Below are 72,089 nucleotides of genomic sequence, written 5' to 3'. Positions count from 1 at the left end.
TTCCTGATGTGAATGTAACTGTAACCCCTTTATATATTATCTTGAAAATAAAATGCAATAAAATTAAATAGCTAATTGTAAAAAAATCAATTAGGAGTTTTTTCATTTTATTTTTTATTATTGAGGTAATGTATTGAGGGCTACAGTTACATTTGCTAGATAGTGGGTGCATTACTTCTCACACAGTGATACCCTTTCTTATATTTTTGTCCCCATTTCCCTCCCCCACCCCTGCCCAATCATCTTGTTTTCCCTCTTCCCTTTCTTATTTCAAATAAACATATATACAATATACCAGGTAACAAAATCAGATACGAGATTAACCAAAGGGCAACAAAGGAGAGGAGAAATAACATAGTACATTAAGAAAAACAATCATGCAAGATAAAGCTCTGTTTCCATACCCTAGAGACCCTTTCATTTAGTCTCATCCTATATGACCTTATGGACCTAGGATTTGTGCTATTGTAATCCTCTGCTAGGAAAGTCCTAGATGTGTACTAATTATTACAAATGAGGGAAACCATTGAGCCTATGTTTTTTGGGGGTCTGGCTTACTTCACTTAATATGATTTTTTTCCAAGTCTTTCCATTTCCTTACAAATGGGGCAATGTCATTCTTTCTGATGGCAGCATTCCATTGTGTATAAGTACCACATCTTCCTGATCCAGTCAGAAACTAGGAGTTTTAATCAAATACATAAAGCAGAAAGTATATGGTGGTTTCTAATGATGTAGGAATGGGAAGAGTTTAGAGAATAGTAAACTTAAAAGCATAAAGATAGAAATTGTAGAAAAAAATAAGCTTTAAGGATCTACTATAAAACAAGAGAACTGTGGGAACAGCAATGTGTTCTATTCTGTAAATTTGTCAATAAAAAAGTGGATTTTAGGTATTCTTACCACCATCACATACACAAGAGTAGCGATATGATATACTAAGCATAGTTATTTACTTGGCTGTGGTTATCATTTCACTATGTAAGTATATCAAGCATCATTTGTTATATATCTAATATCCCTTATATGTATACAATAAATATAAAGACTGACAAAGGCCACCACATGGTTAATATAAAATCTAATGTTATTGTATTGGTTTATATGTATTTTCTTGTGTGATTTAAAAGACAAATGCTTAAAATGATCATTATATTTCTTAGTTGGCACCATGATTAAACAAAGAAAGAGTGCTTAAATGAAACTGCTGTAATAGATTGGAAAGGGAGAAGCCAGAGAGGTGAAGCAGGTTCTTATTTATTGCTTAAATGGTCATGCCATTTTGTAAGATAATGAATGTTGAGGATTTTTCAGAGCCATGGTTTCATAAAAGAACAGCTGTGTTCAGTGCAACATTGTTGACCATAGATTAGGTATAGAGTCCAGCTGCCCCTCAAAGGATAAATGGATCAAGGAAATGTGATATATACACAATGGATCTGAACTCATTAGGAAGAATGATATTGCATCATTTTTTAAAGCTACAGGGGCATTTGGAAAAATATGTTAATTGAAACCACTCAGGCCCAGAGAGACAAAGGATACATATTTTCTTTTATATGTGGAAGCTATAACTAGTTCCTACCTATGTGAATAAGCACTTTGGGTGGTATCCAAGTCTACACAAGCATATTAATTGAAATATGGTAGATTCAGGCGAGGACTCAAACAGTGTACTTCCATGGAAAGGAGACCTTTTAGTTCAACCAACTAAGCACCAGAAAACAGATACTTGAAAAGGGGTTGGATGGGGTCAAGGGCAGTGGGGGTAGATGAATGAAAAGAAGAAGAGAGGGGATAATGCAGTCTCAAATTCAAAGCATTTCGAACAAAATTAAGAAAAGGGGTAGGGGTGAGTTGGGAAGGATGGCTGAGAATGTTGAAAGGGATGACATTGATCAAGAGACATAGTATTCATAAACTGCTTTACTGAATGGCAACCCCTTATACAGCTACTCAGCTACTCATAATATATATGCATTCACACATATACACACACACACACACATAAATTTACTAAACCAAGATCAGAGGAGAAACATGACTGTCAGCTAGACAAAGCTCAGTGCTACTCTTGTTACTGCTGAATCCATATGGAGTTGGAGGCATTCTCGTATGGGATTAGCAGAAATTTTTCCCTGTTTTTCTATCTTTCCTCTGTGGGCCCTATTGACTAATTGCCTCTTTTTTTTTTTTTTTGACTGTGGTTTGAATTTCATGCTCACAGAAACATCTTGAGAGCTTGTTTTTCATATCTGCATTCCATCTGGCCCATTGTTGTGGATTTAATCTAATTCTATACTCCATCTGGCTCAGTTTCCTTTGCTAGGCTCACCATCACATTCCGTTGGGCCCTAAGTATTTCTTTCTCCAGTGTTCTATAAATATGGTCTCCTTCACAATTCCATCGTAGAAGTAAAACTTTTGGGTACAAAATGAACACGACCATGAAGCTTATAAGCAATCCTTTGGGGAAGTGTCTAAGGTGAGGAAAGTACTTTTGTGTACACAGGTATGGTATTCAGAAAAGAGGAGAGCAGTATAATTTCTACTGTCATTGGAAGTTAGATAGCAACTAAAGCTTGATATCTTCCCAGAACAGACAGAAGCATGAAAGAGAATAAAACTCTGAGCAAGATCTTTCATCTTGAAAGAGCAGGCAAGAAGGAAATGTTAAAAGGAACAGTAGTGACCCCCAAAGTGGGAGAAAGAGAATTTTCTGCAGGAGAAAGATGGAGACAGTAATAATGATTCCATAAAGATAGTCAGGAAAAGAAAGATGGAACGGGATTTAGCAGAAATCAGATAGCTAGAAAAGGATGGCCCATGAGATTTTAAAAGACAAACAAGATCAAGACTGCGGAGGGCCGAGTGATGAATATGTGGGGAGAGTAGTCCTGGAAGTTTATCTCTGGTGTCATGGAAAGGTGGGGAATAGTAGGTGGAAGAAAGTTTGGTTGGCTTTGTCTTGTCTTTCGTTAAGAGTGAAAAATGTGATTTCAGTGGTAGCTGGAGGCAGAGGAAGGGAAGGAGGATGTGGAAAGAGCAGGTCTTCATAAAACTCTTCAAAAACAGAAGAGGAGAAAAATGCTCTGTTTATTCTATAAAATTAGAATTACCTTAATAACAAAACTGGACCAAGACAAAAACACAATAGAGCAATACTCAGTATGATCATAGCTACAGAAATCTTCAATAAGATGCCAGGAAACTAAATCTAGTGATATATTTTTAAAAATCATACAGCACGATCAAATGGAATTAATTCCAGGGGTATAGGTTTGATTAATAAAGACAACCCAGTGTAGTATAACATATTAGAATAAAGAATAGACACTGATTCTCTGATACTTTACTAGATGAAGGAAAATAATTTTGAAAAGTCCTGTTGCTCATAACAATAACACACATCCAAGTAGAATGGAAGGGAACTGCCTAAACCTGGAAAGGGGCATTTGCAAAAAAAATAAATAAATAATCCAAACCCAGAATTAATAACACATTACATTAAAAAGTTTAAAGTTCTGCCCCAAGTTCTGGAACACTATATAAAAGTTCACTATAATCATTTGCATTCAGATTTGCACCAGAATTTCCAGCCAAGGCAAGTAAAAGAAATAATAGAAAGCACCAAATTGGAAAGAAAAGCATTAAATTTGTTAATGCCATTACATTCAGGGGATACAAAAACACAAATGTATTAGAACAAATAATGCAGCAAAATCACAATACTTAACGCCATATGTAAAAATCAGCTGTATTTTCTTATTTCAGTAATGAATAAAAAATGAAATTCAGAAAACAACTTCATTTACAAAGAGCTAATGAGTTCCGTAGCAATATGTAAGACCAATTACAATAATCACTTGTTATTTTCATATTTTATCAATGAATAATGCACAAATAAAATTAAGAAACCAACTTTATAATAGCATCTAAAAAATTGCCAAGGCATAGTAGTGGATGTGTGCCTATTGCTGGAAAAAAGTAGGTGGAGGCCTTTGAAGTTAGCTTGGGCTATATGACAAGTTACAGCAACCGTAGGTTGTGTTTGTGAATTAGGAATAGAAGATGAACCTGCAAACAAAAAATAAACCTAAATATATAGCTAAATAGATTGGGTTTTATTAGGAAAAACATGAACCTGCTGGATTAATGAAAAGCTTAATATTATCACGTGCTACTACGTGTACACTTGGAATTGAGTCAAATTTGGAGCTGACGCCTCTTAATTCCCTTGAGAGACGTAGCTGCCAAGAATACAGATGAGTATAGCATCACTCAGGGTCATAAACTAGGAATTAGAGATATATTGACACTCTCTGGGACAGAGAAAGCCATTTCAATTAAAACAGGTATCAAAGAGAGTAACTGACAGGAGATTTGCCCACTTAGAATTAATTAAATTGAGCCTTTATTTATAAAAGTGCTGTCTGTAGCAAAATGAACTGATCTTTCTCCAGACAGTCAGGCTTGTCATGCTATCTTATGATTGTGCCCTGTATTTGACTGCTAGGGCACAGAAAGAATGATTGCTCTTAAGTGATATGGACAGGAATGAGACATACCGATCCGGATCTTCTTGCGATTGGTTTTGTACCCAACTGTCATTTCTCCAAGTAGTGAATAATTTTGACAGGACGCATTCCATTTTGTGCATTTTTCTGTATCTAGAAATTTTGTAATTGAAGTATGCTTGTCTTTTAAGAGGAAGCCCTGCTGTGTGCCACAGCCATTGAAATCTTTGCCTTGATTGGGGAAAGTCAGTGACTCTGCTATCCAGGGCACTTTTAACATGAAGATCTCAACTCCTCTTTGCTTTGCACTCCTGACACTTTTATATGGGATGGTGCTTTTAGAATTAGTGCATGGACAGCCATATTTTACCCAAGGCACGTGCACAAAAACTGAAAATCCTACAGATGGGAAAATGATCCTTATCTTACATGTATTACTGTGTTTTTTCTGCCATTTGTGAAGACTTTATGGTATTAATATATCAGTAGCCAAACATCACTCAAGTAGTTGTTTTGAATTAAATGTGGTGTAGGATATTCTCTCAAGTAAATTGTACCAAATGAACTTGATCCAACATTAAATTATTCTCTAGTATATCTTTTTCCTTAATCATCAGTAAATTCGTTTGCACAGTTCTATCAAGAATGTATAAATAGTAAAACGGCCAGTCACAGAATGCTTGCATAGTCCAGAAGTACATGTTGTTGTAAAGAAAACGGGTATTTTTAAATTAGGTGAGAATATTAGTAAATTTCTTGTGCAATGAGAGCATCTTAGAGACTAATAAAGATAAAAATGTATTTGCATAGAGTTTAGGGTTATAATGCATGGAGAAAATTCCATGCTATTTTCAGGAGGGCAATGTTAGCACTCAGTTTACTCACTAAATTTATCTAGTGACTACCAAATTCATAGTATTTACATTACGCAAAATAATCTACAAAATATATCCTATAAAATTGGTGAAATTACATTGTTGCTTATGACAACATTCTAATCATTTAAAATTATCAATGAATTCCACAGTAAAATAGATCTTAATATGAGATGTATTTATACTGTCATTAAACAATTTAATCACTTTGACATGTGTATAAATTTATGCATTAAAATGGTGACTCAATAGCCCTTCCTGTTTGAAACTCTTTCATCTTACTTCTCTTTCAACTTTTAGAGGGGATCTTAAAAGTCTATTTTGAGTTATACTAGGTAGATAAAAAGGGATAAAGCTTCCCACTTTTGGATTAATTGAACTCAAACTTACTAGACTTTGTTTTCTTACAAAGTGGTTTTATAAGTCACTGAAAATTAGGCCATAATGTAAAGGAAAGAAATTGGCATGGGTTTTATTATTTGTGGATAGGAATCATCCCATTGAAAGGCAAATCATAAATCTAACACATAAATCTTGACACATTTTTTTCAATCACAAATTAATGCACTTGGTAGTGTTCTCCAGCTTTCTGCAATATACTTTCCCAATGCATCTAATTCTGTATAAACCTGAAAGAATATATTTGCTGAAGACTTTGTAAAATGTGTTAATAGTAATTATAGCATATGTGAACTATAAAAATAAAATTTATACAGAATTTGCTTGATAATTTGCTTGATAATTAAATCAGTCTTCTGAACTCAGCATTCCAGTGATTTGCTTCTGCCACTGGCAGCTCAATTATTTTTCTGCCACTGGAATCCTGTTTGATCTTAGCTCTATCATATGCAAAATAGGATAATTTCAGATCTAAATTTTTTATTGTCAGGGTAATGTATAGAGGGATTACAGTTACATTCGCTAGGTTGTAGATGCATTGCTTCTTACACATCGATACTTCTCATGTTTTTGTCCCCATTTCCCTCCTCCTCCCCCTTCCCAACCATCTTGTCCACCCCCCCCCCTTCCTTAAGACTAAAGAAAGCTTCTCTCTTGGGTCAGGAGGGTGGCTTAGTGGTAACGTTCTCACCTAGCATGCATGAAGGCCTGGGTTCAATTTCCTGGTACCACATACACAGAAAAAGTTGGAACTGGTAGTGTGGCTCTACTCTTGAGCAAATGGTGTTCAAGGACCATGCGCAGGCCCAGAATCCAAGCCCCAGTACTGACCAAAAAACTAAAAAAAATAAAAAGCTTGCACACTTTTTTTTTATAAAGCTATCCATTATTCTTTTACATAAGCAAATATTATAAAGTTGAAAGTGTCTAAACTTCCCCTAGTATGGAAGATAATATCCAAGACATAATTCAATCATGTTAGCTTTTCATTTTAAAAAGAACCATATAAAAACCTTATATCTGTGGATAGGCCTTAAACTTAGAAAACAGCTAAGCACAAAAATGGAAGAGAGAATATCATAGCCAAGAAGACTGGAAAATCCATATTTTGTTATATATTGGGGTTATTTCTACATTTCTTGCTATAAAATTTGTCTCTTTAGCTAGCTAAAAGCATCCTACGTAATCATTAAAATTAAAAATGAAAGCAAGAAGCAAAATTTTCTGTGATTTTCTTTTTCTTTTTTTGCCAATCCCAGGGCTTGAACTCAGGTCCTGAGCACTGTCCTTGGGCTTTCTCAAAGCTAGAGCTCTACCACTTGAGCAACAGCAACACTTCCAGCTTTTTCTATGTAAATGATACTGAGGAATCAAGATCTTTGTGCATGCTAGGCAAGCACTCTACCACAAGGCCAAACTCCCAGCTGCCTGATTTTTTTTCCTTTGGTTGACACCTTCCTCTAGCATTGTGAAGTTTAAAAAAAATTTAAAAAGTGTTTTTTAAAAAAGAGATGATTATAAAAAGATGTTTTTCTTATAAAGCCATGGAAAGAAGTTGAGATGATTATAAAAAGATGTTTTTCTTATAAAGCCATGGAAAGAAGTTCTAAGGACATCAGCTATGTAGAAATAATTATAGGAAACAAAATTGATAAAGGGAAATAATTTATTGTCCTTAAAAATATTCCACTTACATATGGAGAGAAATTGTGTATTAAACAAACTTCAGATTTCTACTTTGCAAGTTCACTTCTTGATGATGAGTCTCACAGTATATTTTTTAGTTGAAACAATAGAATTCTGTCATCTACCCTTTTTCATTTCAGTGAAAATGTATTAATATTCAAATTTTCCAATCGTATCTTTCTCTTGAATAAAACTCTTATGAGACTGTTATATATTCATATTGAATATATATTCATATTGAATCAAAAATGAAGTCTAAGATCACTTATATGACCCAAAGAAATGTGAAATCTATCCATCCTTTTCCTTTTTTCTTTCTTTCTCCTTCTTGCTCTTCATTTCATCCTTCACTCTTCTTTTATTTCTTTATTTCTTCTTCCCTCCTTCCTTTTTTCAGTCTGCATCTTCTTTTCTCTTTTTCTTTCTTCTTCCTTTTCCTTTTCGTTTTATCTGTGTCCTGTTTTTTTTTTTCTTTTTTCCTTTCTTTCTTTTGGTGTGTGTCTTTTTTCAGTCTGCATCTTTCTTTTCTCTTTTTCTTTCTTCTTCCTTCCTTTTCCTTTTTTTATCTGTGTGTCCTGTTGTCTTTTTTTCTTTTTTCCTTTCTTTCTTTTGGTGTGTGTTTGTTTTTCTTCCTTTTTCCTCTGCTTTCACTCTTCCTTTTTCTCTTCCTTTTTTCCCCCACTTTCTGTCATTTTTTCTTCTTCCTCTTTTCCTTTCCTTCTGTGTCTGTCTTTCATCTTTCTTCCTTCTTTGCTTTTTCTTTCCTTTCTTCCTCTTTTCTTCCTTTCTTTTGTTTCCTTCTTTTTCTCCCTTCTATTTCTCCTCTCTCATCTTCCTTTCATCCTTTCATTATATTTCCTCTTTCATCCTCTTTTTTCTCATCTTCCTTTCATATTTCATCGCTTTTTCTTTTTTTTCATTTCTTCCTCTTTCTGTATTTTCTTCTTCCTGTCATCTTTTATTTTTCATTTTTTTCCTCCTGTTTCTCTTTCATCCTTTCTTTTATTTCTCTTCCTTTCACCTGTTTTCCTTTTCTTCCTCTATTTCTTTTTCTCTTTTCTTTCAATTCTTTATTCCTTTTTCTTTCATCTCTTTTCCCCTTTCATCCTTTATTCCATTACCTTTCTTCCTTTTTCTCCTTCCTTTCATACTTTATACCTTTTTCTTTCTTTTATTCTTCCTTTCATCTTTTCCTTTTTCCTTTCATCTTTTCCTTTTTCCTTTTTTTTGCTTTCTTCCCCTTTTCTCTTCTTTCATCTTTTATTCCTTTTTCTTTCTTGCTTCCTCTTTTTCATTGTCTCCTTCCTTTCACCCTTTTTTCCTTTTTCCTTTTGTCTTTTTCTTTCTTCTTCCACCTCTTTTATTCTCTTCCATCTTTTCTTCCTTTTCCTTTTTTCTTTCCTCTTCCTCTTTTTTCTGTTATTCCTTTAATCATTTATTCCTCTTTCTCTCTACCTTTTTTTCTCTTCATCTTTCATTTTTCTTTGTTCCTCTTCCTTTCTTCTTTCCCTTTTTCTTTCTTCTTTTTTCCCTTTCTTCCTCTATTTTTTCTTTTTTCTTCCTTTCATCCTTATTCCTTTTTTTCTTTTTTCTTCCTTTCATCCTTATTCCTTTTTCTTCCTCTATTATTTTCTTCCTTTTTCTCTTCCTTTCTTTATTCCTCTATTTCTTCCTTTTTCTTTTTCTCTTTCCTTGTCTTTCATCCTTTTCTTATTCTCTTCCTTTTCTTTTTCTTTTTCTTTCTTCATCTATTTCTTCCTCTTGTTTTCTTTTTCTTTTTCTTCTTTTTCTTTCTTCATCTATTTCTTCCTCTTGTTTTCTTTTTCTTTTTCTTCTTCCTTTCATCCTTTTCCTTCTTTCCTCTATATCTCTTTTTTTTCTTCTTCATCTTTATTCCTTGTTCTTTCCTCTATTTCTTTTGTCCTCTTTCTTTTCTTCCTTTCATCTATTCTTTCTTTATCTTTGTTTTTCTAGGGGGGGGGGGGGCGGGAGGGCTACAGCCCAAGACTACACCTACGGCCATAAGCTTAACTACACCTACGGCCATAAGCTTAAGACCACAGCCCAGCAGAGAGTGGTAAAGCAATGATGCAGATTCATGGGTCAGTCTGACTCCACACTCAGCTCCCAGCATATGCCCCCTGTCTTTCTTTTAAAAGAAGCGAATCCGCCTGTCTTAGGTTGGGTGGATTGCTGACTCTGCCTTACCCGTCATGGGGAACTTCTTCAAATCAAGCTGAAGGCCCTGTCTTAGGTTGGTCAGAGCGGCATCACCTCGTACCCGTCCCTGGCTGCGATTCCTCTCAGGGGAAACTCATTTATCTGGAGTCTGAGTTTATGGAATTGATCTGCAAGGTTTTGTTATTATCTTTTTCGTTCTTCCTTGTTTCTCTTCTTCCTTGTTTCTCTTATTTTTTCCTTTTCCTCTCTTTCATCCTTTCATTCTTTATTCCTTTACCTTTCATTTTTTCTTTCTTCGTCTCTTTCTTCCTCTCTTTCTTCCTTCTTTTTCCATCTTTTCTTCCTCTTTCCTCTTTTTTTTCCTCCTGTTTCTCTTCTTCCTTTCATCCTTGTTTTCTTTTTCTTCCTCTATTTCTTTCTTCCTGTTTTTCTCTTCCTTTCATCTTTATTCTTTTTTCTTTCTTCCTCCTTTTTCTCATCTTTCATCCTTCTATTATTTTTTATGTCTTCTTTTTTCTTCCTCTTTTTTGTCTTCTTCCTGTTTTCTTCTTCCTTTCATCTTTCTCTTTTACCTTTTCTTCCTTTTTTGCTTTTTTCTTCTATTTTTTCTTCCTATTTCTTTCCTCTTTTTCCTTTCATCTTTTTTCTGCTCTTTTCTCTTCCTCTACCTTTTTCTTCCTCATCTTTCATCCTTTTATTTTTCTTTCTTTTTTGTCTGTATTTATTCTTTCTTCTTCTATTTCTTTGTCTTCTTTTCATTTCTTCCATTTTCTTTTTTTTGCTCTTTTTTGTGTGTTTTATTTATTTTCTTTTTTCTGTCTTCATCTATTTCTCTTCATCTTTTCTTCTATTTTCTTTTTCCTTTTTATTTTCTGTACTATTTTTTTCATCCTTCTGTTTTTTTCTTTCTTTCTTGTCTGTTTTATTTCTTCCTTTCTTTCTCTATTTTTCTCTTCATCTTTTCTTCCATTTTCTTGCTATTTTTTTCTTGTCTGTTTTATGTCTTCTTTCTTTTTCCTTTTTTCTGTCTTCTTCCTCTATTTCTTTCTCTTCTTCATCTTTTCTTCACTATTGTTCTCATCTTTCATCCTTCTATTTTTTTCTTCCTCTTTTTTCTGTCTTCTTCCGCTATTTCTTTTCTCTTCATATTTTCTTCCATTTTCTTTTTTCTCTTTTTTCTTTTTTCTCTTCCTCTTTTTTCTTCCTAATTCTTTTCTCTTTACTATTTTTCATCTTTCTCTTCTTCATATTTTCTTCCATTTTTTTCTTACTCTACTTTTTTCTTCCTAATTCTTTTCTCTTGTCTTTCATCTTTCTCATATTTCTTCCATTTTCTTTTTTCTTTTTCTTACTCTACTTTTTCTTCCTAATTCTTTTCTCTTTACTATTTTTTCTCTCGTCTTTCATCTTTCTCTTCTCTTTACTATTTTTCTCTTGTCTTTCATCTTTCTCATCTTTCTCTTCATATTTTCTTCCATTTTCTTTTTTTCTCTTCTTTGTTACTCTACTTTTTTCTTCTTAATTCTTTTCTCTTTACTATTTTCTCTCTCGTCTTTCATCTTTCTCTTCTTCATATTTTCCTCCATTTTTTTCTTCTCTTTTTTTTCTTCCTAATTCTTTTCTCTTTACTATTTTTCTCTTTGTCTTTTTCTCTTGTCTTTCATCTTTCATCTTTTCTTTTTTTCTCTTTTTTTCACTCTTTTTTCTTCCTAATTCTTTTCTCTTTACTATTTTTCTCTTGTCTTTCATCTTTCTCATCTTTCTCTTCTTCATATTTTCTTTACTTTCTTACTCTACTTTTTTCTTCCTAATTCTTTTCTCTTTACTATTTTTCTCTTTGTCTTTTTCTCTTGTCTTTCATCTTTCATCTTTTCTTTTTTTCTTTTTTTCACTCTTTTTTCTTCCTAATTCTTTTCTCTTTACTATTTTTCTCTTGTCTTTCATCTTTCTCATCTTTCTCTTCTTCATATTTTCTTTACTTTCTTACTCTACTTTTTTCTTCCTAATTCTTTTCTCTTTACTATTTTTTCTTTCATCTTTCTCTTCTTCATATTTTCTTTTTTTTCTTTTTTTCTTACTCTACTTTTTTCTTCCTAATTCTTTTCTCTTTACTATTTTTCTCTTGTCTTTCATCTTTCATATTTTCATCTTTCATATTTTCTTCCATTTTCTCTCATCTTTTATCCTTCTAATTTTTTCCTTTCTTGTCTCTTTCTTGTCTCTATGTTTTTTATGTGTTTTATTTTTTCTGTCTTCCTCCATTTCTTTCTCATCTTTTCTGCCATTTTTTCCTCCTATTTCTTTTTCTTTTCTCATCTTTCATCCTATTTTTTTTCTTGTCTCTGTGTTTTATTTCTTCTTTCTTCCTCTTTTTTCTGTCTTCCTCTATTTCTTTCTCTTCTTCATATTTTCTTCCATTTTCTTTTTTTGTTTTTTTTTTGTTTTTTTGTTTTTTTTCTTCCTCTACTTTTCTCTTGTCTTTCTATTTTTTTGTTTTTTTTTGTTTTTTTGTTTTTTTTCTTCCTCTACTTTTCTCTTGTCTTTCTATTTTTTTCTTGTCTCTATGCTTTATTTCCTCTTTCTTCCTCTTTTCTTTGCCTTCTTCCTCTATTTCTTTCTCTTCATCTTTTCTTCCATTCTTTTTTTGCTTTTTTCTTCCTATTTCTTTTTTTACTGTTTTTCTCATCTTTCATCCTTCTATTGTTTCTATTTCTTTCTCTTCATATTTTCTTCCATTTTTTTCTCTTTTTTTCTTCTACTTTTTTCTTCCTAATTCTTTACTATTTTTCTCGTCTTTTATTCTTCTATTCTTTCTTGTCTCTTTCTCGTCTTTCTCTTTTATCCTATTTTTTCTTTCTTTCTTGTCTCTATGTGTTTTATTTCTACTTTCTTTTTTCATCTTTTCTCCCATTTTCTTTTTTTGCTATTTTTTCTGCCTGTTTCCTTTTTCTGCCTATATTTTTTCTTGTCTTTCTTTTTTTACTGTTTTTCTCATCTTTCATCCTTCTATTGTTTCTATTTCTTTCTCTTCATATTTTCTTCCATTTTTTTCTCTTTTTTTCTTCTACTTTTTTTCTTCCTAATTCTTTACTATTTTTTCTCGTCTTTTATTCTTCTATTCTTTCTTGTCTCTTTCTCGTCTCTTTCTCTTTTATCCTATTTTTTCTTTCTTTCTTGTCTCTATGTGTTTTATTTCTACTTTCTTTTTTCATCTTTTCTCCCATTTTCTTTTTTTGCTATTTTTTCTGCCTGTTTCCTTTTTCTGCCTATATTTTTTCTTGTCTTTCATCCTGCTATTTTTTTCTTTCTTGTTTCTATGTGTTTTATTTTTTCTTTCTTTCTTCCTCTTTTTTTCTGTCTTCTTCCTCTACTTTCTCTTTATTTTCTTTTTTTCTTTTGTTTTCTTCCTTTTTCTTCCTATTTCTTTTTCTTTTCTTTACTATTTTTTCTTTTTCTTCCTATTTCTTTTTCTTTTCTTTACTATTTTTTCTTGTCTTTCATCCTTCTATTTTTTTTTCATTTTCTTGTCTTTCATCCTATTTTTTCCTTCTTGTCTCTATGTTTTTTATTTCTTCTTTCTTCCTCTTCATCTTTTCTTCCATTTTCTATTTTTGTTCTTTTTCTCTTTTTTCTTCCTATTTCTTTTTCTTTAATATTTTTACTCATCTTTCATCCTATTTTATTCTTTCTTGTCTCTATGTGTTTTAATTCTTTTTTCTTCCTCTTTTTTCTGCTATTTTTAGTTCCTATTTTTCTTTTCTTGTGTTTCATATTGCTATTTTTTCTTTCTTGTCTCTGTGTTTTCTTTTTTTCTTTCTTCCTCTATTTTCTGTCTTCCTCTATTTTTCATTTCATCTTTTCTTCCATTTTCTTTTTTGCTTTTTTCTTCCTATTTCTTTTTTAGTATTTTTTCTTGTCTTTCTTGTCTCTATGTGTTTTCTTTCTTCATTCCTCTTTTTTCTGACTTCATCTTTTCTTCCATTTTCTTTTTTTGCTCTTTTCTTTTTTCTTCCTATTTCTTTTTCTTTTCTTTAATATTCTTCCTCTATTTCTTTCTCTTCATCTTTTCTTCCATTTTCTTTTGTTGCTCTTTTCTTTTTTCTTCCTATTTCTTTTTCTTTTAATATTTTTTCTTATCCTTCATCCTTCTATTTTTTCTTTCTTGTCTGTTTTATTTCTTCTTTTTCTTCCTCTTTTTTTCTGTGTTCTTCCTCTCTCTTCATCTTTTCTTCACTTTTTTTGCTCTTTTTTCTTCCTATTTCTTTTTTTCTTTACTATTATTCTTTCATCCTATTTTTTTCTTTCTTTGTCTCTATGTTTTTTCTTTATTCCATTTTTCTGTCTTCTATTTCATCTTTTCTTCATTTTTCTTTTTTCTTTATTTCATCTTTTCTTCCATTTTCTTTTATTGCTTTTTTCTTCCTCTTTTTTCTTCCTATTTCTTTTTCTTTCTATACTATTTTTTATTGTCTTTCATCCTATTTTTTCTCTTTGTTTTCTTTCTTTCTGCTTCTATTTCTCTTCATATTTTCTTCCATTTTTTGCTCTTTTTTCTTCCTTTTTTCTTCCTATTTCTTTTTTCCTCTACTATTTTTCTCGTCTTTCAACCTATTTTTTTCTTGTCTGTGTGTTTTATTTCTTCTTTCTTCCTTTTTCTCTCTTCTTCCTCTCCTTTTTTCATCTTTTCTTCCTTTCTCTTTTTTGCTTTCTCTATTTTTTCTTCCTATTTTTTTCTCTTTCATTCTTCTTCCTTTTTATTTTTTCTTTCTTTTTCGCTTTATCCTTTCCTTTTTCATCTTTATTTTTTCTTTTTTTCTTCTTCTCTTCCTTCCTTCCATTTTTTCTCTTCCTTTCTCTTCTTTTCTTTTGTTCCTTCCTTCCTTCCTTCCTTCCTTCCTTCCTTCCTCTTTTTTTTCTTAACTTTTCTTAAGTTTTCTTTTTCATTGGTCTTTCACTTTGGTCCTATCACTCGAGTTTAGTACTGTCCCTTAAGTCACACCTTCTCAATTTCTCTTGTCTTACATCATCTCTTTCCATGTTGTTACACATTCCCTTTTTTACTTCGTCATTTTAAGTTGGAGCCTCACACCTGTTCTGTACAGTTTACCCATGTCTATAGCCTTCCTTGTTGTTCTTTTGTGATTATTCTATATACTAACAATAACATATACTCCTTCCCTGGCAACCAATGGAGAAGTGTCTAGAATTTTGGACCACCTACCATCCATTTATATCAATGCTTGAAAGAATATTATCCAGATATTTACTTCTCCTGGTGGTGGCTCCAAATCTTTAGTTATTATTTCATATTTACCATTTGCCTCAGTTTAAAGAAGAAAGAGGCAGAGTGCTCATTGCCTGAGCCTGAAAGCGCTTGGTCGTTCTGGACATTAGGAAGCAGTGGCACGATATGCCCTGTGGTAGGAGCCTCTAGGGGGCCAGGCATCTCAGCCTCTACCTGGGCAGGTTCAATATCATCTTCAAGTGACACTTCCTCAAACTCTTTCTTCTCCTCTGGAGAAGTCTTCTCAGGTCCAGTCTTCTCTGGACCTGAGTATTCTGAAGTAGTTTCAGCAGCAAGGCTTTTGGTTTCTACTGGCATCTTGCTCCGGCAATCTGTGCTTTCACCTGCAAGGCGCATCAGAAGCTCCTGCAGCTCCTCCTTCTTCTCCCTCTTTTCCTGGGAAAGTTGGTCGACATATTCATCTTTTTCCCGGTACAGTTCATCCAGGACTTCCATCTGTTCTTTAGAGAGAACTATGGATTCTTCAATGGTGCTGATACGCTCTATCAGCTGGTTGCTCTGATGCTGTAACTCTTCCAGTTGACTCTGGAAGTCTATCTTGTCAGGCTGGTCATGGATGAAGCAGACTTTTAGCTTTTTGTGTTCCTGTGTATCTTTCTTCCTGTTCCAAGACACACCACGGCCCCAGCTCTTGGGGAACAGGGCCTGGCACTTGATCTTTGTCTGGAACTGGGATGCCAGATTGTCCAGGCATGAGCAGCGGGCCTGCTGCTCCTGCAGCTGCTTGTTCAGTCTTAATTTTATTGATTCAGCAGCTGCTAGTGCGTTCAAATAAAAATCACCGATGGCTTGTGGGTTGTCATCATCTTCCGGGTAGGTTATATCTGGTGGAGTTGCCTCCTCACCCTTTTCTTTGTTGCTTACTCCTTCTTCACCTTCCCCAGAATAAGCTAGCAAGCTCAGTTGAGCCCGCAGCTTCTCCTTCTGTTGTCTAGTTGTTTCCAGGCACTTCAGAGTGTCCTGTAAATTTTGAGTTACCATTTGATCTTTCAACTTGCTTTGCACCTGCTCCTTCTTCAGCTGCTCCAGCAACACGGTCTGCTTTAGCACATGCTGCTGCAGCGCCTCCTTTTCTAAGGTCAGCTCCTGATTGGAGGCCACGTGCTGATCGCAGGTGGCTCTGAGCTCCTGTAGCTGGGCTAGGAACTGGTCATGCAGCTCCTGCAGATTTTGAGCCATTTGGCTCTTGGTTTCAGCTACCTCTTTCCACTCTTCTATCTTTTGTTGCTGCTCCAGCTTCTCCTGCTGCTCCAAGTACAGGACTCTGGTGAGTTCCCCCTTCTCACCGGTCAGCTGGTGGCAGGCAGCCTGTAGCTGGGCCAGCTTGTATTTCAGGTCTTTGTTGCGTGCATGTGTGCAGCTCGATGTCTCAAGGATGTTGTGATGATCCTCATCCAGCTTCCGCAGCCGTTCCTGCTGCTCCATGTTCTGGAGAGCGAGGCGCTGGTTTTCCTGTAACTGGTTGTTAAGTTGTTCCTCCAAATTCTTCAATTCTTTCTGCAACTGGCAGGCCTGGGCCTGCAGCTGCTGCACAACCTGTGATGGTTCTGCAGGGGGCTGCTGCTCTGCCAGCTGCTTCCTCAGTTCTGAGAGGTTGTTCTCTAGCTCCACTACCTGACACAACTTTTGCTCTCTCTCTTCTGTCATTTGGTTTATCTTCTCAGAGAGCTGTTGGACCTTCTCTGCCCATGTGGACTTCTCCACCCTCAGGTCCTCTGCCAACTTGTCTCTCTCCCACTTTAATGTGGTCACCAGACTTTTCAAATTGTCTAGTTGTCTTTTCATTGCTGCCCGTTCCAGCAATGCATGCTGGAATTGATTAATTCTGCGTTTCATGTTGGCTGTTTGTGTCGAGAGCACTTCCACTCTTTCCTGAAACTCGGTGTTCTCTCTTGCCAATTTGTTATAGCTTCTGATCTTTTCCAGGAAGTGAACCTTCAAGTTAGTCAGGTCTTCGGTAAGTTGTTGATTCTTTTTTTCGGTCTTGTTCTGCTTGGTGGTGACTGCAGACAATGCAGTCTCTAGCTCTAACATGCGTTGCTGTGAAGCCCGCAGATGACTGGTGTGGCCTTCACGTTCCATTTCGCTCTCGGCTACGTGTGGCATGTGAGAAAGGGTAGATTTTATATCACCTTCATTTGAAATCAGCATCTCTATTGCTATCTTATGGACTTCCAGCTCTTCTTTCAGTGCTTCTTGCACGTGAGCGTTCTTCTCATTCTCTTTGTCATGTTGATCTTGAAGGTCTTTCCTTTCTTGCCTCAGTAATTCAGCCTCGCTCCAGAGCAGTTGGTTTTTTCTCTTGGTGGCATACAAGGAAAACTGGAGGCGTTGGCAGTTACTCTCCAGATCGTCAGTAGCGCTGAGATCCATAACACTCCTGTACCTGTCAGCTCTGACTGTGCCTGAAGGCAGGGGAGGCTCAGGGACAGCATGCTCTTCTGCTGTACTCTCACCTGAATTACAATCCCCAATGGTGTTTGTCTTGGGACTTCCTCCATTTTTGGTCTTCTTCTTTCTTTTGAAGTATTTTGAAGATCTATCAGAGCAATTCTGCTGGTATTCTTGCACTAGTGTCTTTCCTGCAGCTTTTTCATTTTGTCGTGCTTGTTCAGTCTTCCCAGCTCTGGGACGGGAAAGATGGTTGGGCCACATTCCCAGGCTTTTTAAAAGTTCTAACAACTAACTCTAACTCTATTTCCTATGTCTTTTTCCTAATCACTAAAAACTAACTCAATTACCTATGTCTCTTTCCGCCCAAATCACCTCAATTCTCTCCAACTCTCTCACTCACCACGCAGCCACCTCTACCCTCTCCAATTGCTGTGGTGTAAGTCCACAGAGCAAATTCCGGTGCTATATAAGCAGCATGGGATGTGGGTGTGGCCCGACTCTTGAATCCCATTGGTCAGACAGAAACATGAAATAGTAGGGGGTGTGGCCTGACTTGTGATCCAGGCAGAATGGGTGGAGTCATGATGACAGCTGCTCCTGCAGTCCCATTCCCATCTAACCTTGTCCAGTTTGGTTGGGGGGGGGGGCAAGTGTGGGACCCACTTTAGCTGGATAGGTACCCAATTTTACACACAGCTATGGCCACCAGAGTTTCCCCCAGGCTTTCCATTGTCCTTCAGGAAGAGGCATCAAGAAACACAGCTCTCTGCCCATGTACCACTCCATACTGAAGTAGCTCTATTTTTCTAACCTTATTTGCTGACACTTGTATTCTGATGAGGGAATCACAGATTCACAATGTTTTTTTAAATTTTTGTGGGTCATAGGACTTGAACTTTGAGCCTGGGCACTGTCCCAAGCTCTTCATCTCAAGACTACCACCCCCCCCCCTTGAGCCATAGCCCCACTTCCCCTTTTCTAGTGATTAATTGGAGATGAGTCTGGTGTTCTTTAGTGCCAAGGCTGGCTTTGAAGCTTGATCCTCAAGTCTCAGCTTCCTGAGTAGGTAGGGTTACAGGTGTGAGCCACAACGCCCGGCTAGTTCCGTTCTTGATATATCCTGCTCTTCCAATTCCAGAGAGACTGGAGGGCTCAGGGACCTCCCGAGTCCAGGCTCCTCTCCACAAGTATTGGGGTTGGCTCCTGGAGGCCATGCCTAGCACAGCATCTGTTCTACACACTCTGGCTGATGATCTCAGAGGAATCAAAGGCAATCGCGGGAGAAAGGAGAATGTCCGAGAAAGTCCATGCTGCTCCCACCCAGGAGGATGTGAAATCCAAACGTGTACAAAAAGAATAGCTTGCACATGACTGAAAACTTCGGCTAGACAAGCGGTCAACAACCCAGCCACCTCCAAGTGATGTGTCTAGAATCTAGGTTCTGGGGCAGCCCTTTACTACTATAGAGCCTTTGGACATCTATTTCCGCCCAGAAGTGCTTGCATGCCCTTCAGAGCTTGGCTGAAGTGATTAGTGAGTTCATTGGGTATGGCCAGCTTTTCCTTCTCATGACCAGCTCTTTGAGGTTCTCTGCCCAAGCCACTGCTTTGGATCAAGGCATGGTCTCCAGAAGGCCACTGTGAAATACTTGTTGCAGGGATTCAGGGATAGCAGTGACTCCTTAGTCCCTCAACTAAGCTGGAAGCTGGTCTTGAGCCCTTAGAAAAAGAATGATTTGAGTGGGGCCCAGTCAGTTCCCGGCTCTTGTGTTCGCATCACAGTTGCTCGGGAGGCGGCTGCCAGCTTGAATTCCCTGAGCCTCAGGTCTGCAGGTGCGGATCTCCCTGGCCTCAGCGCCCAGGAACCCACTGTTCCTCTAGCCACTTCCATTCCGGACGCTGTGATGAGCTCCCTCATTATAACATACACGTTATCAACGAAAATGTGTAGAAACATACGTTTATATAGCTTTCAGAAATCCCAGATAAACTCAAGAAAGAGTAACTGTAAAGAAGAATCAGAAAACTGCAGACACAAACAAGGAAGGGATGGGGGAAGGAGCTTAAGATACTCCAGGAGAGTGACTCACACCCCTCCCGTTGGTGCATTCGAGCTGCTCCCCTTGGGCCAGGAGCCCATGCGATGCCAGTTCCAGCACCAGCCTCACCAATCCCCCCTCCCCCAGCGCTCTGAACCGGATGGCCGGCTAGCGCTGGTGGTAAGAGCGAGCTGGGGCCCAGCCTGGACACAGCGGCCTTACTGACTCCTCAGCCGTTTGAGCTGCTGGACCAGGGGCACTCATCTGCCTGCGCCTGGCTAGGCCTCACTGCTCCCGTGTGGCTTTCAGGTGGGTCACCTGCAGTGCCAGAAGAAGCTTCCTGTCCATTCCTGTCCAAGTCAGATCATCCTGCTAAGACATTTCGCGTTAGCTACTCAGAGCTTTGGTTTTGGATGGTGATATCTGAGATAGGGTCTTGAAAAGTTTCCTACCCTATGATCTCCACTTTGGAGCAAATTATTATTCCTGATATCTAATCCTTGCAATCCCTGATAAAACAGGCTAGACTTCTTAAGGTCCCTGGTCAAGCACAGAGACAACGCCCCTGAGTCAGCTGAGTCACAGAAGCTGAATCTCCGCCCATCAATCCCCTTTAGATGAAGGGACCAGTCATTTTTGGAAAGTGAGACAGGATAATTAGAGATATTAGAGGTAGTGGAAAGAATAGAAATTGCACTTGTGTTTCTTTTAAAATAAAGATGGGGGATATGTCGGGAGCAAGAGTGGAACCCTGATCATCTTTGACATTTTCAAAAACAGAACATTATTTGGCTTTATTTTAAATGTCACTTCTCTGCAGGTGAAGAATGTCTTCACTTTGGAGATTGTAGGATGGAAGGACTCATGCTTAAAAGAAATGACTCTGTCCTTGGGAAATAAAAGTAAGGAATTGCTGAGTCACATGAATACAACAAGTGATAGGAAAGGTCTTGATTAATCTTCAGAATCCCGGGATATGTAAAGAAGCATTCTAGTTTAAGTGTTATAATGTAGGTGTTTGAGTTCCAATTTCATTGGAATTCCAATTAACTAACTCTGAGAATTTGATCAAAACAACCATCTGTGCTTCCACATCTGTAACAGGGAAGTTAACAATAACTCTTTAGTCAATTCCAAAGTTTTTGTTTCCCCAGGAAAGTATTGAATATCTCATTTTTGGTCTCCTCTTCTACAAAGTTGGCTAAATTTCCATGCCATTTCAAGCTATGGGAATGAGTGCTGCTGCATAAATATATGAGCATACTTTGAAAACTAAAAAGTTTAGTACATATGATAAATTGATTTAGGATTGCAGATATTTTTTAAAAATCATGTACTGGAGATTAGTCCTCTATCCTCCTAAAATATTGACTTATTTAACTTTTTTTTAAGTAGGAAAGTATTACAGCTGCACATTAATTTACTTGGATCAGTTGTCTTTTTCATATTTTTTTATTCATATGGACATCTTATCTCACTGAAACAGAAATTCTGTTTTCCTCTTTGGACAAAAACATGAAAAGATTATTCCTGGAATGGTCCTTTCCTAAGTCTGTATCATAAGGCTGCAGTATGACACATGAGATAAAGGGAAAGTGGCAAGACATGATTCTATTCGACAGAGTTTGCTCTTTTACTTTTCTCCGGAGCAGTTAGTAAGAAATACAGTATGTTCCCAGGAGAAAGCAAGGTCCTTGTGTTTGTGAACTGGCTTCCTGCTCTGTTATTCCTGCTTCTTCATTGAGAATCTTCATCGTTCTACCTAGATGACATTCTTTGAAGTTATAATCTGGCACAACTTAAAAGAATTTCTTCAGTAAATAGTCTTTGGGAAGATAACTCCTCTAGTGTTTATTGAGCCATACAAAATCTTACTCTATAATCCATTCTGTTACCCTGATCAAGCTGAATGTCCACGAATCACTGCACCATCCTTTCTTCTATACTTCTGTTCAGTTTGTTCCTCCCTTTTATTTTTAATTATTTTTAATTTTTAATATTGCCAGTCCTGGGAATTGAACTCAGGACCTACGGACTGTCGTTGGGCTTTCTCAAGGCTGGAGCTCTACCATTCGAGCCACAGCACCATTTCCTGCTTTTTTCAATATATATGTGGTACTGAGGAATCGAACCAGGGTCTTTTTGCATGATAGGCAAGCACTCAACCGCTAGGCCAAACTACTCTTATCTTTGCATTGTTGTTTCTCCCAAAGACACCACAGGACATGTTCTACATTCTTCAAATTCCACTCAAACCACCAGCAATGTAGCCAGTGACTGATGACTCACACCTCTCTGCTTGGCTACTTATAAGGCTGAGATCTGAAAATCAGGGTACAAAGCAGTCTAGGCTCTTATCTCTAATAAACCAGTAAAAAGCCAAAAAGTTGAGATGAGGCTCTAAAAGGCTAGCCTTGAGTAGCTATAGTTAATGAAGAGCTCAAGGCCCTGAGTTCAAGTCCCTGTTTCAGCACACACACATACACACACACACACACACACACACACACACACACACACACAGCAAAAACAGAAGAAATGATCAATTCTCTGATGAAGATTTCTATTACAATGCTCTTGAAAGCTGGAATATCTGTATCCTTTAGGATTCCACTTGCTTTTCACCTGTCCATCAATTTTGGCTTCCTTACCTTCATCTCTTGTCTTTAATCTCTCTCTTTCTCTTTCTCTCTCTCTCTGTATACATAGATAGATACAATTATCTACATATATACATATATGCTATGACTGACTATATCTTTTTCAGATATTACAGTAAGTAGACCTATCTTTGGCATTATGGAACCCAGTGACATTGCACTGTAGAAAGCATATTTCAGAAGTGTAAAATAGCAGAGAAAACCATTACATTCCACGAGCCTCACACTCTGTCTCACTCTTACTATCATAACCAGGAAGCTGAGATCTGAGGAAAGTTAAAAAAACAAAAACAAAAACAGAAGCCAGCATTGGTGGCTCACACCTGCAATCCTAATCCTAGGTACTCAAGAGACTGAGGTCTGAGGATTGAGGTTCAAAACCAATCCAGGTAGGAAAGCCCATGAGACTCTTATCTCCAACTAACCACCAGAAACCTGGAAGTGGTGCTGTGGCTCAAGTGGTAGAGTAGTAGCTTTGAGCTAAAGAGCTCAGGAATAGCATCCAGACCCAGAGTTCAAGCCCTACAACTGACCAAACACACACTCGCGCGCGCACACACACACACACACACAGAGAGAGAGAGAGAGAGAGAGAGAGAGAGAGAGAGAGAGAGAGAGAGAGAGAGAGAGAGATTCAGCTTATTCAATCATATATCTTGAAAATACGATATTCACAGTATAATATATTGGAAATGAACTTCACAACTTGGGAGGGGGTAGAAGGGGGGTAAGTAGAAGAAAAACATGGGAAGGGATAACAATGTTCAAGAGGTAATATATTCACTACCTTACAAATGTAACTGTAACTCCTCTATATATCACCCTGATAATAAAATTTAATATATATAATGAAAATTAAGAACAGAGAAGTAAAACTAACTGCTAGAAAATGAAGATGCCCAGAAAGTACACTGTCTGTCATTCAACATATGAAAATTATAAGTAGAAATCTACCACTTATTTTTAAAGTTTAATAAGGCAATCTGGCTACAAAAGGTTATGAAATAGAAATATAGGAATTCTGGAAAAAGATGCTGAAAAATAAAATGACAAAATATGAGATGCCGTATTAGAAGAAGCACAAGAGAAAAGAAAAAATTGAGAATATAATTAAGCACATTAAATTTTTAAATGAGATTCAAATAATTAATGAAAAATGATGCATGTAAGGGCTTGAAAATGGAATCACAAAATAGATTAAAAGAAAAAAAAGTAAAAGTGACAGATATGACTGGCAAAGCAGATCAAATAAAAACGTAATGTGATCCCTGGAGAAAGACTGAAATAACAAAAAAGCAAACATTAAAAGGTAACTGAAAGAAGGTTATTTTTCTCTTTATAAAGGCTGAGATTTATATCTTGATAAAACAGATCAGAGTGTTGGGAGAAATGGAGGAGAATGATGGATAGAGTGATGTTGATAACAATGCATTGTACTCATACAATGATATGCTGAATTGAAGCCCTTTTGAGCAACTACATAAAGCAAGTTTTTGAAAATTAAAAATATAATATATAAATTCAAAGAACAGCAGATCACATACTACGAAAAATGACTCAGATCAACAGCTTTGAGCTATTCTACATAGTTTTATTTTGGCTTTTTACAAAATGATAACCAGGAAAAAATAGGGAAAACCTTTATTCATAATACCACCAAGAAGGTAGGTTGGCCCCAGATTACAACAACATTTTGCAATGAGAAAAAAAGTATCTCTTATTTGAAGAAATAAGACAGTTTTAAAAACATCAAGAGTAGGTGCCAGGATAAAGCTCATAATAGTGGAAAAGACATATACTTAACATAAAGGGTAGGAGGAAAAAAGTAATTAGACAAAAGAGGAGTTGGTGCGGTGCACAGGGCATGGAGGCTCACGCCTGTAATCCTAGCTGCTCAGGAGACTGAGATCTGAGGATCAAGGTTCAAAGCCAGCCTGGCACAAAAGGACCTGAGACTCCAATTAACCTCTAGAAAACGGGATTGGGACTTGGTTCAAGGGTAAGGCAGTAGCCTTGAGCTGAAGAGCTCAGGGACAGCGCCCAGGCTGAGTTCAAGCCACATGACCACAAAAAAAATTATGAGATGGCTTCTAGTTATTTATATCCGGAAGGTTGCCCAACCATTTTCACAAAGCAATAGTGTATATAAAGAAAATTAATAAAACTAAACTTTGTGAGAAGAAATAGATACAAAGTTTAATAGATCATTTGTAGAGAGTTGAAGACCTATAGAAGTGAACTGCTACAATATTTACATTTTCTCCTGGCAGCTATTCTTAACTTGTTATACATTTGTAATGTGATTATGATTAAAGTAATTCTATCTTTTATGTGAGTTGGATGGCAAATAAATAAAATGAGGAAGATTCTAAAATATATAAGGGCTGGGAGTTTGGCCTAGTGGTAGACGGCTTGCCTAGCATGCACGAAGACCCGAGTTCGATTCCTTGGTACCACATACTTAGGAAAAGCCAGAAGTGGTGCTGAGGCTCAAGTGATAGAGATCTAGCCTTGAGAAAAATCCAAGGACAGTGCTCAGGCCCTGAGCTTAAGCCCAGGACTGGTAAAAAAAAAAAAACCAATATATTATAAAATTATTGCAGAATAAGATTATACCCACGTGCTAACAAATGAGATTTATTCAGTTATTTATTTATAGAAAGAGAATTTACATGGAGGCAGAAAGCAGGATGTGAGAACGTGCACATAAATGAACATGATTAAAGAAGGCAATTCATACAAACTTAATGCAAAACAGGAGAGTTTATTGGCACATGCAGGATAGAACAACCTGAGTCTTGATCCACCAGCCAGATGTGACTGTACCAAGGGTAGAAAACTAATCTAAGAACAGTGGGATGAGGTAGGATGAGATATGACAGAGCTTAAACCACTATAAATGAATATCTATACCCTAAATAATGTTATAGTTATTTTCTCAAAATGGAAATGACTGATGAAATGGGTCAAAGCCCAATAAGAATAAGAAACCGAGTTTCTTTCAGTCCACAGAGATCAATGTTACAAAATATAAACAACATAGTTAAACCAGCCTCAGATTGACGTATCTTAAATTGTAAGCCTTGAAAATAAAGAATTTTATCCTCAATTTCTCTGGTTATAGCCTGAAATTAGTAAGACAAAAGAGAAAAATCTGAATAAAAATTTCAAAGTGGAAATAATATGGAACACATTTGAACGACCATATAATTCTTCCAGATAATAACAAAAGCAAATAAAAGTATTGTTTTTATTTTGCCAAAAATGCATCATTATCAAAGAGGATTCATTCAAGTAATGAAAAAAATGTCTATTTCTCACATTGTAGGCTGTTAATATATCTAAGGAGAAATGTGATTTGATGATATGCAATCCAATTTTGGACAAGTTAAAATATGTTCATAAAATACACTATATGCAAGATGAACTGGTAGATATTAACATCAGGCAAATACATGCTTTATTATAAGGGACTTATATTACAGCACAAACCATGTTTTAAAGCAACACAGGAAAGGATTTTGCACCAAACTCAGGGTAAAACAACAAACATTCCCAGAAGACTCATTTTTTTAAATGTTATATGTTATTAACTAACATAAAGAAGAAAAGGAGAGCGTTAGTCTATAAAACACGGAGTAAAGGCATAAATGATATTTGCAAATGATATAATTATACTGCTTGAAAACACAAGCAACTAACTAAAAACCTGGTATAGACAGATACAGAAGGTATCAAATTGCACATTAGAAATCAAAAGAGCCCATGTAGAAGAAAATATTGGAGGATACAATGAGGAAAATATGTTTTTAACAGCTGCCAAAGACAAAAAATATTAAGAAAACTTAAACTTAACAACATGTTGCTTTTTTATATAAGGAAAGCTAACATAATATCAAAGGTCTCAAACAGAACAATGAATGAATGAAGACATCTGAGTTGTCTAAAATATAATAAATATAAAAATTGAAGCCTGTCAGTCCCCACTAAGTATATATACATATATATCATATATCATAAGCATGTGTAAATGTGTGTATATATATATGTAATGTGATGTTTTAAAAAATAAATATCAAGCCCTTGTAATTTTCTGTCTTTTCAATAATGGCCACAGTTTCGTATTTTGTTTATGTATTTGAACCAGAATACTCTTTTTAAAGTCTGTGAATAAAACTAAATAAGAAAGCAAAGATAGCAAAAGCTCTTAAAATGGAAAAATCAAGGAAGTAAATTCTTCCTCCACCAAATATCATAACAGACTTTTCTGCCCAAAGCTTCTATATTCCAAAAGGTTTGATGATGATGTGTGAACAGACAGACAGACCAGTGGTATCAGATAAAAATCCTAAAATGATGCTACATATATACAGATGTTTATCAAATGAAGATATTTCAGATCTGTGGAGAAAGGACATGAATATAATAATAATAATAATAATAATAATAATAATAATAATAAACTTCTGGTGCCATTGCTTGCCTTTCAAAAGAAAAAGCCAGGTACATTCAAGGAAAATTCTCAATAGATTAAAGATTTAAATGCACACATTTAAAGGTAACCATAAATGAACCTAAACACAGAATTAATTTTGTTACCTTGGCATAAGAAAACTTCATGTAATCCAGAAAGCAATAAATTATGAATACACGGATATACCTATATGATCTTTATAATATCATGATGCATATTCCATGGGGGCAGGGAGAAGAGCTAAGCAGTTAAAGAGTAATGTTTCATACATGAAGAACTGTGCAGGTGATGAGCATTTGACAGAATGGAGGGACTTTGGGTGGGTAGGAATCCAAAACTTGTAAAAAGTAGAAAGAAAGCTAAATATAATGCTTTGTATTGGCAAGATGATCATTATATTGAGGGAAAAGGTTGGAGATTTGGTAATGGCTTCACTGACTGGAAAGTGTTGAGGATCATCTAGGGCCCAAAGTGTGCCAAGAATGAATAGACAAAAGACCTGTGGTCAGTCTAAGTACTGTCAGTGCTTAGCAGGTTGAAATGTAAATTGGAAGAGTTGGAAGAACAGACCTACACTTCATCAGCCTTGTGGAAATGGAAATTGTAAGAGTGTAGAAAGAGAAGAACAGGACAGGATTCTTAGAAATACTTTTTATTTATTTATTTGTTTATTTTTGTTGGTCTTAAACTTTTTTTTTTTTTGCAGGGCTTAACTCTGGGCCAGGGAATTGTCCCTAAGCTCTTCAGCTCAAGGAGGTTACGCCTTGAGCCACAGCGCCACTTCTGGTTTTCTAGTGATTAATTGGAGTTTAGTGCCTGGGCTGGCTTTGAACCACGATACTGAGATCTCAGCCCCCTGAGTAGTTAGGACTGCAGGCATGAGTCACCATGTCAGTCTTCAGAAATACCATTTTTTGCCAGTCCTGGCTTGAACTCCGGGCCTGAGCACTGTCCTTGAGCTTTCTCAAAGCTAGAGCTCTACCACTTGAGCCTTAGCACCACTTCCAGCTTTTTCCTATGTATGTGGTACGGAGGAATCAAATCCGGGTCTTGGTGCATGCTAGGCAAGCACTCTACCACTAGGTCAAACTCCTGGCCCCCAGAAATACCATTTTTAAAGGTCTACTTTAAACAAATCAAATCCATAAAGGAAATTAAGTAATCACAAATATGGAAAGAAAAAAATTAGACAGGAATTGAATTGGGAAAAACTTTCTTTGAGACAATTTCAAGAAAAGTTAGACTAGACTTCTACAAATTACAAAAAAACAAAAGTATAATAAAGACTGACATACATCCATTTTTATAAGAAATACCAGAATAACTCTTTCATGTTGTTAGAAAAATTGCCCGGAGAGATAGCAATAAAAGACACACAGCAGTGGTATGAGGGTGGAATGGGAAGGAGAAAAGTGTAAGCTGCTTGTCACAAATTTAGTTGTAGGAAAAAATCTGGGCCATTAAACAATAGCTAAAAGGATTGAAAAAATGATGGTATTAAAAATAATATAGCAGAAATATATATTTATATGCAAAATGAGACACAGCAGCAGAAGGAGCTATTGGAAGTCCTAAAAGCAACAATACTGTGAAGACTGCATAAGTTTTAGGACTTGTTTTGAAAGGTTAGGTGCAGACTCAATTTCTTAGGTCAACTTTCCGATGGAATTGGAAAGAAAGGATCTAGACAAGATTTTTGATAGACAAGGATGAGCTAAAACCAGGACGGTTACTTATGATTAATCTGTGGTGAAATAAGAGAAATTCTCTTATTATTATTATTATATTATATATATGTAAATATGTTTACAAGAGAATTCACACACACACACACACACACACACACACACACACAATATTTCTGAGAATTTTCAAAAAAGTTTTTTGTTTTACTTTGGATATTTTTTTTTCCAGTCCTGGGCTTGAGCTCAGGGCCTGAGCACTGTCCTTGGACTTTCTCAAGGCTAGAGCTCCACCACTTGAGCCTCAGCACCACTTCCGGCTTTTTTCTATGTATGTGGTACCGAGGAATCGAACCCGGGTCTTCATGCATGCTAGGCAAGCACTTTAACCACTAGGCCAAACTCCCGGCGCCTGGATATTTTTTTGTACCAGTACTTGGGTTTGACTTTAGGACCTCAAGTTTTTACTTGGCTTCTTTGCACAAGGATGGTGTTCTAGGACTTGAGCCATATCTAAATTCAAGGTTTTTGCTAGGTAATTGGAGATAAGAGATTCACAGATTTTTTTTTTTCTGTCCAAGCTGACTTCAAATTCTGACCCTCCTACCTCAACCTCTTGACTTAGATATGATTACAGGCATGAGATACCAGTGCCCAGTTCAAACTAGTTTTTATTTTGCTGTTGTTGTTGTTTTGTTTGTTTGTTTTGTTTTGGGTTTTTTTGTGTGTGGGGGACATAAGCTCTGCTCTTCAGCTCAAGGCTACAACCCTACCCTTAAGCCAAGCACCACTTCCCATTTTCTAGAGGTTAATTGGAGAAAAGAGTTTCAGTTCCTTTGTGCCCAGGCTGGCTTTGAACCTTGATCCTCAGATCTCAGCCTCCTGAGTAGCTAGGATTACAAGCGTGAACCACCTTCCCTGGCTTCAAACTAGTTTATTTGCATGATTGCTGATAGTATCCATGAAATGAAATTGAAGTATCATGCCTAAAACACAGAATTATTTTGTCACCCAAACCAATGGGGAATGAGATTCTGATACAATTTTTCAATATTTTTATATTAATGTGGGTGGTTTACTATTTTAGTTCATTTGACGACAATTGGAGGAAGAATATTAAATGTTTATTATATAAATATCACATGTTCTTGATCTATTCATCTACTGAGGGGCATCTGAGCTGCTTCTATACCTTGGATATGGTGAATAGTGCTGCAATGAACATGATTGTGGAAGTGGCTTTACTGTATCCTTTTTTTGTAATCTTTTGGTAAAGTTCCTAGGAATGGAATTGCTGGACTATAGGATAGTTCTGTGGTTTAAAATGCAGCATATAGACTCAGTGAAACTTTAGTCATCCATTAGGAATAATGATATTACTTCATTTGCAAAGGATAGGTGTACAACTACTTAAAAAAACAGTAATTTTGAGGGAGTCTGTTACATTAGTTGAGATGATCCCCACATTGGTAACTTGGCTAATGTAGACTAGCCCCGGATGCCTACTTGCAAGTTAGAGAACAAGAGTAACAGATAACTTCAACAAGCAGCCTCTGAACAAAGAGGGGCCAGTAATCAGTGCAATCTATTGCTGAAGGACTGGAAGGCACCTGGACTGTCACTGGTGTGTGTCTACACTCAAAGCTCAAAGACTCCCATTCAAATTGCCTAGAAATAATGGCACTAGAATGTGCACAAAAGAGTTTCCTTCTTATTCTGCTGTTTCATTCTCTTTGGGCACTCAGGCTATTAGAAGGTACAGCCTGGTCAGCATAGATTTTTCTGACTCAGTTCACTGACCCCCATTCCAATCTTCTCTGAAAATAATAAGACAGACTCAACTAGAGGGATCTTTTACCCACTGGCAGGGATCTCGAAATATGCTCAAATTCACAACTAAGATCGACCATCTATTTACATAAAAAGTGAAGAAAATGCGTGACTGACCAAGCTTTGAGAGACCTGAACTTCAAAGGGCATTGGAGAGTTCAAAGTCTTTTATAACCTTGGGCTTCAAAAGGCATGTTTGAATTTTCTATAGCTTAACAGTATTTTGCTAAGGTAAACATTTAAAATATATCAATCATGTTGTTATGTTTTGTCATTTCTAAAGTGCCTTTAGAAATAAGAATGGTCCTAACAGGCTTTCATTGTCTGGATCACCAATGGTCAGGCAGTGGTTAATGGCTGTCGAGAGTATAATCTACAAAGCACAGTCCAAGATCATAATCACACTTTCAGATTAATTTTTTCCACTTTGGGAGTATGATAGAAACAGAAGAAAAGGAATGGTAGCCCATAGATTTTGCCTATTTACTTAACAACATGTCTATTGAGGACAGATGAATTCACTACAAAGCTAGGTAACATAAAATTATGTAATGATCTAATAGAGGTATGATGATACATCAGTGACTAGATATTACTGTTTTCCATGCTATTTGATTAATCTATGGTTTATGTCAGCTGAAAAATGAATATTTTTATTTTGTTGTTCATTGATAAGTACTAATTGTACTTTTATGGAAGGTTTCAGTAATGGTGATTGAAATCAGGGTCTCCCCTTCTTGTTTGACTCTTTCAAGCAAGGCTGGCACTCCACCACTTGAGCCATAACTCCACTTCCAGGTTTTTGGTAGTTAACTAGAGATAAGAGTTCTACAGGATCTGTCTTTGAACCAAGAGCCTCATATCTTAGTCTCCTGAATAGCTAGGGTTACAAGAGTAGGTCATCAATTGCCTGCTATAATTCCACATATTCCTAAGGTGTTGTATGATGCTCGGATTTATGCTTACAAAATGATTGAATTATGCCATTTGATAGTCTAGAGTTCAATTGGTTAATCTCATTCCCTATGAGCATATGTACACAGCTTTTGAGCTATTGTGATCCTCTGCTAGGAGAATCCTAGATGTGTACTAATGGGGTTTACCTTTGTGATTGTTGTTCTTAATGTACTATGTGAAGTTATATCTTTTCTCTTTTTTTCCACTTCTGCTTAATTTCATGTGGTTACTGTGTCTGACTTTGTTACCTGATATGCTTTCTATACACTTATTTATTTGAAATAGGGAAGGAAAGAGGAAAACAAGATGACTGGGAAGGGGAAGCAGGAGGGAAAAGGTGACAAAAACATGAGAAGGGGTATCAAGGTTCAAGAAGTAATATACCTACTACCTGATGAATGTAACTGTAACCCCTCTATACATTATACTGACAATACAGTAATAAAAAAATTATTCCATTGAAAAGCCTATAAACTCACATATTTACAATTTTTATAAAAAGATATATTTTGTAGACAATTCAACTCAATTCATATAGAACACCCTAGGTTAAATATTATTTTTAGAAAGCCCTACTAAGAGCTACAAGGAAATAAAAGAATAAGAACAAAGCTGGGCGTGGTGGCTCATGCTTGTAATCCTGACTACTTAGGAGGCTGAGATCTGAGGATCAAGGTTCAAAGCTAGCCTAGGCACAAAGGAACTGAGACTCTTATCTCAATTAACCTCTAGAAAACAGGAAGTGAGGCTTGGCTTAAGGGTAGGGTGGTAACCTTGAGCTGAAGAGCTCAGGGACAGCGCCCTGGCCAAGTTCAAGCCCCATGACTCACACAAAAATAAATAAATGAATAAATACAATATTAATTCTGAACAACTTAAGTTAGAAATATATAACTTGTTTTTATATACTTGTCAGAAATTTTCAATTACATATTCTGGGCTGCAGTTTAAAACTCACTTAATCTCCAACAATCTTAGAATCAGTTTCATACACAAAATGGAGCATCCAAAATTTAGTATTTATGGTTACATAAAAAAAAGCCATTGCAGGCTACAAATCAGCAGTGTACTCAAACGCTTCCTGTTAAGAGAATTATTTCATAGGAAAAAATAATGAAATGCAAGAACAGTTTGCTGCTTTTTAAGCTCTAGATGGTTCAGATAATTGAGCAAATTTCCAACAGTGAAAAATACCTTTCAATTACAGACTTTTAAAAAAGGGTTATGACAAAATGTCATAGGACAAAATGTCCCAATTCTTAATAGGTGTGACAAATAGGTTGTGATTTAGGTTTATATTCCTATTTTGCAAAGAGGTTGAAAAGATTCTGACAGACAGTAGGACTTATCACTTTTCTTTCCATACTAATTTTGTGAGATTTTTATGGAGGGGGGAAAAATCTTTATCTCTATGGTGATTCAGTTTACTATTTTTGTGGTATATTTATAGTTTCTCCTTCTAACCAATGGTTTTTTTTTTAATAGAGCTGACTTTTACTGGTCATGAAAACTCCTATGACATTTATAATTAAAATTTGGAGAAAGGAGAGAGAGGATAAATGTCAGGTATTGATAACTTTGCACACACAGGCAGATGACAGCTAGCAGGAAGGTGGTCCATGCTAGGGGTGCTGGGTCAGAACTCTTGGAAGCCAGGAAGTGATCATCTGTCACTCGAGTCCCACAATCTTGAAGGAACAACTGGCTCAAACAGTGGACTTGGCCATGCAGCATCGACAGAGCCAACATTTTTGGGGCAGCTAGGTACCATATGGTACAGAGCCACAGTGCTGTTTGAGGGTACTGTGTTCACAGTTCAGTCCTTAGAAACTGAACTGGGGCAGGCACAGAAAGACCCCAGAATGCATGTCCTTCTATTGAGATGGCAGGTTTTGTTTAGTGAAGTCCCATGGGTGGTACACATTGAAAAGATGAAGCACGAACTGTTTGTTCCTCTGGTGACCTAACACTCTCATCTCTCTCACAGATGGACGGGCAAGTTCACCATAGTTCACTCCTGAAAGAGAATTTTGTCATCTTTTCCAAACCCATTGTCTTCACTCTTTGAAATTTAGGATGGAGCTGGAATGGGGGAAATAGAAATTTCTAGCCGGGCCTTTCATTCATAAAAGAGTCATTTCCAAAACACCTTAAGGAAAATTTTCACTAGTCCGAAATGAAAAAAAAATTCAAAAGCTGATCAATCCAGTTAAGAAATAGTTTAGATCCCAAAGGGTCTAGACTGTAATTGAGAGGAGGAATCCGGAGAGAGTTAGGGATAAGAGCCATTTTTTTTAAGTCTCTTAGTTAAATTTTAATGACAAAAATTGTGTAGTCTGGTTAACAAACAAAATTTTGTTTTCATCATTGCTTGTGAAAGCTGCTATGTGGCATGCTATTCCTTTCAGAAATGAAGCAGTGCAAGATGAGATTACCACACATAGAAGTCTGAGCCATTCTCCAGAAAATGGCAGATGGCAGCATCCTTTCTTCATGATATGGCCTTTCCAGATTTTCTCCTCAAGCTTGTGTTTTGTGTCTACAAAAAATGTCTTTTATGGACAGCATTGGATCTGATTGCGAGTTTAATATTAGTTAAAATTAATACAAGTTATAATTAATTGAAAAATGATCATACATAGAAATCACAAGAGGCATTGCTGCCAACTGGTTTGGGTATGGAGTATGGATGCAGAAGATGGTGGTGGTGGTGAAGTAGGGGCAAGATAGGATGAAATTCCTGATTACTATGTCCATCTAGAGTAGTAAGGAGCTGTTTGTTCCTATCTGACCAAGAGTGGGAACAGGAGACATATTTGGGAATGCTTGGAATATGTTGCCATTGATTCTTGTTCCTCAGCCAGTGGTACATGGATAATGGCTACGATAGGCAAATTCCATATGATCGTTGAAAATAAATTTAGCACTTTAAACACGAGAACTTGATTCTCAAACACACTGTGATACTTAAGTAGATAGTGTATAACATCAAAGATAAAGTTCTTTTACTCAAGTCCTCATAACAGGTCCACTGAAAGAAGTGATCTCTTGAGCTCCTCTGATTTGTGTTATTTGGTGGGGGTCGGGGACATTCCCAGCTTCCCCACTATCGTGCTTGAGACAGAAGCACAGTCACTGCATTCCTTGATTCAGAGATGGTGAATTGCCTCCTGAAGGTTCATTGTGGTACCAACGTGGTCTTTAGTGTTCTAATTTCAATTAGGCCGAGTCTAATGCAAATGGAGTTGTATATGTCCCTACAAGCACTGCCATCTGAAGGGGTTAAGGAGACCCTGAGTCAGTTCCTTGAAATGGACAGCTATAGAAGAGCAAGGCTGGCCATTCCTTACTTTTTGGCTTCCTTGTATATTCTTCCTTCTTATAGGTACTCCCTCCATGGCACAGCTGTTATATGACAATGATGGCCAATGGAGCCCTCACTGGATCAAGCTGATGCTGTTACTAAGCCCATAACTACGAGCTGAACAGGTCTCTTTTCTTCATAAAGGAGCCAGCCTTGGATATTTCTTGGTAGTAAATGAAAATGGATGAATATAATTAACTATTAGGAGTACCAGTTGATTTCCCAGAAGAATCTCAGAAGTCTATCCTCTAACTTTCCTTTTTATTGCTCTCTTCTTCCTTCATGCCTCTCTCAGTTATGAGTTTTAGAAAATTTATGGACTTGGAGATTTCTATGCATTGTTTTACAACTGAATAAATAAAAGCCAACAGTTTTAATGTTATTAGGATCATGTAAATGTTATTCATTGCAGAAGCAGTGTAATTGGATCTGTAGAGAGAAGGAAATTAATCCTAAAATATTAAGTCCAAATCAAAGAGAATTTTCTACAAGTCAAGGCCAAACAAATTCTTTTTCTTATAATCCATTCATTATTCAGTGTCACACATTATTTGAGATGAATTCATGACTACAACATGAAGATATAAACTTTAGAAAGCCATCTGGGAGACTGAGGAATCTTGTAGAAAAAGACTAAGGGTCAGGGCAGTTTGACCAGCTGTGAAGATTTAATTGTTAGAGCAAAAAGTTCTCTCATAAATGTGTGTCTATCTGCTAGAAGAAATAAATAAAACCAAAGAGACTAATTTTTATTGAAATTTTTATAGGACAGCTAGGGTCCAGGGTATTATCTCTTTGGTAATATAATATGTTGCCAACTGCATAAAATACTAAAAAGGGCAAAAGGAATGATTTTTAGACCTCTACCAAATGTGAAACATCCAGGACCTCAATAATACTCAAAGGTACTAGTGAAGGATCTAATGGAGACTGTAAATTTATGGGTATAGTAATATACAAGATTGCGCATTACACAACATAGGGGAAAGATTTACTATATTCTATGGACATTGACCTATCAATTAGCAGATGTTGGACTGGTGATATAGCCAGTGGTAGGAAGCTCATGATTGATCTCCATTAGCCCCCAAACATGTGCAAATGCAAACTTGGCAAAAGAGGTAATACTTAGAAACACCATAGCATATAATGAAAAGAATTCACTTCTAGGATCAATGGTAACATTCTTTGGAAGTGATTATGCCAGTAGATGCAAGTGTTTGCAGAAATGGAAAATGAGTTTAGAAGATGGAAAATCCAGTGGATGTTACATAAAAGATGTGTAATGATCTCCCTGAAGACAGAATTATGAGAGAAGAGAAAGAGGAAATGACTAGTCAAAATCAATTATGCTAATTTATCATCTGTCCTGTAGGTCTTTGAAAGATGTAAATATTGAAAGTTTAAGTGACAACAGTTCCTTATAGAAATATGACATCACTAAGGCCAGGCACCAGTGCCTCATGCCTAGAATCCTAGCAACTCAGGAACTGAAGTCTGGAGAATTATGATTTGAAGGTAGCCCAGGCAGAGAGGTCTTCAGCTTCCATCTCCAAAATAACTGGTACAGAGTGCAGGTATGCTTCAAGTTGTAGCACACCAGCTGAGCAAGCAAGCTGAGATGAGCCAAGCATGAGTGCCTGAGTTCAAACCCACTGTGAAATCACCAATACCTTAACAACAGTCAAAGTTAATGGCAAAGGGTCTAATGGAGATAGGATAATTCATGGGCTTAATAAAACATAAAAATGACTGGTTATGACAATCAGGGAGGAGAGAGAAAGAAACAGAGTGAGAGAAAGGAAAAGAAAGAGAAACAGAGACAAAGAGATATAGACAGAGACACAAAGAGACAGAGAAAGATAGACAATAGAGATCATATGACATCACTAGGAAAAGTAGGAAAATGTGGTCAGAGAAACTGTGTTTTATAACTCACATAAGACCCTCCAAGTGACCTGAGATTCCTGTTTCCAAACCATAACATGGAGGTGGAAAACAAGAGAAAAACTTCTTGCTCAGTGGAGCAGTGGTGATAAATGTAATTGTCAGTCCCCTCACCAGTGCAGTTTGCTTGTGTGGTCTGCTTGAGGGATAAATGAAATGTTTTGAATTCTTCCAGGAATACTCCCAGAATATTTATAATCTTGAAAAGGGATTCATTTATTGTCTAGGCTGTCCTAGGCCAATTTTTTCTCTTGAAGTGACAGTCTAATTTCTGGTGAATCTCAACATGTTGATTTTATAAAACTTTCTTTATTGCCAAGAATTTTTGAGAAAATTTAATTTTTGCCATTGTGGTCAAAATTTGGTGTTGGATTTATGTGGGACAAGAATGTCCAGTATGTGGAGAGGAAGAATACTAGAACAGAGTTGAAAGAGATAGGAAGCTTGTGCTTAGTTTGTTCTCTTCCCAGTAGAGACTTATTTATTTATTGGTCTGTCTAGCTATTTATTAATCTATTTAACTTTAGTTGACAATTGTATGGGGTCATCTTGTGACATTTTAATGTATGTGTACCTAATAGAAAAGAGCAGTCAAGCTAATGAATGTATGTATTACATCATCTACTTAGTTGTTTGTTTGTGATGAACACATTTAAATTATATTCTTTTGCTGCAGCAACTGAATGTAGAATGTAAAGAAGTAAAACTCATTAAAACTCAGTCATTAAGAGGTGGAAGGGAAAGTGCTGGTCAAAAGGTATAAGGAATTTGAATAGGACAGAAGGATAAGCTGCAGTAATATGGTGCATAGCATTTGGATTATAATTAAAATGGCATATATGAAAAAATGACTGAAAGAGTTTATTTTAAACATTCTTACTATCTGGATAATTCTGAGAAAATTTTATCTACAATTTTCTACATGCAAAATGAATTCCTTCCTGCAAAAATGGGGAAAATTTCATTTAAGTGAAGAGTCACTCTTGCGTAGTGAATCAAGATCCCCAGTCTCCATTTACTGTATTTGACAATTCAGGCACAATTCTTTCTTTTCTGAATTGCACTTATTGACATTAACAAGGGATTCTCCTAGTCTTCGTTAGAACACTTTGTAAATCTTTGTGAACACTCCAGGTAAGTAAAGAGTGAAGGACCCCCCCCCCACCCGCCCCGCCAAGGTACCTACATCATTATCCCCAGAGACTGTTAATGTGTGCTTTAGCAAAAATGTGTGTGATAACAAAAAAAACAGTTTTATGGGTGCAACTATAAGATTGGAGATTGAATTAATGTCTTATATTATCCATGGGAGCCAAATGTGATCATACATGATCTTATAATCAGATTAACTTCAAGTAGAATAAAAATGTAGTTAGAGAAAGGACAAGTAAAGAGATAGACTATTCCTGGATACTCTTGAAAAGAGCCTGGCCATTCTGGTATCTTGATACCCTGCTAATACATTTGTGTTGTTGTAAGACACCCATTTGGTGATAACTGATAAAGTATCTTGAGAAAACAAATATAGCATTCATAGATGCCGGGGCCTACCGGCAGCAAATTGGGGTTCCTGAAATAGGGGGCAGGGACTGGAAAAAATAGAAGAGAGACAAACACATCGGGTCCAGGAGGTCTGCAGCCCAGGCAAAAACTGCTGCGCCTCGTTTATTCTTAACTCAAAGTTTATATCCCTTCTTGAGACCAGGGCACTGCCAGGTGTTACATCCAGATGGTTCATCAGGGAACTGTTGGGGCTTACATTCATATGGTAAATCTCAGATCAATTGAACAGGAGAAGGCCAAAAAACAATAAGACAATCAAGCAATTATCTGATGCAAATCAAAGTACAGTTTGATTCCACTCTTGCTCCCGACATATCCCCCATCTTTATTTTAAAAGAAACACAAGTGCAATTTCTATTCTTTCCACTACCTCTAATATCTCTAATTATCCTGTCTCACTTTCCAAAAATGACTGGTCCCTTCATCTAAAGGGGATTGATGGGCGGAGATTCAGTTTCTGTGACTCAGCTGACTCAGGGGCGTTGTCTCTGTGCTTGACCAGGGACCTTAAGAAGCCTAGCCTGTTTTATCAGGGATTGCAAGGATTAGATATCAGGAATAATAATTTGCTCCAAAGTGGAGATCATAGGGTAGGAAACTTTTCAAGACCCTATCTCAGATATCACCATCCAAAACCAAAGCTCTGAGTAGCTAACGCGAAATGTCTTAGCAGGATGATCTGACTTTGGACAGGAATGGACAGGAAGCTTCTTCTGGCACTGCAGGTGACCCACCTGAAAGCCACACGGGAGCAGTGAGGCCTAGCCAGGCGCAGGCAGATGAGTGCCCCTGGTCCAGCAGCTCAAAGGGCTGAGGAGTCAGTAAGGCCGCTGTGTCGAGGCTGGGCCCCAGCTGGCTCTTACCACCAGCGCTAGCTGGCCATCCGGTTCAGAGCGCTGGGGGAGGGGGGGTTGGTGAGGCTGGTGCTTATAGGCAAGTGTTAAAGATTTGATAAATTCCTGCAGCCAACATCATCTCTAAGAAAACAGTATATAGTAATGATTGTCTAAATGATAAGGGTTTTGATATTAAGACTCAACATGAAGATTTGAGTTTTCACATAGTTATTTTTTCCCTGAGATTCAACACAATTTTAGCTAAAACTGCAAAAGCATTTCCATGAAATTTGAGAAGCAGAATTTATTATTAGGATGGAAATGGTTCTTAGATGTAAAATTACTGATGTGTTAAAATGATTTATTACACAGTAAGGAAGATTAATTGCAGATGGTAGAAGATACTTGAATATAACACTGACAAATACCTAATACATAATTCAGGCACTAGTGACTCTTGCCTATAATCCTAGCTACTCAGGAGACGGAGATCTAAGGATCACAGTTAGTTCAAAGCCAGCCGGGGTTCTTACCTCCAAATAACCATTAGAAATCCAGAAGTTGTGATGTGGTTCAAATGATAGAGCAGTAGCCTTGATCTGAAGAACTCAAGGACAATGCCCAAGCCCAGAATTCAAGCACCAGGACCCCCCCAAAAAAAGTAATATTCAAAGTATTCTAAGAACTGCCACAACTCAATATTCAAAAGAAATATGTGCTCATAGGAAAACAGAAAATGGCTGGGTGTGGTGGCTCACACCTGTAATCCTAGCTACTCAGGAGGCTGAGATCTGAGGATCAAGGTTCAAAACCAGCTTGGACACAAAAGGACCTCAGACTCTTATCTCCAATTAACCTCTCTACAAAATGAGTAGTGGGGCTTGGCTCAAGAGTAGGGTGGTAGCCTTGAGCTGAAGAGCTCAGGGACAGCACCCAGGCTGATTTCAAACCGGATGACCCACAAAAAAAAGGAAGAAAGAAAGAAAAAAAAGAAAGGATGGATGGAAGGAAGGAAGGAAGGAAGGAAGGAAGACAGACAATGGATTGAAAGATGCACTTCCAAAACTAAATATCCAAAGGGTCAATAAACTAATGTAAAGCTAAAAAACCTCCACTAGAATTCAGGCAATATCAATAAAAACTAAAATAAAATGATTACTGAGGTATCAAATGGTCAAAATTAAAAATGTTAAAAGTATGGTTATAGATTTGAAAGCATAGAAATCATTATACATTACTCTTATACAATAGTAACAATAGTAACATGGCATAAATTTGGGAAATGGCCTAGCTATATAATAAAATTAAATAATAACACTAAGTGAATTATGTATATATGTAACAAAATCAGGTATATCCATAGTTGTCATTTGTACTTCAAAAATATACTTCACACGGCTGGGAGTTTTGCCTAGTGGTTAAAGTGCTTGCCTAGCATGCATGAAGACCCGGGTTCGATTCCTAGGTACCACATACATAGAAAAAAGCCGGAAGTGGTGCTGAGGCTCAAGTGGTACAGCTCTAGCCTTGAGAAAGTCCAAGGACAGTGCTCAGGCCCTGAGCTCAAGCCCAGGACTGGCAAAAAAAAAAAAAAAAATATATATATATATATATATATACTTCACAGTAATGTTTAAGTGAGTACAAAGCCATATTGAAGAAAATTTCATTGGAACTATAAATAGCAACAATCAAAAAACTTAACTTTCCATCTGCACACATGTCAGTATGGAGAAATCTTAGATTTCACATTGTTTGCTGAAATGAAGGACATATACCTATTATTATTTTTGGATCTTTGTTGAGGAATTATTGATAAAAGCTTCATATGTAAAACACGAAACATTTTTGATGTGTGCACATTTTGAAATTATGGCTTCAATCAAGTAAAGTAACACATTTATTGTTTTGTTCAATTACCTGCCTTGATCACTTGAGATCTATCAGCAAATTTACATATATAAATCATCATATAGGAATAGCTAATACAGCTAAAATATTGACCTAAGTGTCACTGATATAGTAATATTATTTCATATACTAATATTGCTATTATAGTAATTATTATAGTAATATCACTATATTATTAGTGGTAAAACAATATTATGAGTACAACTACTACTAAGAATATTGCTCAGCTATAGCCATCTTTCTGTACATTAGAATTTCAGTACATGGTTCACTTTAAGTGCAACTTTAATGCTACCTAAACTGAATAAGAGATTTATCAAGAATCATCACATGGATTAAAAATGAGGAAAGCAAAGGAATGACTAGACTAAGCCTCCATTTTTTAAGGCAAAACTATTAGAGCTCTGTGCTTGGGAAAGAGAACAGAGAGGTGTCTAAAGTTATGTCAATTTTCTATTACTTATGCTGGTGCTTTAAATAATAATGTTTCCTTTTATTTCCTTCAATCTGAGCACAGACGCATTCATATTCTTTTGTATATGTGAAATGATTCTCAAAATGCTGAAATACAGCTTTTCCTAACAGACTTTTTAGAATGCTGGAATAACTTTAGGAATGGAATTACCCAAAAAATATAAATAAGAAAGTTCTGCTTGACCTAGGACATCCACATTGTAATTAAATCAACTCAATCATTCTCTTCATCTAAGTTTAATAGTCTGTTTGTAAATTTCATACAGAATATTTTCAAAAGCAAAAGATAGCTTGCTTTTTACTGCTTATGTTTTAACCATGCTATACTATAATTTTGTCACCAGAGGGACTACACAGAATGTACAAGTGCTTCACTGTTGATTTTAGTGATATTTCTTTACCTAATCTCTATTTCTGCACTGTATATTCTCATCCAGGCATGCTTTATAACTATTATGTGTATGTGTGCATTCCCTATCAGCAAAACTGTTGAAACCACTGCAAGCTAGTTATGTTTTTCTGAATATATTAATATGATACAGAAAGTTTTAACTTGGGTTTGTATTATGAAAATAACTTTCACTTCCATATAATGGCAAAAAAATAAATGATCAGTATATGTATTGTGTTAGCATGTGTTTTTCAAGTTCCTGATATAGATACCACAAACATTAGCAACCAACATCAAATGTGATAAGATGAATCAAAATAATTATGGATTGTTAGAATAAAGCCACACACAATCCAAGTCTCTCCCCACTTTGCCATCCTTTACTGTGGGGAAATGTAAATGCTTCTAGAAGCTATTTCTGTAACTACTATGTGTATACAGGGAAAGGATACTACCTACTGAGACACTTCATTTAACTTTTTAGGTATTATTAAGTTTTCAGGCTGTAGAAAATATAGTCATTTGAATACCATTGGACTGGGCTGCTAGCAGCTAAAACTGTATAAAATGTCTTCAAATATATTAACTGATTAACTCTATTCTTTGTGAAATGTAACCTTTGAGAGGTAATATTTACCTTATTCATCATTGTATAACCAAAAACATACAAATATGCACAGATATATTCAAATATTATGTAACAAATAAATATGCTAAATGAGTAAACAGCCCAAAAGATGAAAATAGCAGTATTATCTTAGAGTAGATTTTATTTTATCAAAAAAAGGGGGAAGGAAGGAAGGAGGAAAGGGTGGGAGAAAGGGAGGGAGGTAGAAGTTCAGAATAACAGAACTGCAGATCACAGATATCACAGTTTAAGTCTTCCATTCAGATGAAATCTGGAATGATAAAAGGAAATGAGGGAAAAAAAGGAAGAGAAAGGAGGAAGTTGTTAGTTTGCTTTTAACACCACTACATCTGCCTTTCATTTGTTTGAAAGAGCTGACTCTTGTAAAGCAGAAAAGAAAAACACTGTTTTTACAATTTTTAATCTCCCTTTTTGGAAAAAAATAGTTGTAGGGGCCAATAAACATTGTGCTTTGATCTATATAACTTATAAGCACATCATATGTTCCTTTTAAAAGTAAAATGATTATTTTTCTGGCAACATCTATTGAAATGCTCCCAACTGCTTTTTCTTCCTCTTTTCAGTCCTTCAACCACCTGAAAAGATTTGGTGTTTCAGTTCCTCTTCCTACTTGTCTATATCTACCCTTGAATTTTCTCTTCCATGTAAAGTGGCTTTTTTTTGCCTTACCCATTTCATATAGATATAATGATAAAATATTGAGAAAATGGATATATATTATGTATCAACCCCATTATGTTTGGACAGAAACCTAAAGTCTATGGAGAAAAACACATATTATCATCTCTTCTTAAGGATTCTAGTCACTAGATTGAATCCACTCAGATAATAACACAATGCTCTTCCTACCTCAAGGACCTTAAATTTAATCCTGCCTGCAAAGTCAATTTTGCTGTATAAAAGTTTGAAAGAATTATGGCATGGATATCATAAGAAGCCACTCTTCTGACTACCACAGAAAAATAACTGCTTTAATTCAGAATCATTTAAAATAAAGATTTATCTTAATTTCTCAATAGCCATTATTTTAATTTAAGCATGAATCACATGCCTATAGATTTTTTAAAATAATTCTTAGCCATCAGTTTTAAGCTAATTTTACAAATTGCATGTTCCCATCTATCAATAATATGAAAACTATGTAGTCAGCTTGTGGTCCCTCAATGGATGAATGGATCAAGAAAATGTGATACACACACACACACACACACACACACACACACACACACACACAATGGAATTCCAACACTTCCATCAGAAAGAATGATATTGTACCATTTGTAAGGAAATGGAAAGACTTGGGAAAAAATCATATTAATCAAAATAAGCCAAATGCAGAGAAGCAGAGATTGTTGAGCTACAGGTAAACACACTCTATGATTTAAAATAATACACTGGGCCATGATAAATTATACAGTACTCTCGACATTCACACAGTGAGACCACTGAAGGAATTCTAAGATATTGACACAAGAAGTTTTTGTTACTTCTCCCTTTGTTGTTGTGATTTCTGTGCCTTTTGTCTGGTATGTAAGTCTGTCTTCTTTGGGAAGGTTAAGTGGGGAGCAAAGAAATGGCAGGGCAGAGGGTAAAAAAAGTGCAGCAGTGACACTCACAAGACACCATGTTGAAAAAGAACAATACAGTGAGTGGGGATAAGGTGGATTCAAAAAAAAACTGGAAGAAAGCCAGGGAGAGGGGATATTGTTCAAAAAGAAATGTACTGTTTACCTGACTTATGTAACTGTAACCCCTCAGTGCATCGCCTTTATAATAACTTTTTTAAAGTGCCCCCCAAAAAATTTTCAGTGCAAACAAGGTTGGGAATGGGGCCTATGGTAGAGTACTCACCTAGAATGCACGAAGCCCTGGGTTCGAATCCCTAGAAAAGCATTCACAGAAAAAGCCAGATGTGGGACTGTGGCTCAAGTGGCAGAGTGCTAGCCTGGACAAAAAGTGTCCAAGGACAGTGTCCAGGCCCTAAGTTCAAGACCCATGACTGGCAAAAAAAAAAAAAATAGTGCAAACAACAGGCATGTCTTAAAGGGGCATGTTTCCCAGAAGTCTGAGGGAGCTATTGATAGAACAGAAATACGCCTTAAGTTTGGGTTTGGTTTTCCCTTGATTTTGATTTTTTTCCTTAACTAATCATATTTCTGACAAAGACACTTATTCTTGTGAGATTAAACAAAAAATGAGAAACAGGCCGGAAGTTTGGCCTAGCAGGCAAGAAGACCCGGGTTCGATTCCTCGGTACCACATTTGTAGATAAAAGCCAGAAGTCGTGCTGAGGCTCAAGTGGTTGAGTTCTAGCTTTGAGAAATCCCAAGGACAGTGCTCAGGCCCTGACTCAAGCCCAGGACTGGCAAAAAAAAAGAAAAAAAAATGAGAGCCAGTCAGATGCTGTTGGCTCTGTCATCCTAGTATTCAAGAGCATAAGCTATGAGGACTTCAGCTCAAAGTCAATTCTGTAAAGTCTAGGAGGTTCTTAGCTCCAATTAGCCACCAAAGAGTCAGAAGCGGGATAATGGCTCAAAAGTGGGATAACACTAGCTTTGACCAGAAAAACCAAGAGATAACATCCAAGCCCTGAGTTCAAGTATTCATATGAGCACAATTAAAGACAATAAATAGAGACCATATAAAAGAAGGATGAATGGGCCGGGAGTTTGGCCTAGTGGTAGAGTGCTTGCCTAGCATGAACGAAGACCCGGGTTCGATTCCTTGGTACCACATGCATAGAAAAAGCCAGAAGTGGTGCTGAGACTCAAGTGGTAGAGCTCTAGTCTTGAGAAAGTCCAAGGACAGTGCTCAGGCCCTGAGCTCAAGCCCAGGACTGGCAAAAAAAAAAAAAAAAGGATGAATTGACTAATTGGTGTACTTTTACTTGTGTATATCCTGTTTGATTTATTATCTTACATTTCACCTTTTCAAATATTTCTCTATTCGGTTCATATACTGACATTAAAAATTAAAGGAACTTTTAAAAAACAAAGTACATCTTGTCCTTGAAAAAATTCACATTAATATTTCATTCCAAAAATAAAAACTGAGTTAGTTATTTTCTGCAGAACATGTCATTATTGACTATTATATGCAAATGATAGTTAAAATGACAATTAACACAATAAATTATCTTCATAAATATGCATGAATGTGAAACAATCCCATTGGTATTTCCTCTCAAAAGCCTTCATTCCCAGTAGTTACAACAAACAAAAAGTTTTCCCTTCTCAAATGCATCAAAGCCTTCAGGAGAGGGCCGGGAGTTTGGCTTGTCTATCATGCATGAAGACCAGGTTCGATTCCTTGGTACCACATACATAGAAAAAAGCCAGAAGTGGTGCTGAGGTTCAAGAGGTAGAGCTCTAGCCTTGAGAAAGTCCAAGAACAGTGCTCAGGGCCTGAGCTCAAGCCCAGGACTGGCAAAAAAAAAAAAAGCCTTCAGGAGTAGACAGTTTTTTTTTATCATAATACAAATACTTGTTCATTTATGATATCTGCCATTCCTAGATGACAATACAGGAGTATTAAATACAGTGAAGAATGTACCATTCAAAAAGTATTATCAGGAAAAATTCAGATTAAACTACTTGTCCTTCATTTCAAGAAATATAGTAAGTGTAATAACTACTTGAGATTGTTAAAACATTGCCATTTAAGTCGGAATTAGCTAAGTACTATTATAAGCCGTTGAATCCAGGCCTACATCTTTCAGTTTATTGACAAATAAACATTATAACCCTGAAAATATTTTTTAAAAAAGTAAGCTTGAGGGGCCGGGAGTTTGGCCTAGTGGTTAAAGTGCTTGCCTAGCATGCATGGAGACCCGGGTTCGATTCCTTGGTACCACATATATAGAAAAAAAAATGCCAGAAGTGGTGCTGAGGCTCAAGTGGTAGAGTTCTAGCCTTGAGAAAGTCCAAGGACAGTGCTCAGGCCCTGAGCTCAAGCCCGGGACTGGCAAAAAAAAAAAAAAAAAATAAGCTTGAGTTAGGTGCCAGGATCCTAGCTACTCAAGAGACTGAGATCTGAAAATTTCAGTACAAATTCAGCCCAAGAGATTTTTATTTCCAATTAAGCACCAAAAAAACCAGAAGTAGAGCTGTAACTCAATGGTAAAATGTGAGCCTTGAGCAAAAAAAGCTTAGAAACAATGCCTTATCCCTAAGTTCAAGCCCCAGGACTGGCACAAAAATGAGTAAATGAACGAATACACCACTCTTGACATCAACCTCTGTTTTAACATTTCTGAATTTAACATTTCTGAATTAAACCAAAGCAAGTATGCTAAACAAATTACAAAAGACATTCTCATATAAACACTATTCTTAGATCCCAGAAACCAAGGAAATCTATGAAGCTGTAAAAAATACAATTAAAGCAATACTCAGAATCATTGTGTGTGGAATCTAAAAGCATGATGTCCTCACTTAACAGACTTAGTTGTTTCTCTTGACAACTACTGTCTTCATTATTCAAACCTAAAGGCAGTAATATCAGAGAAGAGTATGTTTAGAGAAGAATCTCTAACATTATGTTTTTTCTCTGCTCTGTCAGTATTGTTCATTGAGGGTCTCAGTCATTATGTTTCTATTCATTACTATCATATTATCACCAAGACATCTCAGAGATTTTTTTTTAACTTCTTGTCAAGATAACAAACCCCACAAAATAAGTCTTTTGATTTCTATTTGAATTTTCAAAGCACTATTTGCACTCCATTATTTCCTACTATCACACTACCTTTAGAATGAAATATGGATATATGAAATGAGGTGTGACTCTAGTGGTAGAAATCTAGCTTTGAGCTAGTGAGATAGTGCCCAGGCCATAAGTTCAAGCCTAAAAGTTTGCACACACACACACACACACACACACACACACACACACACACACACACAACATGGATGCAATATGTGCCTGACTTACTACACAAAATTTAAGACTTATTAAATAATGTTCTTACTAAACAAGCTTTAAGATGTTCATACCTTACATAGTTTCAAATTAAGTACTCAAAATCAGTTTAATGCCAATTTCTTTTTTTAATTATTGTTGGGCTAATGTGTAGAGGGGTTACAGTTACATTTGTCAGATCGTAGGTGCATTACTTCTCACAGATTGATACCACTTCTCATGTTTTAGTCCCCGTTACCCTCTCTTCATCCCCTCCCAATCATTGTTTTCCCCTTTCCCTTCCCTATTTCAAATAATCATATATGCCATGTAACAAGCAACAAAGTCAGATTTTTAAAGTTTATCTCTAAATAGTTGTACAAGGGCAAAGTCATTTCACAAAACCGTAAATAAGTAGAATCCATCTTGTTCTACGTTACTCCTTTCAAAAATTTCCTAATTTTGTGATACATACAATGTCTTCTCAGCTTCACCCTTCTCTTCTTCCCTACTTCATTGACTACATCTTTCCCTGTGGCCCTACCCCTTGCAAGCAAGTGCCCACTTCTTGGTGCTTATTTTGTTGGGCTTTGAATTTGTTTTTCTAAAAGATTTGTGATATTTGAGTTTTCTATGGTGTCCATTACAGTTAATTCATTTGGAACTGCTCACATACAACCAAGCATGTTTGCTTATAATTCCTTAGGCATATCGTGCACCACTATGAGAGAAACCATGCAAACTTTCTCTGGGTTTGACTCCAGTTCACTTAATATAATTTTTCCAAGTCTTTCCATTTCCTTACTAATGGTACAATATCATTCTTTCTAATGGATTTGTAAACTTCTATTCTGCATGGATACCACAGATTCTTAATCCATTCATCCACTGAGGGTCATTTGGGCTGTTTCATAATTTGACTATGGTGAATAGTGCTGCAATGAACATAAATGTTCAGAAAACTAGTGATGTCAGAGAAAATTTTTAGCAGATCCTAGTAGGTCGTAGGTGACCAAGGCCTTTAATCTTCGATACCAGCATCCTCTTCATAACCTGTTATAACTTGTTAGGTGCTACTGCTGAATTGTCATGACAGGGTGCTAATATTCTGATCGCACATTTCTGAGACAAATTGAAATCTGAGACATATTCTGGAGATCTTTTATTTCTGCAGATGTCGAAATGTTGTCTATATCAGAATGTTTAGTTGTACATTTTCACCTTTTGGATTTTGAGACTTCTTACTCCAAGTGAAACTAGTACCTAATCATAGATGTGTGGTTTGGTTTGAGGCCAAACCTAGGTACAGCGGCTATGTGAGAGTTTCCAAACCTCTTCTCTGATAGTACATATCTTAGTAATGATGATAACCTGATGATATATGTCTTCTCTTTTCCAAATGGATAATATTGTACATATTTTTTGAGATTTTAGTAGGCCTTTTTTCTAAGCAACTTAGATTCAAAGAGAGATATTTTGGAGGGTGTCATTGTTTCCCTTAATGCAATTAACAATTTCTTCAGGATATTATTCATGAAATTAGAAAACTGACCACTGAAGGTTGTCCTGAGGATATTATTCATGAAATTAGAAAACTGACCACTGAAGGTTGTCCTGATGGCTATGTACATAAAGTCTATTCTTTTAATAATGTGAGGCATACATTAACTGATCTATCCTGTTAATATATTTCCTCAAGAAAAGTGCTGGATTATTTTAACACAAGAAAACTACAATTATCAATGTGTTACTGTTAATAAATAGAAAATAATACACAAATTTTCTTTATCATTTATCTTTTCGACATGGCAATGGCTTTTTATCAATAAAAACAAATGACAATAGACTTATGAAGAAAGGAGAGAGAGGTGTTATAATTTTTATTTATCAAATTTGAGCATAAATCCTTAAATTATTCATGCAAAATACTTGCTTGAATTTATCTTCGTATGAATTTATCATTTTGCTTTATTATCTTCATAAGGAGACTAGGTCATGTAAATGAAAAAAAAGTGCACCAACATGTAATTAGAAATGTAGTACTTTTTTTAGGTCTTTTCACCTATTCTCTAGAGTCCTTAATTACCTTTAATAATTTCAACCTTTACTTTTGCAGGTGAAACTTCCCTGTGCAAAATTACACAGAAATATGGAGGATGCTTCAATGAAGTCTTTTAACACATTTTAATGGTTAAACTATTAAGGAACTGCTGATCTGCTTTACAACATAGTGAAGAAAACGCATCCGACAAACCAAAAATCTTGAACTAAATAATTGACCATCTTAAAAGATTATTTTTCAGTTATCCATAATGTTTTTTAGAAATCCACTTTTCAATGATCTGATAAATTCAAGTAAAAATGGACATGTATATTACTTAGAATATACAATGATTTTATGTGTCATTTCTTAGCTTTTACAGGAAATTGTCTAAATGTTGAGAATCTCCAGTGTAAATTTTTAAAAAAATGAATTTTCCTTTCAGTTGTAATAGAGAATTGTAGCAAAGAGAAAGGAACTTTGAGTAAGATAACCAATAACGTTCTTCATAAATTTGTGTTAGGTTGATAATTATGTGACCTGGGCAAAACTCCTGGAGGGCTCAAGAGTTTGAAAGAATTATTTAAGAAGTAATTGCTTATCTTTTCTGTCTAACCTTCTGATGCACTATGAAAATGTTTCTCATTTCTTTAAAGCTATTTCTTTCCTTTTTCTCCCAACTGAGTATTTCCAAGTAACTGATCCATTCAGTGTTGCTTTGTGTTTTGACAAAAGATATCTATTTTAGCCAAAAACTTTCTCTGGCAAGTAAATAAGATTAACAAATTGACTTTCTAATTTTTTATTCAAAATTGCACTACAGCATTCAGTTTAATTAAGAGAACATATTGATTATGTTCCATCATTCCAGTGGGTAATGGGCTTATCTAAAAATGCATGCACTAAATTTTGGCAAAGCAAACTGAAATATTTTTTCTTCTCTTATAACTATTCTATTTCATATTTCGATTCCATCACTACTTTATGAAGAATAGAAAATAAGATAGCAATACACTAGTTTAAATAGGGTCTCTTCAATATAACTAAATTAAATCATCATTTCCAATAAGACTGTGACGACTCATCTCATTTTATTAGTTCTATACATTGGCTGTCAATAATTCCACTAGACTCTACGGGTTGGCCACAAACTGGAATGAATGTTTTGCTCTATTCTAAAACAATACATTACTTTATTTTCATTGTTCCTGTGTAAAACTCCGTAGAGCAAATGAGCATGTGGGCAAGACTTTCTGAGATCTCCATGTGGCCAGATTTTCACAAAGGATGTTCATTTCTAACTACATGTTCCATAAAAGGATTACTTACAGTGTCTTCTAATTTCAGCTATTAAACCACGTATAGCTTTAGAAAATTGAATTTCTTAAAGTAAAATGTTTCAAAAGGACTTAATAGAATCTTCGGGGCGGGGGAAACAGGCACTCGGAGCTTTATATGAATGGTTTAAAAGACTTGTAAATGTTCACCTTACTCAAAGTTATTAAACATGAGATGATGAAAGTGGGAGTTTTCCAATTTCTTTATAACATCATGTTTGTGTTCATAACTGCTCTTAATCCACAGAAATATCTTCTGACATCACACTGCTAATATTTATTATGTACATATGAATTATTCCTAATCAAATGTTTAGGGAGCACTGTAAGCCTATTTCCCAATTGGTCACTATATATATATATATATATATACACATATATACTTAGTTTAAACAGTATTGTTTATTCAATATATATAATATGTTCAATATGTCTGCATTTATATGTTTTTACATTTTTAATTTAACAGTATTGTTCATCCAATCTCATGATATCACTGCATCTTTAAGCACCACACAATTCATATTATATAGATAAACCTGAATTTTTTCCATATTGTAAATAATGCAATGTATGCATATGTATCAGATATTTGCACAATTATTAACCTTTTATTATGAAGATATTTGAGCATAACAACACTGATTCTACGTCACCACAGTCAGAATGGCCATTATCAAGAAAACAATAAAAAATGCTAAAGAGGATGCAGCCAGAAGAGAACTCTTACTACACTGTTGGTGGGAAAGTAGGCTTGGAAAACCACACGGGAAAACAATATGGAGGTTACTCAAAAAACTAAACATAGAACTTCACTATGACCTAGCAATTCTGAGCATTTATCTAATAGATCACAACACGTGTACAGTAGAGTCACCAGGAAAACCATGTTCACGACAGCACTATTTGACATATATAGCCAAAATATGAAATCAGCCCACATGTCCCTTCTTGGACAAAGGAATTAAGAAAATGTGGCCTAGGAACACAATGGAATTTTACCTATCCATTAGAATGACGATTTACCATTTACAAGGAAATGGAAAGACTTGGAAATTCTATCAAGTGAAATAAGCCAGACCCAAAGAAACAAAGGTCGCATGGCTTCTCTCATTAGTGGAAGATAAAATGTGCCTATAAATCTATAAACGGACATGCTGGGTAGCATACAAAGCAGTTCCAAATAAATTAACTGAACTGTAATAGATGTTATGAAGAGCTCGTACAACTTTTTATAAAGACAAAGTCAAAGCTAAAGCACAAGTACTTACAAGAGGAGTGTGTAGAGCCAAGGGGAGAGAGGGATAAGCAAATGAAGGGAAAAACATGGAAAGAATGCAGTCAAGAATTCATTGTATAGACCACAAAATGAAATAACGTAAGCAAAGTGGTGAGTTGAAAGAGGATGAGAGTACTGAAAGGAGTGATACCAAGATTAACTGTATTCACAAACTGCTTCATTAAGATGTCAACTCCTCTGCTCAACCTTGTAAAGATAATTTTTACAAAGACACTAGATAATACTTTTACGCCAGCATAGGTGATGGATAGAAATTAAGGTTAAACTACGTTCTTGTAATAATTAAATAAATATGTTCATATATATGCATGAACATTACCTAAAATAAAAACCTACCTAGGAAAAACCAATTCATTTGAGGATCTGTTGTTAGATTTTAGCACACGTCTACTAGCCTCTCACAGGCATATGGGATATCTCTAATGGTTTCTGACATTGTGAGGAAGGCCAAAATGAGAATTTGACAGTAAACTTTTATAGACATTATTTCTTTCTCTCAGACTCCAATAATTCTATATTGCTGCATGTAAGTAATGTATTCGTATGTTTAGTAGGCTGAAAGACAGGTGTTCTAATGAACAAAAAGAAGTTGGCAACAATATCATAGAAAGGAGTGAGCAGTATTACATACTCCCCATACAAATTAAGACATTATAATTTATTTTCACTTTCCAAGATGCCCTTTAAGATGTTTTAATTGACAGTTCATCAACATCATCATCACCATGAGATTGTATGTAGACAATCTATCAAAATATACAATACATACACTACTCGCAACTCATGCTCAAAAATCATCTGAAAAGCCTCATCTTAGTCAAAACTGCAATGAGTCTGTTAAATTATTCACACTTAAACATCAAGCATATTGTAATGTGTATGCCAACAAATTAGTAAAGAGAAAAAAATAATATTCAGAATACATGGTACTGCTCTTTATGCTTGAAACATCCACTATCTTTCATCAGGATGTACACAATATGCATGTGTGTGTCTCTGTGTGATGTATTTCTGATGTTCATCAGTTTTGCATCCACACGAAAAGCTTTAAACACAATATTCCCAAAAGCAAGCTAAAGAAAACGAAACAAATTCATTATTAGAAACACATTCTATGAAAACTTACATTTGAATAAAAATCTATATATACTTCAGTAAGAAAAAAAGTTTTGTTGAAAAATCTCCCAAATGATAGTTGTTAGATTTCTATGCATCTTTAAATTAACTTAAAAAGGTGGAATTAGGAGAGTTGAAGGAGAATGAAGAGGTGACAGTGACCAGGATGTAATTCTATGCTAAACTGAAACTCCTTTGTACAACTACTTAAAGACAAGTTGGCAATTAATTAACTAAAATTTAACAAATGTGGAAATCCTCTTCCGTATCATATTAGCCACATAGCAAATGCAAGCAAATGCCTTCTATCCATTGCTGAATAGAAATTAGAAAATGATCAGGACACAGAAAAGTCTTATTGTACAGCACCAGTAAACATTGTTATGCATATAATATACCACATATACCACAGAGAACAGGGGAGATTGACCTGTGAGCCCATCTTTCTATTTTACTTCTGGGCTAACTGAAATTCTAAAGAGGAAGTCACATAAGTAAAGACAATGATAAGTGTATTCTGTTTCTTGAGGAAAGAGAAAGAAACAGAGGTTAAAGATCATCTTGCAAACCAGCACATAACAGTTAACTAAATTAACCATCAAACAACATTGGGACCTCATCATCTGGTCATAAAATAATGCTTCAGACAAAGCAACCCAAAGTTTACAGCATTTCAGTCTTTCAGGTACATAAAGTAAATCATTCCCAGTATTCTATGGTCTGTTTATAATTACTCATCTAGTTTACAGCAGCTTTATCTAACTACTTATAAATTTCTCCAAATTTTTGATATCTAGTTTCTTTTAAAAACTAAGATCTTTTGAGCTAGGTATGTTAGTGCACATCCATAATGCCAGTCCTTGGTAGTCTAAGAAGAAATTCAAGGCCAAGCCTGAACTGAGTAGCAATATCTTAGTAAAATTAAAAGTTCTTAGAACAGCTATATTCTTCATTTAAATAAACAATAAACCAGGTACAGATAGCTTATGCCAAGACACTCATATCCCCAATTAATTACAAAGAAAATCTAGGAGTGGAGCTGTCCCGCACGAGTAAGTACACCAGATGTTAGCAAGAAAAGCCCTGAGTTTTAAGGCCCAGTTCAAAGTAAACAAATAAGTAAACCAAAGTCCATTAGCTTACCCACTCCAACTAGTCTCTCTAAACTGTTATCACACACTCACATATGCACAGGGTTTCAGAATCAACTTCTGATTTCTACAGGGGTCACAGCTAGCTTTCCTTATACAAAACCACACGGAAACCCAGTGAGACCGGTAGTCTATTTTCAGACATAGAGCAGAAGCACTTGGCCCACGAATCTAATCTTTTTATAGTATGCTGTGGAACATCACTCTCACTGAGCATGCCGTTCTTTTAGCTATCTTTGAATATCTTTGGCACAAAGCTAAAAATCCTCTCATAGATAAGATACACACCACATGAATGGTTCAATTAAGTGTGCAATAGGCTAAAGTTTAGAAAGTTTTCTGGATCTTCTTGAAAGGAGCTGCTCCAAGTGGTCTTGCCAACAGTTAGCTCCCAAGGTTTGCGTATCATTTTTCATTTATATAAACAAAATGCAGCTAGTATCTAGATGCCGCTTGATGTCTGTCTACCTTGCTCCCATGTGGCCTGATTTTAGTCCAATGGTGGATAACTGATGGTGAGGTTGATAGTATTGATTGTAACTTATTAATTATACTCTAAACGATTAAAGAAAATAACAAACTGGGTGCTGGTGGCTCACTCCTATAATCTTAGCTACTCAGAAGGTTGAGATCTGAGGATTGTGGCTCAAACCTAGTCCTAGAAACAAAGTCCATAAAACCATTTAACTACGAAAAAAAGTCAGAAGTACAGCTGTGGCTCAAATAGTAGAGCACCAGTCATGAGCCAAAAAGCTAAGGGACAGTGCCAAAACACTGAGTTCAAGCCCCAATACAAGGAAACACACACACACACAGAGAGGGAGAGGAGAGAGAGAGAGAGAGAGAGAGAGAGAGAGAGAGAGAGAGAGAGAGAGAGAGAGAGAGAGAGAGAGAGAGAGAGAGAGAGAGAGAGAGGAGAGGGAGGGAGGGAGGGAGGGAGGGAAGGAGGGAGGGAGACGGAGAGGGAGAGGGAGAGGGAGAGAGACCGAGACAGAGAGAGAGAGAGAGACAGAGACACAGACAGAGACAGAGACAGAGAGAGAGAAAATTTTAGTATCTCTCCCATTAAAAGATGGGCCAAAAACTTAAAGAGAGTCTTCTCTGAAGAAGAAATAAGAATGGTCTATGGACACATGAATAAATGCTCGACATCTCTGGCCATAAAAGAAATGCAAATCCAACCAGCTCTAAGATTCCACCTCCCTCTAGTTAGAATGGCCAGGATCAAGAAATCTATTAACAACAGATGCTGGTGGTGATGTGGCCAGGAGAGGTCGCTACTACACTATAGGTGGGAGTACAAACTCATTCAACTACTATGGAAAGCAATATGAAGTTTCCTCAAAAGACTAACCATAGAGCTCCCCAATGACCCGGCAATTCCACTACTTGGCATTTACCCAATCGTCCAGAAACAAGGACAGACTAAATCCACTAGCACAAAGATGTTCATTGCAGCACTATTTACCGTAGCAAAGATATGGAACCAACCCAAATGCCCCTCAGTTGATGATGTGGTATTTATACACAACGGAATTCTATGCTGCTATCAGAAAGAATGACATCTCCCCATTTGTAAGGAAATGGAAAGACTTAGAAAAAAATCATATTAAGTGAAGTAAGCCAGACTCTAAGGAACAGCCTCAATGGTTTCCCTCATTTGTCAGAATCAGTAGAAACCTTGGACTCTCCTAGCAGAGATTTACAATAGAGCAAAACCTAGATACATAAGGCCATATAGGATGACGCTAAATGAAAGGACTCCAGGATATAGAAACTAAAGCCATATAATGAGTGATTGTTGTCCTTAATGTACTATGTTATCTCTCTCCTCTTTTGCTGTCCCTTGGTTATCTCATATGATTGCAGTATTTCACCTTGTTATCTGATATATTGTATATATGCTTATTTGGTTATTTGAAATAGGATAGGGAAGGGGGAAAAACAAGATGAGGGGTGGGGATCAGGGGAGGGAAATGGGGACCAAGACATGAGAAAAGGTATCAATGTTTGCGAAGTAATTCACCTTCTATCTGGTGAATATAATGTAACCCTTCTATTAATTACAATAAAATTATATGAAAAAAAGAAAATTATAGTGTCTCACAGCAATATAAATTCTTAATGCCTTCACCTAGGTTTCTGGATCCGTCTTGTTTTGAAATTTGATTGTTCATGGGGATCAATTTTTATTTCAGCCACTACCAGTAACTTCACAGTAATATGAGTTGTTTTTGTGACTTGACCTAATCATCTACTTCACATATCCATCATCATAGATATTTACTTGGTTCCTACCACATGCAAAATGGTGTCTTTACTGGGATTTTGCACACTGTTTTCCTTGTTGCCTCCTTTCTTGGTAATTGTTCCTACTTGGCCCCTTTTGCTGATTCTCATCTGCCTAATTTCCAGCCCTGTAGTCATCTGGACTTCAATCCTTGAATGCATTACCTCTCTATCTCTACCTGGATTTAATCCCAGACAATCTCACAATGCCAACTATGAATTTGCTCACAAATATCAAATGTATGCTTCCAATCTGTGTTGCTTCTACAAACTCCTGGTTCTATACCAAAGGTTTACTCAAGTCACAAGGGGATTTTGTTGTGCATGGTATAATAAGCCTATAAGGTCTACAGTAAAAACAATGTTCAATTCCTTGAACACTGTTACCTTTCCTAGGTGCCCTCAACCACACATAAATTGAATTATGTACTTAGTTCTAGCAGTAAGAAGAGAAATTTACATCCTCTGAGCCTCTCCTATCATGCAAAGGAAAAGGAAGAGCGTGTGTTCCACATAGTTTAGGTAGGAAGAAGAGGAGAATAAATCAGAATATTCCAGTTTTGTGTAAACCTAACTCAACATAGGAAACTTTATCATATAAACTTAAAATAACACAGGAAGCTACACTCCAGAGATTTTAAGGTTGTTTTTGATAATATTATCTGCCAAGCACATACCAATATGCAAATTGACAAAGTCAGAGTGAGCTCTTATTCTGAGAAGTACCTACAATTTGAAGCAGGTTTACCAACCCATTAGTGGAATAAGAAACTATTCCTATAGGTTTGGAAATATTTTACAAAAAGGTAGCAAATATGGCAAAGTTGTATCTGCAACAGCTATATATTTATTGACCATCTGTCTCTTAAATTTCTAGAAGAAAAGATTGGCAAACAGAAAATTGGACATAGATTAAAAGTTGCATTTAGGTTAGGATTCACCACAAATAAAAAGAGTTTAATGAGCCCAGGAAGGAAATGGTGATTTCACAGTAAAAAATAATAATAATAAAGAAGTTCAAAAAGACTGAAAGAGCTAATTGCTTCTAAATACTGAACATCCTGAAATGAGATTATTAAATGATTTAGGAAACAGAGGTTTGGTAAATATCAATTGGAATAAATAATTCCAGAAATAATTCAGACTAAGCATGTGGTCTTTAAGAGATATTCCAAATAGCTTCCAGAAAGCTGATATATTAGAGTGAAAAAATAATCTAAATATTTTGAGTACTGGGCATAGTGTTCTATACCTATAATTCCACCACACAGGAGGCTGAGGCAATAAGATCAAGTGATCCAGCTTGGATTAGCTGGTGAACACATTGTCAAAGAAATAAAAAATGTATTACCCACAAAACAGTTATGTGAAGAAAGCAGTTCATAAGCTTTCCAGTTTTTATTTTATTGCTTTTTTTTTTCCTTTGACAGTCCTGGGACTTGGATGCTGTCCCTGAACCTTCGTGCTCAGGGTTACAGCTCTATCACTTCATCTACAGTTTCACTTCTGGCTTTCTGTGGTTAATTGGAGATAAGGACACACCTTCCCACATTGGTTTCTCACCACAGTCCTCAAATCTCAGCTTCCAGAGTGACAAGAATTACAGGTGTGAGCCCCAGGTGACTGGCAGCTTTCTAAATTTTTGACAAGTGCCATGGTCAAGAGAATGTTGTTGCTTAAAATAATAAAAAAAAATTAGGAACTTTAAAACAATAAACTTGCACTTTCAACCTCTGAAAAGTTTTGAGAGACCTGAGAAAAATGTGCAATTCATGAAGGAATCATTCCCCTGAGCTGGAGAGGCCTCCAAGGCTAATGGAAGAAAAACAGAAATTTCAGGCATTGTCAAACTAGGGCAAACAATACAATGGACAAATTAATTATTCTTAGAAATTAGTAGGCTATAACCAACAAACTTATCTCTACTGGGCACAGTAGTAAATAGCTAAAATCCTAGCTTTACAAGAGACAGGTATCAGGTGAATATAGTTCCAGAACAGACTATGCAAAAATATTGAGATGGCGTTCTTTCTGACACCAGCATAGAATTCCATTGTGTATAAATACCCTCATTTGTCTTAATCAGTAGAAACCTTGGGTTCTCCTAGCAGAGATTTACAATAGAGCAAAACCTAGATATATAAGGCCATACAGTATGACACTAAATGAAAGGACCTCCAGGATATAGAAACTAAAGCCATATAATGAGTGATTGTTGTCCTTAATGTACTATGTTATCTCTCACGTCTTTTGCTGGTTTTGCTTGGTTATCTCATATTGTTACAGTATTTTACCTTGTTATCTGATATATTGTATATATGCTTATTTGGTTATTTGGAACAGGATAGAGAAGGGGGGAAAACAAGATGAGGGGTGGGGATGGGGGGAGGGAAATGGGGACCAAGACATGAGAAAGGGTACCATTGTTTTGAAGTAATGTACCTTCTATCTGATGAATATAATGTAACCCTTCTATTAATTACAATAAAAAATATATGAGAGGGACTGGGAGTTTGGCCTAGTGGTAGAGTGCTTGCCTAGCATGTACAAAGACCCGGGTTCAATTCCTCAGTACCACATACATAGAAAAAAGCCAGAAGTGGTTCTGAGGCTCAAGTGGTAGAGCTCTAGCCTTGAGAAAATCCAAGGACCGTGCTCAGGCCCTGAGCTCAAGCCCAGGACTGGCAAAAAAAATTTAAAAAAAGAATAAAAATATATATAAAAAAAGCAAAAATATTGAGAGCTCTTCTCAACCCACAATGTAAAGACTAGTTAGCATTTTCCAGAAGGCCTTTTCTTTAAGAAAGGGATTAGTATAGCTTAATGTGTTTTCTTTTGTTTACATTTATTTTTTTAGTCAAGATCAAAGTATTCACTTCGGTAGAGGGTGTGGTTTATATTTAGTGTATTTTTTGTTGTTTTTTATTTTGTTTTTTAAACCAGTCTGACTTGTCTGGTTGGCGGCAGCCCATGACTACTTCTGGCAAGTAGACATCTCTAGAAAGGGCATGTGTCACTACTGGACTAGGGACTTGAAAGCTGGGATGTATACTTCATTCATGTCTCTTGGTTTTACTGGTGATTGAACCTAGGGCCTCTTCCCTGCCAGGTAAGCACTCTATCATAAGCTATATCTTTCAGCCCTCTGGGTTCTTTTTTAATTCATAAACAAGATAAATTTATTATTGGGAAACTAATATCAAGGAGTTAGTAGGTTTAATGTCTCAGGAGGACCTGTTTCGCATAAATAGCACCTACTCTGTCCTTATAGGATGAAACGGATAGGTCCAAACACTGTTCCAAGAACAATTTCTTTTTTTTTTTTTGGTGACACTAAAATATGAATTCAGTCCAGCCCTCTCTTTTATATCTTTGTTTTGGGATTGAGTCTCACTAATTTTTTGTGGGCTGGCCTTCACTCAGGATCTTCTTGCTATTACCACATAAAGACTACAACTTGTCGCCTTATTTCTTCCATCTTGGAAGTAATTGCAGAAATAATTTCTCAGAAGTCCAATTTTAAAATTTGAAATGCAAGCTTACCTCATTTGTTTGAATGGGATAAGGATAGCCCATCCACAACATAGGATATTCAGCATCGTTGGCCTCCAGGAAATGTTCTTGTTTTTCTAACTGATAAAAACAAATTAAATAGAAATCAGTCTTCCATAACTTGGGTTCTATTCTCTGTTAGTGAAAAAGGAGAAAAAAGGAGGAAAGATGGGAGAAATAGAGGGCAAAGGTAAAAAAAAAAGAATTAAGGGAAAATAAACAAAAATAATAACATAGAAAAATGAATTTCCAGAATAGCTGGAAAAATTACGTGAATTGATCAGAAATTATAAAAAAAGAAACAAGGTTTTGACAAAAGAAGTCAAAGTCTGTGTGTAAATTAATAAAGATCCAGTAAAGGTGGGCAGATTGGATAAGATTTCATTTCTTGTACAAGAAACAGTAGGTAACAGTTCTTTTAAAGGAAATTAGAGAAATGTGTGAATGCTTGGATCTCCTCACAAATTTTCTCTTTTGAACAGAAAACGAGAAATATTTCAAGTCTGTATTTTCCACCAAGAATTCAATTATCTTTTTGTTTTTTGTCAATTATGGGGCTTGAAATCTGGTCCTCAGCTCAAGGCTAGTGCTCTACCACTTTGAGCTTCAGGACCACTTCTGGTTTTCTAGTAGTTAATTCGAGATAAGAATCTCATAGACTTTCCTTACTGGGCTGGATATCTTCAGGTCTCAGCCTCCTGAATAGCTAGGATTACAGGTGGGAGTCATCCATGCCTAGGTTAGCTCAGCTATTTTAATTTTCTTTCTTTTCTTTAATTTGGTAGTTCTGGGCTGTGCACTCAGTTTGCTCAGCTTGTTTCTGCAACACTGCCACGTTAGGCATGCTTTCAGCCCAGGTTTGCTAATCAGCAAATAATCATTTGAGGGATGGAATTTCACAACACTTCTGTCCAGGCTTGCTTCAAATCACAGTCCTCCAGGGTTCCTCCTCCTAAGAATCTAGTCTAACAGTAAGACTACCTTAGCTTATGGGTAAGCTACCAGGGCTTGACTTCAAACATCTTAATTTTTAACAATGTCTCATTACCCCCTGAAGAGCTAATTCCACCAAGACAGTGCTCAGCCTGAACTACTCCATGTCTTCCTAGCGTTGATGTTCAAAGACACAAGGACAGTCATCATTTCTTTTCCCAAATGACAGAATAATATATTAGCATCCAAACTATTTGAAGGAGGCTGGCAATCCTGTAATTCAATATATTTCAAATGCATTTTATAGAATATGAAAGATTGAAGAGCACAGAGTTCACGTGGGCTCCCTGTCAAGAGGGCAACATTGCGATTTCTCCAAACCCATTGCTTGAAGCAGAGTAATTCCACTCTTTTATGTCTCATTGGCTGAAGCCATGCAGAATTTGGAGCAAAATGAGGAAAAAAGAGTATCAATAAGACTTTCGGAGAACTTTAGTTGACCCAAGGCCTCCTTGCTGGGTAATTAATATGACCACATCAGGCATAGTTTCATTTTTAAGTATAATTCATAGTTTAAGAATAATTTAAGTATAATCTAAGTATAATTTCATAGTTTTCATTTTTAAGTATAATCTACTCTTTTTTCCTTAGCAAATTATTGTTTCTTCAATAGGACTGGAGAATTCACTTGGAATATTAATGATTTTCATAACATTATGTCAAAAAGAAACTGCCTTGTAATAGTAAAATTGAACATTTAAGTGGGTCTCACTCTCACCTGATTTGGTTCTCCCAGTTTGTGAGCCAGTCCAACACCTGCAAGAAATATTTGTCAGGTGAAAAATGTGCATTGAAAATAATATCCACTTCAGAAAATATACTTAGAATTTTATGTGGCAAGGGCTTTTTTTCCATGTAATTTGAAATTACCTGCCCATTGTCTGAGCACAGTGTCTCAGATAAATCCTAACTCCAAGATATACTTTTATTTGAAAAGAAACAACTACATTTTTACTGACATAGTGAAATCCAGGAAGCAATATTAAATGTTATAAAAAGATACAAATTCTACATGTAGTTCAATGAAGATAGAAAATTTCCTAAAATAGTAGTAGCAATTTTAGATATAAGTCAATGAAGGTTTAAAAAATTCCCAAAATAGTAGTAGCAGTTCTCTAAATTTTATACTGTGGCTTGAATTTTTGTTGTTGTTGGAAATGGGGCTTGAACTCAAGAGTTTATGTGTCGTCCCTGAGCTCTTTTTACTCAAGGTTAGCACTCTACCACTTTGAGCCACAGCTCTTCTGATTTTTGAGTGATCAACTAGAGATAAGAGTCCCATAGGGACTGTTCTACCCAAGCTGGCTTTGAACTCCAATCCTCATATCTTAACCTCCTGAGTAGCTAGCATTACGGGCATAAGCCATCTGTATCTGGGTGAATTTTTCTTTTTACAATTTCACTTCTCCAATGAAAAAGTCTTATTTATAATTTTGAACATTATTTTTAAGTATTAAGATTTGGAGATGGAAATTATCTTTGGTTTAGTTGGGTTCTTTATTTTTCCTCTCTCTGAAATAGGGTCTTATTAACTTTACCCAGTCTGGTCTCAAAATCACCATTCTCCTCCCTCACAAGTTGAGATTACAAGTGTGTACCAAGTCATTCCCCCACTAGAAAATTCACCAATTATGACAGCTAAGGGAACCACTTTTCAATTGAATTCTTTGGGTTTGGTGAATACACAGGGCAACATGTGAAGTATTTTTTAAACCTTTGTCTTTACAGGACAAAGTGTTTGTTAAAAGAAAATATTAAGACTGGAATATATGTCAGTATGCTCAAGCTTTCTTAGTATCTATTGGCAAGGACCAGAGTCCAATCCCTAGTACATAAGTAAATAAATAACATTTAGTGTTGGATATAATAAACTACCCAGACCTTCTCTTAAAACCAAAAACATTTACTAAAATGAAATACTAACTATTCCATGAGATTTCAGAGTCTCATCTCTTCTGGAAGAGAAAAACAAAACTGTTTTTCCACTTCATAGTTAATAATCCATTAGGATACTCAAATGGAATGGAATAGGCTTTTAATGCTTTTAAATAACTGTGAGGGTTTTAGCATGAATGTGTGCCACGAGAAACATTTAAGCTCTCAATACATCGCACAAGAGAATAGTCATTATTTAATACAAATTGATATTATAAAGAGCAGGTACTTGAGGGGCTAAAAAGCACCCCCATTCTGAGGTAGTAACTATCTTGCTGTTTATATAAACTATACATAAATTAAAGAAACTGAATTGTGGTGCCATTAAAGTCCCAGGAACTGACCTATCTATGTTAAAATTAACCAGAACTCATGTAAATTCAAGGGATGGCATTTGTTTTCTAAAGCCATAAAACTACCCTCAGACAGCTAATTAGGACTCTACTGGCATGGGAACCTACCGTTAGCTTCCACTGCCCTGAAATGTCCCTAACTCCTACCTTATCTCACTCCAATAGCTGATTGCTGTGTTGTTGTAAATCTGTGGTCTTTGCCTTTAAAAGCCCTGTAAAAATTCAGCTCATGGTCTCCTCCTAAGCTCCCACTGGGTGCTTAGGACAAGGCCTGGGAGTCCGCCTGAATAAAGCCTTGCTTTAGCATTTCAGAACATCTGTCTCTCCATGGTCTCCTTGGTGGTCTTCCTGAGACTTGGGCATTACAATACTCAACAGCTGTTTTTATCCAGAAATACTGGCTTCTGACTTAGGTCCATGAGTGAATTGAAAGCTTGCCATCCCAGCTCTGACTCTTGGAATCAGGAAGAACAAGACTGAAAAGTAGATAAGGAAAAGAAAACGTACCTAAGCAGACGTTGGTGGCTTATGCCTGTAATCCTTGCTACTCTGAGATCTTAGGATCTCAGTTCAAAGCCAGCCCAGGCAGGAAAGTGCATGAGACTCTTATCTCCAATTAACCACCAGAAAACCAGAAGTGGCACTGTGGCTCAAGTAGTAGAGCGCTAGTCTTGAGCTGACGACTGCAGGGACATCACACAGACCTGAAATCAAGCCCGAGGACCAATAAAAAGAGGGGAGGGCGGGAGTTTGGCCTTGCAGTAGAGTGCTTGGCTATCATGCACGAAGACCCAGGTTTAAGACCCAGGTTTGATTCCTCAGTACCACATGCATAGAAAAAAGCTGGTAGTGGTTCTCTGGCTCAAGTGGTAGAGCTCTAGCCTTGAGAAAAAGTCCAAGGACAGTGCTCAGGCCCTGAGTTCAAGCCCCACGACTGGCAAAAAAAAAAAAAGGTAAAAAGAAGGAGGAGGAGGAGGAAGAGAAGGAAAGAAAAAGAAAAAGAAAGAAAGAAAGAAAAGAAAGAAAGAAAGAAAGAAAGAAAGAAAGAAAGAAAGAGAAAGAAAGAAAGAAAGAAAGAAAGAAAGAAAGAAAGAAAGAAAGAAAGGAAAAGACAAAGTACCTCCCAACCCCAACCAGACAGCCATGAGTCATAGTGTCACAAAGCCTTTGTCTGACCAATAAAGAGACTGGGAGCAATCAGAGTAGCTGTCACTGGCACCTCTGACCCCTAGGATACCTCTTGACTGAAACTGTTTAGTGAGCCTGTATTCCTCCCTGCAAATGTCTGTGTAATGAAAGTAGTTGGAAATTTGGAAATCACATCTCTTCTCTTCCCATAGTGTCCCCATGCCTCATTAAGTTTCCTTTCTCTGACCTTCACCATTACTTTTCTCTTTATTTGGCATACTAGATTGAGTAACCAGATCTGTCTGGTATATGCAAACCAGGAATTTGCCCCCCTTGGACTTCAAATCTGGTAACTAGTAACTAAATCTCCAGTGGCAGATGGAGATAGAATGGATTTTATTGTTTTTTTTTTAAATAAAACTTGACTTTATTCTTCACTCACCCATGTTGGAAGGGTTCTGAAAATCAAACTTTTTCTTCAGTAGAGCCAACAAGACTTCAAGATTTAATACCACCATTTCCAATTAGGTTTTACAGGCATTCACCTATGAAAAAGATGTAGAGATACACACAGTTATAAAAATTAATGAATGACCACAGGTCAGGAACTACACAGGTAGTTCCTAGCTACTCGGGAAATGGAGAGAGGAAAGATCAAGTTTGGGAGGCCTCTAGGGTAGTAAACTTTTCAAGACCCTATCTCAGATATCACCATCCAAAACCAAAGCTGAGTAGCTAACGCGAAATGTCTTAGCAGGATGATCTGACTTTGGACAGGAATGGACAGGAAACTTCTTCTGGCACTGCAGGTGACCCACTTGAAAGCCACACAGGAGCAGTGAGGCCTAGCCAGGCGCAGGCAGATGAGTGCCCCTGGTCCAGCAGCTCAAAGGGCTGAGGAGTCAGTAAGGCCGCTGTGTCCAGGCTGGGCCCCAGCTCGCTCTTACCACCAGCGCTAGCCGGCCATCCGGTTCAGAGCGCTGGGGGAGGGGGGGTTGGTGAGGCTGGTGCTGGAACTGGCATCGCATGGGCTCCTGGCCCAACGGGAGCAGCTCGAGCGCACCAAGGGGAGGGGTGCGAGTCACTCTCCTGGAGTATCTTAAGCTCCTGCCCCCATCCCTTCCTTGTTTGTGTCTGCAGTTTTCTGATTCTTCTTTACAGTTACTCTTTCTTGAGTTTATCTGGGATTTCTGAAAGCTATATAAACGTATGTTTCTACACATTTTCGTTGATAACGTGTATGTTATAATGAGGGAGCTCATCACAGCGTCCGGAATGGAAGTGGCTAGAGGAACAGTGGGTTCCTGGGCGCTGAGGCCAGGGAGATCCGCACCTGCAGACCTGAGGCTCAGGGAATTCAAGCTGGCAGCCGCCTCCCGAGCAACTGTGATGCGAACACAAGAGCCGGGAACTGACTGGGCCCCACTCAAATCATTCTTTTTCTAAGGGCTCAAGACCAGCTTCCAGCTTAGTCGAGGGACTAAGGAGTCACTGCTATCCCTGAATCCCTGCAACAAGTATTTCACAGTGGCCTTCTGGAGACCATGCCTTGATCCAAAGCAGTGGCTTGGGCAGAGAACCTCAAAGAGCTGGTCATGAGAAGGAAAAGCTGGCCATACCCAATGAACTCACTAATCACTTCAGCCAAGCTCTGAAGGGCATGCAAGCACTTCTGGGTGGAAATAGATGTCCAAAGTCTCTATAGTAGTAAAGGGCTGCCCCAGAACCTAGATTCTAGACACATCACTTGGAGGTGGCTGGGTTGTTGACCGCTTGTCTAGCCGAAGTTTTCAGTCATGTGCAAGCTATTCTTTTTGTACACGTTTGGATTTCACATCCTCCTGGGTGGGAGCAGCATGGACTGTCTCGGACATTCTCCTTTCTCCCGCGATTGCCTTTGATTCCTCTGAGATCATCAGCCAGAGTGTGTAGAACAGATGCTGTGCTAGGCATGGCCTCCAGGAGCCAACCCCAATACTTGTGGAGAGGAGCCTGGACTCGGGAGGTCCCTGAGCCCTCCAGTCTCTCTGGAATTGGAAGAGCAGGATATATCAAGAACGGAACTAGCCGGGCGTTGTGGCTCACACCTGTAACCCTACCTACTCAGGAAGCTGAGACTTGAGGATCAAGCTTCAAAGCCAGCCTTGGCACTAAAGAACACCAGACTCATCTCCAATTAATCACTAGAAAAGGGGAAGTGGGGCTATGGCTCAAGGGGTGGGGTGGTAGTCTTGAGATGAAGAGCTTGGGACAGTGCCCAGGCTCAAAGTTCAAGTCCTATGACCCACAAAAATTTAAAAAAACATTATGAATCTGTGATTCCCTCATCAGAATACAAGTGTCAGCAAATAAGGTTAGAAAAATAGAGCTACTTCAGTATGGAGTGGTACATGGGCAGAGAGCTGTGTTTCTTGGTGCCTCTTCCTGAAGGACAATGGAAAGCCTGGGGGAAATTCTGGTGGCCATAGCTGTGTGTAAAATTGGGTACCTATCCAGCTAAAGTGGGTCCCACACTTGCCCCCCCCCAACCAAACTGGACAAGGTTAGATGGGAATGGGACTGCAGGAGCAGCTGTCATCATGACTCCACCCATTCTGCCTGGATCACAAGTCAGGCCACACCCACATCCCATGCTGCTTATATAGCACCGGAATTTGCTCTGTGGACTTACACCACAGCAATTGGAGAGGGTAGAGGTGGCTGCGTGGTGAGTGAGAGAGTTGGAGAGAATTGAGGTGATTTGGGCGGAAAGAGACATAGGTAATTGAGTTAGTTTTTAGTGATTAGGAAAAAGACATAGGAAATAGAGTTAGAGTTAGTTGTTAGAACTTTTAAAAAGCCTGGGAATGTGGCCCAACCATCTTTCCCGTCCCAGAGCTGGGAAGACTGAACAAGAATACCAGCAGAATTGCTCTGATAGATCTTCAAAATACTTCAAAAGAAAGAAGAAGACCAAAAATGGAGGAAGTCCCAAGACAAACACCATTGGGGATTGTAATTCAGGTGAGAGTACAGCAGAAGAGCATGCTGTCCCTGAGCCTCCCCTGCCTTCAGGCACAGTCAGAGCTGACAGGTACAGGAGTGTTATGGATCTCAGCGCTACTGACGATCTGGAGAGTAACTGCCAACGCCTCCAGTTTTCCTTGTATGCCACCAAGAGAAAAAACCAACTGCTCTGGAGCGAGGCTGAATTACTGAGGCAAGAAAGGAAAGACCTTCAAGATCAACATGACAAAGAGAATGAGAAGAACGCTCACGTGCAAGAAGCACTGAAAGAAGAGCTGGAAGTCCATAAGATAGCAATAGAGATGCTGATTTCAAATGAAGGTGATATAAAATCTACCCTTTCTCACATGCCACACGTAGCCGAGAGCGAAATGGAACGTGAAGGCCACACCAGTCATCTGCGGGCTTCACAGCAACGCATGTTAGAGCTAGAGACTGCATTGTCTGCAGTCACCACCAAGCAGAACAAGACCGAAAAAAAGAATCAACAACTTACCGAAGACCTGACTAACTTGAAGGTTCACTTCCTGGAAAAGATCAGAAGCTATAACAAATTGGCAAGAGAGAACACCGAGTTTCAGGAAAGAGTGGAAGTGCTCTCGACACAAACAGCCAACATGAAACGCAGAATTAATCAATTCCAGCATGCATTGCTGGAACGGGCAGCAATGAAAAGACAACTAGACAATTTGAAAAGTCTGGTGACCACATTAAAGTGGGAGAGAGACAAGTTGGCAGAGGACCTGAGGGTGGAGAAGTCCACATGGGCAGAGAAGGTCCAACAGCTCTCTGAGAAGATAAACCAAATGACAGAAGAGAGAGAGCAAAAGTTGTGTGAGGTAGCGGAGCTAGAGAACAACCTCTCAGAACTGAGGAAGCAGCTGGCAGAGCAGCAGCCCCCTGCAGAACCATCACAGGTTGTGCAGCAGCTGCAGGCCCAGGCCTGCCAGTTGCAGAAAGAATTGAAGAATTTGGAGGAACAACTTAACAACCAGTTACAGGAAAACCAGCGCCTCGCTCTCCAGAACATGGAGCAGCAGGAACGGCTGAGGAAGCTGGATGAGGATCATCACAACATCCTTGAGACATCGAGCTGCACACATGCACGCAACAAAGACCTGAAATACAAGCTGGCCCAGCTACAGGCTGCCTGCCACCAGCTGACCGGTGAGAAGGGGGAACTCACCAGAGTCCTGTACTTGGAGCAGCAGGAGAAGCTGGAGCAGCAACAAAAGATAGAAGAGTGGAAAGAGGTAGCTGAAACCAAGAGCCAAATGGCTCAAAATCTGCAGGAGCTGCATGACCAGTTCCTAGCCCAGCTACAGGAGCTCAGAGCCACCTGCGATCAGCACGTGGCCTCCAATCAGGAGCTGACCTTAGAAAAGGAGGCGCTGCAGCAGCATGTGCTAAAGCAGACCGTGTTGCTGGAGCAGCTGAAGAAGGAGCAGGTGCAAAGCAAGTTGAAAGATCAAATGGTAACTCAAAATTTACAGGACACTCTGAAGTGCCTGGAAACAACTAGACAACAGAAGGAGAAGCTGCGGGCTCAACTGAGCTTGCTAGCTTATTCCGGGGAAGGTGAAGAAGGAGTAAGCAACAAAGAAAAGGGTGAGGAGGCAACTCCACCAGATATAACCTACCCGGAAGATGATGACAACCCACAAGCCATCGGTGATTTTTATTTGAACGCACTAGCAGCTGCTGAATCAATAAAATTAAGACTGAACAAGCAGCTGCAGGAGCAGCAGGCCCGCTGCTCATGCCTGGACAATCTGGCATCCCAGTTCCAGACAAAGATCAAGTGCCAGGCCCTGTTCCCCAAGAGCTGGGGCTGTGGTGTGTCTTGGAACAGGAAGAAAGATACACAGGAACACAAAAAGCTAAAAGTCTGCTTCATCCATGACCAGCCTGACAAGATAGACTTCCAGAGTCAACTGGAAGAGTTACAGCATCAGAGCAACCAGCTGATAGAGCGTATCAGCACCATTGAAGAATCCATAGTTCTCTCTAAAGAACAGATGGAAGTCCTGGATGAACTGTACCGGGAAAAAGATGAATATGTCGACCAACTTTCCCAGGAAAAGAGGGAGAAGAAGGAGGAGCTGCAGGAGCTTCTGATGCGCCTTGCAGGTGAAAGCACAGATTGCCGGAGCAAGATGCCAGTAGAAACCAAAAGCCTTGCTGCTGAAACTACTTCAGAATACTCAGGTCCAGAGAAGACTGGACCTGAGAAGACTTCTCCAGAGGAGAAGAAAGAGTTTGAGGAAGTGTCACTTGAAGATGATATTGAACCTGCCCAGGTAGAGGCTGAGATGCCTGGCCCCCTAGAGGCTCCTACCACAGGGCATATCGTGCCACTGCTTCCTAATGTCCAGAACGACCAAGCGCTTTCAGGCTCAGGCAATGAGCACTCTGCCTCTTTCTTCTTTAAACTGAGGCAAATGGTAAATATGAAATAATAACTAAAGATTTGGAGCCACCACCAGGAGAAGTAAATATCTGGATAATATTCTTTCAAGCATTGATATAAATGGATGGTAGGTGGTCCAAAATTCTAGACACTTCTCCATTGGTTGCCAGGGAAGGAGTATATGTTATTGTTAGTATATAGAATAATCACAAAAGAACAACAAGGAAGGCTATAGACATGGGTAAACTGTACAGAACAGGTGTGAGGCTCCAACTTAAAATGACGAAGTAAAAAAGGGAATGTGTAACAACATGGAAAGAGATGATGTAAGACAAGAGAAATTGAGAAGGTGTGACTTAAGGGACAGTACTAAACTCGAGTGATAGGACCAAAGTGAAAGACCAATGAAAAAGAAAACTTAAGAAAAGTTAAGAAAAAAAAGAGGAAGGAAGGAAGGAAGGAAAGAAGGAAGGAAGGAAGGAAGGAACAAAAGAAAAGAAGGAAGAGAAAGGAAGAGAAAAAATGGAAGGAAGGAAGAGAAGAAGAAAAAAAGAAAAAATAAAGATGAAAAAGGAAAGGATAAAGCGAAAAAGAAAGAAAAAATAAAAGAAAAAGGAAGAAGAATGAAAGAGGAAAAAAATAGGAAGAAAAAATAGAGAAAGCAAAAAAGAGAAAGGAAGAAAAGATGAAAAAAGGAGAGGAAGAAGAGAGAAAAAGGAAGAAAGAAGAAATAAAACACACAGACAAGAAAAAAATAGGTTGAAAGACGAGAAAAATAGTAGAGGAAAAAAGAAATAGGAAGAAAAAAGAGGAAGAAAAAAGAGCAAAAAATGAAAGAAAATATGAAGAGAAATAGAAGCAGAAAGAAAGAAAACACAAAGAGAAAAAATAGGATGAAAGACAATAAAAAATAGTATAGAAAGAAAAAGAAATAGGAAGAAAAAGGAGGAAGAAAAAAGCAATAAAAGAAAATGGAAGAAAAGATGAAATAAAGAAAAAAGAAAAATGAAGAAAAGATGAAATAGAAGACAGAAAAATGGAAGAAAGAAAAAACATAGAGACAAAGAAAGAAAAAAATAGGATGAAAGAATAATAGTAAAGAAAAAAAGAAATAGGAAGAAAAAAGAGCAAAAAAATTGAAGAAAAGATGAAGAGAGAGGAAGAACACAGAAAAAAAGAGGAAGAAAAAAGAAGAAATAAAACAGACAAGAAAGAAAAAATAGAAGGATGAAGGATAAGAAAAAATATTAAAGAAATAGGAAGAAAAAAGAAAAGAGCAACAAAAGAAAATGGAAGAAAAGATGAAGAGAAAGAAATAGAGGAAGAATATTAAAGAAAAGAAAAAGAAATAGGAAGAAAAAAGAAAAGAGCAAAAAAAGAAAATGGAAGAAAAGATGAAGACAGAAAAAAGAGGAATGAAGAAAGAAAACACATAGAGACAAGAAAGACAAGAAAAAATACTAAAAAAGAAATAGGAAGAAAAAAGCAAAAAAGAAAATGGAAGAAAAGATGAAATGAAAAATAGAGGAAGACAGAAAATAGAGGAAGAAAGAAAAAAAGAAAACACAGAGACAAGAAAGAAAAAATAGCAATATGAAACACAAGAAAAGAAAAATAGGAACTAAAAATAGCAGAAAAAAGAGGAAGAAAAAAGAATTAAAACACATAGAGACAAGAAAGAATAAAATAGTATGAAAGATGAGTAAAAATATTAAAGAAAAAGAAATAGGAAGAAAAAAGAGAAAAAGAACAAAAATAGAAAATGGAAGAAAAGATGAAGAGGAAGAAAGAAGAAATAAAAACATAGAGACAAGAAGGAAAAAATAGGATGAAAGACAAGAAAACGAAAAAAAAATAGAAGGATGAAAGACAAGAAAAAATAGTAAAGAAAAGAAAAAGAAATAGGAAGAAAAAGAAAAAATAGTAAAGAAAAGAAAAAGAAATAGGAAGAAAAAGGAAGAAAACAAAAGAAAAAAAGAAAATAAAGAGAAAGTAGAGGAAGAAGACAGAAAAAAAGAAAGAAAGAAAGAAAAAATAAAACACATAGAAACAAGAAAGAAAAAAATAGCAGGATGAAAGACAAGAAAAAATATAGGCAGAAAAAGGAAACAGGCAGAAAAAATAGCAAAAAAAGAAAATGGGAGAAAAGATGAAAAAAGAAAGTAGAAATAAAACACATAGAGACAAGAAAGAAAGAAAAAATAGGATAAAAGAGAAAGAGACAAGAAAGAGGCAAGAAAGAATAGAAGAATAAAAGACGAGAAAAAAATAGTAAAGAATTAGGAAGAAAAAAAGTAGAAGAAAAAAAGAGAAAAAAATGGAAGAAAATATGAAGAGAAAGAAATAGAAACAATAGAAGGATGAAAGATGAGAAAAACAGTAAAAAAAGAAAGACAAGAAAAAATATAGGCAGAAAAAGGAAACAGGCAGAAAAAATAGCAAAAAA

General features: G+C 36.9%; 3 protein-coding genes across 4 annotated transcripts; 1 reads left to right on the top strand and 2 right to left on the bottom strand.

Annotated features, from left to right (window-relative positions):
- Positions 1-14,957: 14,957 nt before the first annotated feature.
- LOC150069126 (golgin subfamily A member 2-like) lies at positions 14,958-17,618 on the bottom strand. Its single transcript, XM_090330541.1, has one exon. The coding sequence runs from the start codon at positions 17,616-17,618 to the stop codon at positions 14,958-14,960; it is 2,661 nt and encodes an 886-aa protein (XP_090186667.1).
- A 24,610-nt stretch (positions 17,619-42,228) lies between these two features.
- Positions 42,229-66,054, bottom strand: LOC150069125 (urotensin-2B-like). Of its 2 annotated transcripts, none has more exons than XM_090331906.1 (5): positions 65,975-66,049; positions 64,670-64,772; positions 61,530-61,567; positions 59,810-59,899; positions 42,229-42,383 (listed from the first exon to the last, which is right to left on the bottom strand). In XM_090331906.1, exons 2-5 carry the CDS (start codon positions 64,743-64,745, stop codon positions 42,360-42,362), a joined length of 228 nt encoding a protein of 75 aa, XP_090188032.1. In that variant the 5' UTR covers positions 64,746-64,772; positions 65,975-66,049; the 3' UTR covers positions 42,229-42,359. The 2 variants fall into 2 exon arrangements, with proteins under 2 accessions (XP_090188032.1, XP_090188023.1); XM_090331897.1 differs by lacking the exon at positions 42,229-42,383 and adding an exon at positions 57,645-58,078 and having other exon boundaries at positions 65,975-66,054.
- Positions 66,055-67,073: 1,019 nt separating this feature from the next.
- On the top strand, positions 67,074-69,692 carry LOC150069124 (golgin subfamily A member 2-like). The gene has a single exon (XM_090330529.1). The coding sequence runs from the start codon at positions 67,074-67,076 to the stop codon at positions 69,690-69,692; it is 2,619 nt and encodes an 872-aa protein (XP_090186655.1).
- Positions 69,693-72,089: the final 2,397 nt, after the last annotated feature.

Source organism: Megascapheus bottae, chromosome 1 (assembly GCF_031878675.1).
Source record: "Megascapheus bottae isolate mThoBot1 chromosome 1, mThoBot2.hap1, whole genome shotgun sequence".
Classification (NCBI taxonomy): domain Eukaryota; kingdom Metazoa; phylum Chordata; class Mammalia; order Rodentia; family Geomyidae; genus Megascapheus; species Megascapheus bottae.
This window is presented reverse-complemented; position numbering and strand designations above follow the sequence as displayed.

Bases quoted from the DNA above. Each gene is read 5' to 3' on its own strand.
- LOC150069126 (XM_090330541.1), bottom strand. From the start codon at position 17,618: ATGTGGCCCAACCATCTTTCCCGTCCCAGAGCTGGGAAGACTGAACAA.
- LOC150069125 (XM_090331897.1), bottom strand. From the start codon at position 64,745: ATGGTGGTATTAAATCTTGAAGTCTTGTTGGCTCTACTGAAGAAAAAG. The intron at 61,568-64,669 runs GTGAGTGAAGAA...TATTTCTTGCAG, and splicing joins TCAGAACCCTTCCAACATGG to GTGTTGGACTGGCTCACAAA. The intron at 58,079-59,809 runs GTAAGCTTGCAT...TTCTTCCATTAG, and splicing joins ATCCCATTCAAACAAATGAG to CCTTGGAGGCCTCTCCAGCT.
- LOC150069124 (XM_090330529.1), top strand. From the start codon at position 67,074: ATGTGGCCCAACCATCTTTCCCGTCCCAGAGCTGGGAAGACTGAACAA.